The sequence below is a fragment of the Podarcis tiliguerta genome (assembly GCF_965153285.1).
Source record: "Podarcis tiliguerta genome assembly, chromosome: 2".
NCBI classification, from domain to species: domain Eukaryota; kingdom Metazoa; phylum Chordata; class Lepidosauria; order Squamata; family Lacertidae; genus Podarcis; species Podarcis tiliguerta.
The window spans coordinates 83,306,121-83,377,787 of NC_139535.1; the positions used below are offsets into that span (position 1 = coordinate 83,306,121).

The following is a 71,667-nucleotide window of genomic DNA, read 5'->3' on the forward strand; positions in this document are numbered from 1 at the left end:
GTTTGGTCCTGGGCCAAACAAGATGTAATGCACGTAATTTCATGCAGTGTTACCCCAATAACCCTTGCTTTAAACAGTAAATGCTGCTTCTGGGGAGAGACATGATTGGACTGGATCAATGGTAAGAGACTGAGAGAGGTGCTTAGACTTTTCAAAACCAGTGATTTTGGAGCTTTTCTTTTTGTTAATATGCACTTGTATGTCACCTCTAAATTAACCCTTATATCTCCACTTGCCATTAATTCAGCCAGCAAAGACGACTAGTCCTCTGAACTTAATTGTCTATTTCAGGCATAGGCAAACTCGGCCCTCCAGATGTTTTGGAACTGCAACTCCCATGACCCCTAGCTAACAGGACCAGTGGTCAGGGATGATGGGAGTTGTAGTCCCAAAACATATGGAGGGCAAGTTTGCCTATGCCTGGTCTATTTCATCACATTTTGTGGGTGGGTGTGCACAGACTAGGAAGATATTAATTGGACCCAAACTCTGCAATTGATGTAGGGAGACACATAGGGTCTGCACTTCCACCTTCTTTCCTCTATTTTGATGGCTAAGTGATGGTAGTTAGATGCAGTGCAGTTACCCCTCTACCAGCTAGATAAAAGCACAGCTCCAAATGGAACAACACTGCTGGAGCTGACACAGCAAAAAGAGGGGAGGGGGATGCCCCACCTTAACATTGCTGCACTTCCCTAACCCTTCCTAGAGTTGCTCTTCTAGCTGCAAAGATTTATGTTAACTTCATTAGTTGATTCCTGCTTGGCAGGGGGTTGGACTTGATGGCCCTTATGGTCTCTTCCAACTCTATGATTCTATGATTCTATGATTCAAGTGAGGCCTGTGAGCATCTAGAAGATGCTCAGCGCACAGCCAGAAGATGCAAGCGCATATTCAGGTTATCCTGACTTTCTGACTGGTTAGTATTGTGAATGAATTCTAGATCAGCTGGTTCCATCTTATATAGCAGTAACAAAGAACAACTGTTTCTTCTTGCATATTTCCTCTGACCTCCTTGGACCGGCCACAGCTGGAGACAGGAAACAGGGCTAAATGGATTGTTCGTCTAAACCAACATTGGTATTCTAAGGTTCACTAACTGGAAACAAATGGGCCTCACCTTAGAGTGCCCCCTTGGCACACTGAGTGCTTTTATTTACCTTTCATTTATTCACCACTCTTTAATTTGTGAATTCTGCTGGGTTTTGCCTACTCACATTAGTTGTCAGAGGAATGTGAACCCCATAAAAAACACACACTGACAAACCAGAATGCCAAAATGAGAACAGGAAACCACAGCTTTCCATTCTTTCTTTTTTTTCTCTTTCCCCCCTAAGTGGTACAGCCTGTCGCATGGACTTATTCCGTAATTCACTCTAAAGTTTTGTCCTGCTCATTTCATGGGGGAAAGGACTATTTACGACTTTGCTAAAAAGTACTGTGCTTGCTCCCTAATGGAAAGAGAGCCTGCTGAGCACTATCCTGAGCAAGGAGATCACAACTATTTTATTTTGTATTGAATGCCACCAAGAAGCAGGCGGAAGATTCACTAGCCAACCCCTCCAGAGGTTGTTGAATTACAGCTCCCATCATCCCTGACCACTGGCCATGCTGACTGGGGATTTGGAGTCCAACAACATCTGGAGGGTACCAGTGTGGCTAGAAACATGGAAGGAGGACACCCTAGAAAAATGGAAAGTGGAGAACTTGCTAACATTCTTTCTTATGTTCCATGCAGCCTTGTGAACGAAGTGTATGAAATTGATGACACCATCCAGGACCTTCAGCAGAGGCTAAGAGATGCAGAAGATACGCTCCAGGCACTGGTTCACACCAAAGCCAATCTAGAACATGACCTGGCTGTCAAAGCAAATACGCTCTTCATTGACCAGGAGAAATGCATGGGGATGAGGAAGACCTTCCCTAACACACTGAGGCTGGTGGGATATACATAGGCTGGAGCTAACCCTCAAGACATTGTGTGTGGGGATGGGAAATTACTAAAGAAGTATGTCTAGGGGAGGTTTGCTCTGTTGCACTTTTATGAAATTTTGAGGTGTTTATTTTTGAAGATATGACTATATTTTCATTTATTAAAGCATGCTCGGCACATGAATTTAGCTATCTTTTATTTGATGTGTCTTCCCTGTTTTCTATACTGATGTTCTCTCTTTTATGGGATCTGCATGCACACAATGTTTATTGCAGGTGGCCTGTGTCATGCAGTCCAATCCAATGCATGTTTTTACTTGGCAGTAAGCCCCAGTGAGTTCAATGAAGCATACTCACAAGTAAGTGAACATAGGATTGTGTCTAATGGCCTGATCGAATACAAAGAAAAGTGTGTGCAGAGGGCAACTGTGTGCCTCTTTCCTTGAGTTGAGAGCTTGATTCTGAAGCTTGTCTGTTAGCATTCAGGACTGCCAATTGTCTGTTCATGGAGTGGACTGAGGAAGGGAGATTGAATCCAGCCTTATGTCCCCCCCCCCCTTCCCTCCACCCAAGCAAATGATGGATTCTGAACACTGATTATCTGATTATTTTTTGTGTTTGTGCAGCGCAAGCTCCTGGACCAGACAGAGCCAGATCTTATTCTTGTCATCTCAGCCTAAAATTTTAGGCATCTCAAATTGCAACATTCCTTTGTTTTATTTGAATGGGGTAGATGGCACAAAGGTGTCTGAAAGTTTTTAGCAATTATTGTCATTCGGTGCTGATATTCATTTTGTATTTTTAGGTACCTGGAAAGATAAGCATGAATTATGTGACATCAAATAAAGAAACTTCCCAATATATACCGTCCTAAGCTATCAGACTTTTATGTCTATGTTTATCTTCATCATTTTCCTCACTCTAAGGAAATTTCTGCATGTCTGGTGTAGTACTGTTATAACACTGTCTGTGCACCACCACACAGCAGAAGCACGTGCTTCAGTGACTGATGATACCTGGCAGCTCATCAGCACAGGCACCAAGGTAAATTTAGCAAAACATCAGCTTGGTTCCTCATGGAAACATTTTGCACTTACTATGTTGGCATAAACAATGAGGCATCTCAGAAGGGAGCTGAAGATATAACAGACTGGCCCGTCCTATTTTAAAAACAGTAAGCCCTTTCCATATGAGCGTACAAGCCCAGCTCGTTTGGAGAGTACAGCCAGAGTTATTTTGGTGGATTTGGATAGATACATTTGAAACTTAAAGGCTTCCACTTATAAATCCACCCTCTGTAATTAGAAATCGTCAACAAATCCCTTGATTCCCAAATGGGCCTATAATGACTATAGCATTCTGAAGACTGCTGTCATGCAAAGTAGCTAGGTTCTGTTGGGTTCTCAGTAAGTCATTTCTTCCTTGCTGAGAAAATTCAAACAGCTCACATGTTGTTACACCTGCATATACTGGGCTCTATTCTGTGGGCACCACTTGCCACAATATGTCCAACATGTCTATCTAGTGCTATTTTTCTAGAAAAGGGTGCCAGAGCTCACTATGAATGCCTCCCATGTTCTCTTATAATGACCATGGTGCCCACCTGAGAGGTGCTGGAACTGACTTCCAGTGAGTTCTGACTGGAATAAAAAGTCCTGTATCTGTCTTATCTATCTATAAGTGACTTGGGGCCAAGGATGGAGCAGTTGGGTTCCCATTGCCCACTGCATTGAGTAAACACATTTCCATGTACACATTTCTGCTTTTCTACTTCTTGGCTGAAATCTCAGGTGGTTTTTCTTTTCAATTGGATTACCAAGCTCCAACCCTAGAACAGCCACAAATGTTTATTTAGTTGTCTAGTCTGAAGACGCCTCTGTTGTTTATTGCCTCTTGTTGTCCCTCTGGCGCCATGCCAAAGCACTGCCCTTGGCAAGATCCTGTCCCACAATTTTTGCATTTTGGCAGAGTGTCCTATCTGGACAGCAGGTCCAAACAGGAAGTAATTATTCTTGGCGACCTTTTGCACCAGCAGTTGGATCTCCTGTCGACTAAATATAGCCTCCCTCTGTTTTATACATAACTTCAGGGCTTTTTTCATATTGAAGGCAGATTTTTCTCTTTAAGGCTGTCTGGCCCAATATTCCATGTCCTTCTTTGGATTAAGATCTTCCTACTATCTCTTTGTCTACACACACATCATACATTTAAAACACATTTAAAGTGCACCTCTCTCCCCTCACCTACAATGAATCCTGGGAAACTGTGGTGTTTAAGAGCGCTAGGAATTGTGGTCCCATGACAGGGAAACTTCAGTGCCCAGGAATTTTTTTTGGTTTTTTTTTGGGGGGGGGGTGCTTTAAATGTATGGTGTGTATTCAGCCTTTGCTTGTCCTTTTAGAATCTCTTGCCTACACAGAAATAAATTTAAGACCACTCTAATCCATTTAGACCTGTAACTTTCCTGGTAACTGATATTATGAAAGCAATATGTGGCAGTGTTCCTTTTTGTTTGTTTGTTTTGGACAGGTATGTGTTTTTTTAATTGACATTTCCTAAGCTCAGGAATTCCAGGCATTGCTACTGCTTTGGGGACTAGGGCTCCCAAATTTAGCATGGGCCAAGTTGTTAAATGTTCCCATACTTGTGGGCAGCAGAAAGATATGTAAGGAAGCCATCTGAAAAGAAAGATAGGGCTCCTGTAATTATTTAGAAGAGGGAACATCAGCTGGTATAATCGGATGAAATTCCCTCTTAGGGCAGTTCCAGATGACTTGTTTATTGAGTATTCATCATATTTGATTGCAGAGGGTTTGGGTGACGTTGGCTATTTAATGAGCATTTACTCTGATTAGTTGGCAGGGAGGCTAGACAGAACTTAGGTCAAAGCAAGTGTTGTCCCACACTTTTCTACTGCATTCTTTCTGTTGACTTCCTTATCAGAACAGCCTGATCTTTTGGGGATCCAGGTTTGTTGCCCAAGGCCTCCCAGTCAACTGCAGTTGGGCAACCTGAACTTGCGATTGATTGTGTGATTGAATCCTACCTGAAAACAGTGACATTCTGGAAGTGCTGTTATTATTCAGCTATAAATGGCACAGGAAACCTGTCCTCTTTTGCTTTTGGCTATCTTAAAGACTTGGGGAGGAGTGATAGAAAAAGAAAGGAAATGTGAGAAAGAGTGAAGGGGGGGAGGGAAGGAAGGAAGGAAGGAAGGAAGGAAGGAAGGAAGGAAGGAATCAGGAGAGAGAGAGAGAGAGAGGTGGCTCTGGCCCTGCCTTCATCCACCATGCCTCCCCAGCTTATTCTAATTTCTAGGGACAATTGCAGTTTAAGAAGCAAGCAGTCCCTCGCAAGGTGAGAGGAGGATGTCTGGGGTGAGAACTGCTGGTCAATCTGACTGAGCAGCTGTAAACACGAACAGATGGCAAAGATCATGTTTATTTGAAGACCGCTGAATTTCTCTGGGACTAGTTTATTATTTATTTATATATTTGCAATTTGAACAATACACATAAAAAAACCACATTGTTCTTAATACAAGAAAAAAGAGCAAAAAAAACACACCCAAAAAAAAAGCCATAGCGAAAAGAAAAAAGAAAAGAAAATACATGAACAATCTTGTCCAGTACATACAGTTATTTAAGGAATACAAACCATCATCGATAATTTTATAAACACTTATTTCCAGTAAGAACTCATTTTGTCTTCTTATCTTTTTTATCCTCAGTACTCTCACTTCCTTTTCTGTAACTGATTTCTGGTTTGTTGCCTTGATTTATTTGATGACTGTCTTCTAACGCTATGCGGTTCCTAATCTCTCATGTCTTAATTTATCTGTATCAATTTTAAATCTGTGGAGAACCATCTTGTTTCACAAAGCCCTACATCTTCAAAGGAAACTGACCCTACAAGTCTCACCAGCACTCTGGAAAGGGGTTGCACAACAACAGCAAGATCTCTTTCCCTGGAAAACATGTTCAAGGGAGAGCCATAGCTCAGCAGTAAGACACATGCTCTGAAGGCAGAAGATCCCAGGTTCATTCCCTGAAATCTCTGGGTACAGCTTGGTATGGCTCTTCTTTAATATGCAGGAGAGCTGCTAGGCATTCAATGTAGCCAGTGTTTTGTTTTCTAGAAAAATAGGTTCTGGAACTCACCGTGAAGTTGTTACAGTAAGTGCTGAAGCTTTTTAACAAAAAGAAAAAGAGGTTCCGGTGCTGTGTACTCTGGAGTACTGAAATATACTCGGAGTCCTGTAGTGATTTCATGCTCTTTATTGCCGCTTGTAAAAACAGTGATTGAATTGCCCCCCAAACCTCAGGCTTTTATATACATTATTTACACAATGAGTCCCGTCTGATTGGCTGATTCTGCTTCCCTCCTGGAGCCTGATTGGTCTTTTCCCGCAGGCCAATCAGTTGTTGCATTCTACGATCCTTACCAGCCTAGTGTTCTAGGATCCAAGCTTAGTACATGAAATATACTCAGAGTCACAAAGTGATTTCATGCTCTTTATTCAGCTCATAGTGGTGAGGAGGAATGAATGAAAGTCCCCTCAAAGTATCTGCTTTATATACATTATTTACACAATGGGCTGCACATGATTGGCTAATTCCGGAATTCTACTGTAAGCCAATCAGGTTGTGGATTCACTTCTATCTGGAGCATGATTGGGTGGTTCCTGCCAACCAATCATACTGCTGCATTGTTCTAGGATCAATCAGACTGCTGCATTCTGAATCCTATTGTTCTAGGACCAATCAGACTGCTGCAGTTTGGATCCTATTCAACTCAGTACATAACAGTACATTACAAGTACCCCCTGAAAAAAAGAACTGATTGTAGCATGGGGATGGGATGGAGAGGTAGATAAAAATTTGATGGCACTACTACCAGAATGCCCTGTCCCTGTTCTCAGCTTGGAATGTCAGCCTGTTTGGCATTTTCAATAAGGCAGCAATTGTCCACCATGCTTGTTTAAACATTCTGCATTGCACTGCTTTCAAATTCACTTCTGCTTTTTTTTGCAACCTCTCCAATGCTTCAGCAAAGTATGCCCTGCCTCTTTTCTCCAGCAGATGCTTCATCCATTATAAAAATCCACCTATTCCTTGGGGAATTCCACATTCTTTCCAACCAGAGTCTCTTCCTCTAGCACTAGCCATTCCCTTAAAGAATAAATCATAACCATCTAGTCTTTACTTTTTCCTTGCATTCATACTTTCAGTGAAACTTCATGCTGACCTTGCTGTGAGCTGGCGTCAGTCTTGCTTCAACATGTCATGCCCATTTACTGAATTACTGCAAAGTTTCAAGTGGGCTGGGTGATCAAACAGTGGCATGATTGCAGGAGCAACTGACTACAGCTCACATTGTGAATGATCAGTTGATTTCAAGGCTAGGCTCCTGAGTTGACCTTCTGTGAACAAGAGTGCTCCTTCCATTCGTGGAAGTGATTCGGATCCAATGGAAAGTCCCCTGTCGCCTTCTAAGGGATATCTTCCACATTGTTTTGAAGGCTCCCCTACAACACTCCTGAGGAGGTTTTTTATGGGCACAACAGGCTTCTGGGGGAAGGAGGAAACTGAGTTTTCAGTGGGGATTTTCTACTAATGGGAATTTTGAATCCAAGCCACTAGCATTTTTTGACACCAGCAGTCACATCCCAGATAAGGAAGGTACACGTCTGATAGTTAACTATAGTCAAGAGAAACACAGCAGCTTCCATGGTGCTCCAGATACACACATGCACACATGCACACTTACAGCCTCTAAGGCTGCTGTCCTCAGGTCTAGACCCTTTGAAACAGTTGCAGCAACTGGGAGACCCCATGCCTCTGTCGTCTTACATACACTTCCCACTTCAAGCCCTCCTGGTTTAGGAGACAGTGGGGCAGGGCAAAGTGGGGAATCTATGAACTCATCCCCTGCCTGAAGTTTCCTTTCATCTTCTGTCACATCCTGTATACCTTCCTATGCCTCAGACTGCCCTTACTTTTCCTCTCCCTCTGGCTCTTGCCTTGCAGGTGTTGTCGCATCCCATAAATCCCAGGTCCTATCTTCTGGGTCACTCTTCTGGTCCCCTGCCTTGTCCCTAAAACTCAAGGACTGTGTCCAGTTCTGGGCACCACAATTTAAGAAGGATATTGATAAGCTGAAAGGTGTGCAGAGGAGGGCAACTGTTATGTACTAAGCTTGGTTCCTAGAACAATAGGCAAGTAGGATCCAAGACTGCAACAACTGATTGGCTTGCAGGAAAAGACCAATAAGGCTCCAGGAGGGAAGCAAAATCAGCCAATCAGACAGGACTCATTGTGTAAATAATGTATATAAAAGCCTGAGGTTTGGGGGGCAATTCAGTCAAGGTTTTACAAGCTGCAATAAAGAGCATGAAATCACTACAGGACTCTGGGTATATTTCAGCAACCAAGGTGATAAAGGAAACCAAGCCTTATGAGAAGAGGTTGAGGGCGTTGAGTATGTTTAGCCTTGAAAAGAGGAGACTGAGAGGAGATATGATAGTCATCTTCAGGTATCGTAAGGGCTGTCATGTGGAAGATGGAGTAAGATTGTTTTCTCCTGTCGTAGAGGGTGGGACCTGAGCCAATGGATTCAAGTTACAAAAAAGGAGATTCCAAATAAACATCAGGAAGAACTTTCTGATGATAAGAGCTGGCCAACAGCGGAACGAACAAACTTAGAAGATGGTGGGCCCTCCTTCTTGGGAGGTTCTTAAGCAGAAGTTGGACAGTCGTCTGTCATGAATGCTTTAGTTGAGATTGCTGCATTGGCGGGGATTGGACTAGATGACTGTGGAGTTTCTTCCAGCTCTACACCTCTATGATTATATGATTCTAAGACCTTTTGTTGCTTTTGTTGCAACATAATTACATAGCCACCCCTCGGGAAGTTGTTGTTAATATGTACATAACCATCTGTCCTCTCAAAGCTATGGTGCTGCAAAATGGGGGGGGGTCTCCAGAAGGTGCTCAGCTCCAACTCCCATCATCCCTGACCACTGACCATGCTGTCTGGGGCTGATGGAGGTTGGGAACCCAACAAATATCCCGTGCTCCTGCCAGTGAGTTTGCACCACACCAGCCTCTCCATCACCTCGCCCCTCTACCTCTCAGTAAGCAACAGCAGCCCACTTTCCAAGAAGCCACCTAAATTTGATTAATCTATGCTGTAGGTTAGCTAAGTCAACAAAAAAAAGGACAGGGGCTCCTGCACTATTAAGAGTTGTTAGGCTGTTGTAAAGCCGTTTTCCAAAAAATGACAGACTAGCTGATATTGTTGGAGTTTATTGGAATTTAAATTATGTTTATTACAGGTGATTAATTCATTTTATAAAAAGGAAAAAATAGAGTTGTCTAGGTGTGGTAGCTACCTTACACCAGCCTAAAATGAAGAGGCGGGGTCATATATGCTGCCTTGAGCTCCTTGGAGGGAAAATATGGACTATAACTGAAATAAATGAACAAAGAAAGAGTGGGAAATGGGAAAAGATGGGGAATCTTATAGCCTATCACTCAGGGGGCCTAGCTGTGCCAGCCTCTCAGTAGTTACTGCCATGTTTCTTTGGCCACCATTTCCTTATTGTGATTAGTTCCCAAACAACTCTTTTTTTAAAAAAATCCTTGTGCACATCTAGCTCAGTTTTCCAAATCTTCTGCATTCCCTCTCCATTAAGAATTCCTTTCTTTAAGCTTTCCTGTTCTGCTTCTTGTCACAATTCCTGGAATTCCCAGGCTGTTTTTATTGCCACCAGGACAGCAAACTTGCTCAACAGCCAGCCAGGCTGATATAATTAGTGTGTGGAAATTCCCTTTTATCCCACAACCATATCCCCACCCTTCCTGCTGGCTTATTTTGTCTGTCATTTGGGTATATTCTTGTGCTGTTTTCTTTTTTGTTATTATAGTAACTTGAGTAAAGAAAATTTGATAATGTAACTATTTGAAAGTTGTCAGGCTTGTGCATAAGCATAATCAGGCTAAAATCCCAAAGCCACAAAACCATTGTAAATTGAAGGTTTTAAAAATCATCATCATCATCATCCTGATTTATAACTTTGCTTTATAACTTTCTTCTTCTTCTTCTTCTTCTTCTTCTTCTTCTTCTTCTTCTTCTTAGGTGATCACTCATAGCCGAGTAAGATTGTGTTCCATAAACACGGATTTTAACAATGAGTCCGTAAGTGACTGTGGAGGCCAATTCTGGACCCACACGTCCTTCCACAGTGGGGACATTGGTTCCCGGGTGGGAGTTGATCACAGTGTGTTTATAACTTTAACAGAGGATCATGGGGGATTCTGGTGGGGAGGAACTGAGCAGCCTGATTCTGTCATGTTTCAGTTTTGATGGCAATCAGTCATAGGTCCATTCTATCTTGTTTTGTGCAGGGATTTGGGTTTTCCCCCCTGCATTTTAAATGACATGCATTTTGTGCACATTTTTGTAGACATAGGCATTTTTTCTATAAAGTACACTATTTTCGACAAAATATACATTTTTTTCATTTATAAAATGTGCAGTTTTATGAACACTTTCTGCACGCCAAAGTCAAAAGATAGCTTAGTCAGTAGAGTAAGAGACTCCTAACCTCAGGGCTTTGAGTTCCAGCCCCATGTTGGGTAAAAGATTCCTGCATTGCAAGGGACTAGATTATATGACTCTCATGTTCCCTTTCCTCTCTACAATTGTATGATTCTATGACTTTAATCTCAAAGTTCTAAATCACAAAATCTAGAGCAGCAGGTGAGCTGGTTGTGTTTACATCCCTAAGCGAGTTTGAGAGCGACAGATTGGGACAGTCTGCTGCAGAAAGCAGACTGAATGAATTCCATCTCCATCCCTTGAATCTGGTATTTTAAAAAACCACGCAAGACTGTAGGATATCCACTCCTGCTGCTGCAATCCCACTTTGTACAGCAGCCTGTCATATCTATATATAGCAAGACTACCCACATTATAAATTATTCTGAGTCATTATCACCCTCATTATCCTAGCTGCAACCAAAATACCCAGCCCACTTTCATACCAACAATAGATAATCTTGCCACAGTATATTTCCATGGCCTTCCAAATTGCACAGAATTTCCTGTTTGACTCAAACAATTCCAAACCACTTGTAAAACTCAAACAGTGCATCCAAGCTGTCACAGGACAGAGAGAACGAGCCAGTGATCTCCCTTAGAATCATAGAATTATAGAATTGGAAGAGATCGTGAGGGTCTTTTGCCCAACGTGGGTTCAAACCTGCAACTATGATATTAAGATTCTCATGCTCTACTGACAGACCTCCAGGTGTCCCTATTTTCCAGGGACAGCCCCAGATTTGCAGAAGCCTTCCCATTTTCTGATTTGATCCTGGAATGTCCTGCATTTCCGTAGGAGATTCCTATTTTCATCAGAGGAATGTTGGGGGGTATAGAGTTCTGCGACCCCTGAGATAAGGAGATAAGTAACTATGCAACCTTTTGAAGACATCTGAAGGCAGCCCTGTATAGGGAAGGTTTAATGTTTAATGTTATATTGTGTTTTCATGTAAGTTGAAAGCCACACAGAGTGGCTGGGGCAACTCAGTCAGATGGAGAAGGTAATAATAATAATAATAATAATAATAATAATAATGATGATGATGATGGAATATGACATCCCACTTTTCATCAAAAAAATGTTGCAAGGTATGTACTGACTGAGCTATCCAGTTTACTTCACTGGTGTTCCACAATAATACTCAATAGATCATGATTAGTTTTGTGCTGGCCAAGCATGAGATATAACATGCAAAGTGGTTTTCAGGCACCCTGAACTGAGCAGCAGCTTGGGCTCTGTCTCTGTCTGAGAGGAGCCAATCAGAACAGTACCAGTGGCAAAGTAACTGGTAACCTACCCAGGCCGCAGAATCATGATCAACCTTTGAGCCCAAGCCCATCAGTTTGGGGGTTCTTGAACAGAAAACCTGGGAATCAGGGCCTCACAAATTCATGCCCTCAGAGCCTGCACCACCCCCAAAAAACCTGACAAGGGACCCACATCTCTGTGTTGGCCTGGCAACTCACCTGCAAGGGCTTGTCAGAGAGGAGGAGGAGGACTGCTAGGATTCCAACCAGAGGTTTCAACCTTCAAGGAAAGGGCAGAACCTGGGAGACTTTTCAGTCAAACGATAAATAGCATTATTTGGAGCTGTCCTTACTCTGTGGGCACCTAGTTAAGATTAGTTCAGTGACTGCAATGAATTTCCTCTTCAGGAATTCTATTACAGTGGTACCTCTGGTTAAGAACTTAATTCGTTCTGGAGGTCTGTTCTTAACCTGAAACTGTTCTTAACCTGAAGCACCACTTTAGCTAATGGGGCCTCCCGCTGCTGCTGCACCGCTGCTGCGCGATGTCTGCTCTCATCCTGATGCAAAGTTCTTAACCCGATGTACTATTTCTGGGTTAGTGGAGTCTGTAACCTGAAGCGTCCATAACCTGAAGCATCTGTAACCCGAGGTACCACTGTACTTAGCTATTGAGGAAACTGCTTTTCCAAGACCTTTAGATATCAAAACCATTTCAAATGAATTTCTTATTGTCCCACTTTATGAATCTTTTCGGGATCCTTGTTTAAATATTCATATGATCTTATTTCCATCTTCTTAAGCTCCAGTTTTCTTTCAGCAACTAGATAGCAGACAATGATGGCCATAGCTTCGCAGAACTTCTTAGTTGTCTTTACATTTCAAAGATGTAAAATCAACAACACATGTACTAATTTATGAGGCTTGCATAAGAAGTGAATTATCCGAACGTAGGATTCTATTTTTCTTTGGGGGGGAGCGGGTATACAATTTCTCAGTCGGACCATGAATGCTTTTCTTTTCATATTGATTGATAGACTGCATTTCTATGCTGCCCAATAACAAAAAAATATGTGGTTTGTGTTAACAGTTTCTAAATCTCCGTAACAATATGCAAACTTTATGAAGCTCTCAGTGCTGAGCAACTGACTCACCTCTGCTCTGGTGAGGCTGAGGGAGGCATCCCATCTCAGACAGAGGGGAGGGGAGCTCACACAGGGATATTGAGCCAGTTCCCAAACAGACTTTGCAACAATCCAGAGTACGGGCTAATCAACATTTGGATTTCGCATCCGAAAACACAGTACAGCAATATACATTTCTGCCTGTCCAGCTATCTAAACAAAAGCTACTTCCGCAGCCTCTCCATCTCCATTCACATCCACCCATTTTCCAAGCCCTTTATGAATTCCATGTTTTCTGACCTCAATCTAGACTTCTGCCTCCCCCCTCCCCCCTTCCTCAAGCACATTCCATCCCCCCTCCCCATCCCCCTGCTTTGTATGGTTTTAATCCTCAGCAGAGGAAATGAGAAAACCATTCCAAAGTTTCTGGTGGCAGAACAAGGCTGTTACATTAAAACTTATTTTTCCACACAACGCATGAAACCCAATCCTCTGGGCTACATTTAGGGGTCAGATGCATTCATTCCGCACACCTTGAAGATGTGTGCAAGTGCTTCTGTGCGGGGTGTTCCCATAGCCCTCGACCAGCACCTTCCTTGCATCCAAGCTGTTTTCATGAGATAATGTTTCCGTCTTTATATAGTGTATACAAGCCCCAACCTTCTTGGTGCACAAGCTCTGTCATTCAGAGAAGAATGGCATGTGAGCTGGGTAAGATTACAGAGCCTATGGCAATTCCCTGGATAGCAGCAACTAGAATAACAGAGGCAGCAATCGGTGATCACTTCCCACATTGCATTCTTCCTTCTTTGCATTTCCTGAAGGATGGCCAGGACTCTTCATGTAAGCAGAAAGAAAACCTTATGGGGTAAACCAGCCTACACACAATATTTCTTAATGAAGGTGGGGTGTAGGATGGGAAGGACCCTGCTTTTAGATTATATGGACAGCCCCTGGCCTGTGCTAAGTCTTCTTCCACCATTGCATTCTGTCTGTAGAAATAAATCCTTGAAGAATCTGCACAAGATCAGGTCATTCAGGTGTCCTGAAACTGGGTCTATGAATAGATCATAGGGGCACGCAGGAAATGTGCAGGAGCACAAGAACAAACCTTGGGTTGTGTCCAACAAAATTGTCCCGTTAGTGCAAAAACTTCCACTTGTACAATGAGACTTCATCTCTGTCTCCTTTTTCTCTGTGTCCCCCACATGTGTTTTGGGGATTTCCCCAACCTTCTGGAGCAGATGGAAGTGGGCACCCAGGCAGAGGCGAGAGAGCAAAAGTCCCATTGCGCAGATGGAAGCCCTTGCACTAACCATTATATGGCAATTTCATTGGATAGCTATCATATTCTCAATGGGCAAAATTGAGGCTTCTGATTTTGTGTGTGACAGAGGGAGGCGATATTTATTTCCATTTGGTTTTCCAGTAAACAAACAAACAAACAAACAAACAAACTGAAGTATTGTGCAAGGGAGATGTTTATCTGACTTGTATAAGCTTTGTGCAACAGTGATGTAAAAAGGTAAAGGTAAAGGACCCCTGGATGGTTAAGTCCAGTCAAAGGTGACTATGGGGTTGTGACGCTCATCTTACTTTCAGGCTGAGTGAGCCAGCGTTTGTCCACAGACAGCTTTCCCAGTCATGTGGCCAGCATGACTAAAGTGCTTCTGGTGCAACCGTGACGGAAACCAGAGAGCATGGAAACACCGTTTACCTTCCTGCCACAGTGGTTTGTATTTATCTACTTACGCTGGCATGCTGTCAAACTGCTAGGTTGGCAGGAGCTGGAACAGAGCAATGGGAGCTCACCCCATCACGGGGATTCAAACTGTCAACCTTCTGATCGGCAAACCACATGTCCCTTTGCAAGAGTGATAAAGCGGTTTTGTCCTAGGCGTCTGCATATATTCATTTATTTATTCCTAAGGATCAATATAGGGATGTGGGTGGCACTGTGGGTTAAACCTCAGAGCCTAGGACTTGCCAATCAGAAGGTCGGTGGTTCAAATCCCCGTGATGGGGTGAGCTCCTGTTGCTCGGTCCCTGCTCCTGCCAACCTAGCAGTTTGAAAGCATGTCAAAGTGCAAGTAGATAAATAGGTACCGCTCTGGCGAGAAGGTAAACGGTGTTTCCGTGCACTGCTCTGGTTTGCCAGAAGCAGCTTAGTCATGCTGGTCACATGACCTGGAAGCTGTACACCGGCTCCCTTGGCCAAGAAAGTGAGATGAGCGCCACAACCCCAGAGTCGGTCACGACTGGACCTAATGGTCAGGGGTCCTTTTACCTTTTACCTATGTGCCACAAGTGCAATCTCTAAAATAATCCCTCCGGTGGACTGTGTGGAGAATGTTCCTCCATGCCTAGTTGCTGGTGGGTGCATCTGCCACCCACCAAAAACGTCACCGTACACATGGCATGCTGCCCACCAAAAACACACATGCAACCTTTCACCAAGTTCTGCACCCGCAGCAACTGTGACTATGTAACAGGTTATTTTTCCACACTGAGGGGAAATGTGGATGGAATGCAAAGAGAAAGTACAGACTGACGTTGCGATGCCAATGACGTCCTGTGAAAAACCTGTGTGCATGAACAGGACTGCTTCCCCAGCAAACTCCCATCTGCGACATGTACGGGCTGGGATTGTGATGCCAATTCCTTTATGCGGGCACAATGAAAAGCAAAAGAAAAGGGAAACCTCTAGAAGAGTGCATGCATATTCTAGAGAAATTGGTTCTTCCACGTGTCTGGGTATGTAAGCATGTCTCTGTTGCCAGTGTAAAATCGGAACAGCCATGCCCCCTAATGCATTCTCACTGCTGAAGGCAGGCAGAATAGCTTTCCTTGTGGCTTGTTCACATGATTAAAAATATTTGGAGGCAGCACAGTATTAAAATCCCTGGAGCTATAATGGAAACCACATGCGTAATAAATATGTCCAGGGGCCCCAGTCTGCTTCGATCACTTTGCTTTTCAAGACAGAAAAAGAAGAGAGAGAAACCTTTTGTCTGAGACAGGCTAGCGGGCGGGATGGGATCTCATGTATGCATTTCCTTCTCATTTCCTAATCTATAAGATTGTGCCAGAAGAGTCTTCCTTAGCCCCAGGCTACACTGAACTTATGTTTAGGTTTTGCATATTTCTCACTTTAAAAGCTGTGTTTGGCATAAGGGGAAGAAAGGAAGCTCACCTTGGCCAATTTCTTCTGGATAAAGGACAAGACGTAGCCTCTCTTTGCAGCACACATGCCATATGTGTAGTTCCTCCGTTAGGATCTAAATGTTTCACAGTTTGGGCATTCATTATTGGTGTTTTTATTTGAGGAGCAAGTATTCAGAGTTCATAATGTGATGCTTCATCGGAACAAAACTAAGGCACTCTTAAACACACTTAGCCACTGAATAACATGAGGTCCACCTCTGCATAACTATGCCCAGAAGCACACTGGTAATAAATGAGCTAGCAACTCAGTTTATCCAGCTACAAAATAATCTGCATTGCATTTTGGAGCTTCCTTAACCCATGAATAACCCTGGAACAAGGCTGAACTCAGGGTTTTAGGCATTAGGCCAAGAACAACATATTTTGGCCCAGAATTTGGCTGTCTTTAAACTGTGCCCCAAATTAGCTGCCTGATGAGGTGAAGATTTCAGACTGCCTCATGATGAGGCCAGCATTGGCTTGGCCATAGAAGTTGCTGCAGCTGTGAGATGTCAGCTCACAGATTAAATAGCTTGTGTACATAGGCTTTTTCTTGTGAATGGAGGGAAGAGGGGGGAAATGGTCAAATGTAACATGCAAAATGGGATCAAAGGCTATTGAAACGTGGTAACTGGGGTGCTTTCCCACTGCGACTTGCTGAATCAGCTCCCTCGTGGAAGGCCTGAAGTGCATGAAGTGGGAGGTGAAGGAAACCGAATGCTGGCAATCCTCAACGTGTGTCAAAGCACATTGTTGCAACATACATCATTTTTAAAGACTGGAAGCAGGTTTTTTTTTCAAGGTTTTTCCACCCTCAAAGGAACATAGGAAATTGTCTTATGCCAAGTTAGACCATTAGTTCATCTAATTCAGGGTTTCCCAAACTTGGGTCTTCAGCTCTTTTTGGATTACAACTCCCATCATCCCTACCTAGCAGGACCAATGGTCAGGGATGCTGGCCAGCGTTGGTGAGAAGTGGAGTCCAACAATATCACCACGTTGGCTACCCCTGGTGTAAGGAGCAGTTCTATGAACTGACTGAGACTGAATCGACTGAATATATCAGGTGGATCTGTGACTTGGAGGTATAGATAGACACCTGCCATTGGTTCTTCCTGGTCACTGAGTCATGCAGCCTTGAAGTGATCCTAGAGACCCAGATTAAGATGCTGCTCCAAGTGTCTCCACCAAGTAGCCTGAGGCCTTTTCAGAGGCAGGAGGACACACCCAGACCATGGAACAGTCCCTCGGACAGGCTCAGCTGGCGTCTTCTTTATGGTCTTTTTGTTGCCAGTTAAAGACCTTTTTATTCACTCTTTTCAAAGAATCATAGTATTGTAGAGTTGGAAGGGACCCCACGGGGTCATCTAGTCCAACTCCCTGCAATGCAGGAATCCTGCCCACCAGCTGCCCCTGGGTAGGCTTGAACCACCAACCTTCTGGTTAACAGCCAGCCACACTGACCCAATAAATAACTTGCAATCTAGTTATCTAGTCTATCAATGACTGGTCTATATTATGTTGTATAGCTATATCCTCTTTTTTTATTTGCTAGTTTTAAAATTCACACACACACACAAACACACACTAGAACAGGCACATCCAATTTCCATGAGACTGCGATCTACTCCCACTATAAAAAAAAACTGGCAGTGATCTACCCATCAAAGCTGTTCAGTTTTTCTTGGGGAGGCTGAGCCAAAGTTGTTGAGCTTTTTGGGGGGAGCATCAGTCAAAGTTGTTGAGTTTTTTTTAATGGGGGCGATTGGGGTCCTGCAATTAACCAGGATCAACCAGGGACACCCCACAATCAACCAGTAGATCACAATCGACCTGTTGGACACCCCTGTTCTAGAAAATGCATGTTGTTGAGCACCTTATACAAAAGCAACAAATAAAGAAATGGCAAATCACACTGCAGAAGTATCATATCAGGATGGGGAGGGGCGGCTGAATTACGGGCCTGGTTTGGGTGTGATTGCTGCACCAGCTTCAAGCTAGGGCATTGACTTGCCTCTCTACCGTCTGTCCTGGACAGTGTGAGTGGCAGGGCTGTCAATACAGTGGTAGCCTGGCATTTCACTAAGTCCTATCAGACAGTGCCTGGGGATTGGATTGTGCCCTAAATAGCTATATGGGTGTGTTTGTGTGCGTGCTTATTTTAAACATTTAATATTGATATCCAACCAGGAATTAAATTCTAGTAAGTCTGTGCAATGCCTTCCTCGCATGTCTTAATGCTGCATACAAAACAATCTCAGCTGATTTCCCCCTACAGCAGCAGCAGCAGCAGCCTGGTATCTTGCTGGAAATCCCAGTCAGCGCAGTCAAGGGGGACAGGGTTGTTGGCAGTTGTAGTCTAGCAACAGCTGGAGGGCACCAGGTTGGGGAAAGCTGCCCTACAGCAGTCCCTCTTCCCTCGCTTTCAAGCAGCTGCTCTGGACTCTTAGTTAGAGGCCAATTACTCTGCACAACACTAACGCCAAGAAAGTGGGCATTGTACATAAGGAACAAAGTGCCTACTCAGTCTTCGAAACAAACTTCACTTTATCTGCACATCATTAGAAACTAAGAGTGCTTGAGTTCTTCCCCCTGGAGAGCACATGCCCATGTTTGGAATGCCTTATGGATGGAATACTTGAAGTGAAAGGGTGTGTGTGTGTGTGTGTGTGTAGGGAAAGGAGGAGGAGAGAGGCAGCTTCTTATTCAAATAGATCTTGGATAGTAGTGCTGATAAACTTTTGGGGGAGTTTTTGGATTCATTAATCTTGCATTTTTATGTTGTGAACCGCTCTGAGATCTACGGATGAAGGGCAGTATACAAATTTAATAAATATGAATAGTAGTAATAATAATAAAAATTCAGATCAGAACCTGCTTCTACCCTGATGAACACATGATTCAAATGCACACCCTAAGAAAACTCTGATTTGTATAATAATTCACTAAAAGCAACACTGAGGTTGCTGGATTTTCCACGGCACTTGGATGTCTCCTCATTTGTCTCTCTAGCAATTTACTTAAACCAAAGATCCTAACAAATTGTGAACTGAAATGTATGATCAGAAAGGACATAAGAAAATATTGCCGAGGACTTCCATTGACCAAAAAAATGGTTAGGCTTCCAAGGTAAGGGGGGGGAGGCAAAATCCAAAAAACACCTGCTTTTCTAGTGTCACTCATTGCATTGGGGCATACCCCATGAGTATATATCCCTGAGTATATGTCATTCAACTCTGCTGGTGCTTACTTATAAGTAAGTTCAGTGAAACTTACTCCCACCCACATAAGCATGCATAGCACTGCAGTCTTCCAGACTATTGCACAACATCATAAAATTGCTGAGCTGGAACAAATGTGAAGGCCACCATACCATTTGTTCAGCATGATTCTCCATTTCTGCCTTCTCCTACATGATTTGCTGGTACTGTATTATCCATCATGTTCTGGATGGCAACAAAAAGCATGGGAGTAGCCAAGATTTTTGTTAGGGGTTTTTGTGGTTTTTTGGAAATCCAGTTGTTGAGCTTTGTTGAGCTTATTTTTTTAGGAAATCAAGGTTGCTGAGCTTTTCTTAGGAAAACACGGATAAAAAATACCCCATAAATAGGACATTGCACTGGACAGGCTTCTGCAGGGGGCGGGGGGCAACCTCAGATAATTGAGTACTTTCAATGCTTTTGAATAATATTTGTGGATCCTGCTGCCCTCCCCCCCCCCCGTTATTTTTATTTTTGGACTGCTCTTTTTTGCAAGCATGGTAGATCACAAAAGGTGTATGTGCACATGTAAACAAATACCCATGGATCTCAGGTTTCCTGGGCTTGGAGCAACACCCACACACAGAGCTGATGTTTTGCGCAAATCTGCTAGATTGAGAAACTTGTATTAAAAAAAGAAAGAAAGGTTTGTGCTTACAGGTAAACAGATACCAGTGTGGACGCCCATAATGACCTCAGGGAAGGCCAGCCCACCCATGAAGTGGTGTGAATTAGAAGCCCCCAAGTCAGCACCCTCATAGGCACCTCCTGCCAAGCCCCCACCTCTGCCAGAGAAGCGGTGCCAGTATAGGTGCTGATCTCCTGCAAGGTCTTGCAAGATGTCAAGGAGAGCAAAAGATCTCATGAGATTTGGGTGAGATATCGAAAGCTCTTTCGCGGAATTGGTACCCGTGCCAGCACTGCTTCTCAACAAGCGGCGGAGGTGACTCAGCACGTGGTACAGCTGCAGTGCCACCGACAGGTGGCGCAGTGGTGGTGAGCGTCTCACGGGTGGTGGTGCAGCAGAGCTGCGTGGCACTTCTTGTTTTGCCTCAAAATGGGACGTACCTCAGGATTCCAGAACTTACAGCTGTCAGCCCAAGTGGGGCTTGATAGTTCAGGGAGGAGGTACATGATTCCTCAGCTAGAGTAGGCTCAGGACAGGTGAGGGTCACATGCCTCATCAAGCTCAGAAGGTATAAAATGAAAGCCGTTCTGGCCAGGCCAGCAATTTGGATTGGAGCCACAGTGTGGAAAGAAAGGATGAGTTTTCCCTTTTGGGATCTCCAATGTGGTGTGCCCAGCCCCTACTCACAGTAGTCCTATGTTGTGAAATGTGGTGTTTGGGGGTGGGGTTGATTGGGATACTGCCTGTTTGTTGGTGATGGGTTTTTTAAATATATATACCTGTGGTCAGTGCTATTTTTATAGAAAAAGATGTACCGGAAATCAACAGAAACACCTTCCTTGTTCTCCTAGAATGCGATTGGTGCCCACCTGAGAGGTGCCGGAACTGCGGTTCTGTGAGTTCCGGCTGAAAAAAAGCCTTGCCCATGGTAATATTTTGCTGGATGCTGTCTCCCTCCATGCCCTCTACTTCCATTTTGTTTGCATCCGCCCAAAGTAAAGGCTGCAGCCTGCCTTTTCCCACAACCAGGTGCTGAAGGGACAATTTATGGTATTTCTATTTTTACAATTAAAACAGCTCTTTTAGACAGAAATGCATTTGCGCAAAAGAGCAGTATTAAAAATAAAAAGTTCCCCTTGCCTACAAAGCTGGACAGAAAACACATTTCGCAAAACAAACCTCCCTTGTAAAAGATGTGTGTAAAAGATGCAGGTAGGGACAGATGAACCAAACCAGATTACATCTTCTGAAGTTAAGTGAACAAGCTATCTATCTAAAAGGACTTTTCAGTATCAGACATTAAATTGGTTACGAATGGACTGAACAGTGGGCTAGGACCTGGGCTCAGATCCTAGCTTTGGAAGTGTTGGCTATCTTCTGTCCATCTTCCTCAGCAGCGAAGAAATAAGCCTCCTTCAATAAGTTGTTCCTAGGATAAATAAACGTGATGCAGTCTGTAGAGTGGAATTAACAAATTCCGAATTAACACCCTCCAAACTTGATGGCTTTTAAACAGAATCTGCAAGTTCCATTATCAAGCCCAGAGGATACATGATGTTCCACGGCAGGGATAGATCTGTGATTTTCACATGGCAGCAGGCATGGCCAGTATTTTGATGGTTCTTTGGAGGAAGGAGAGAATGAGGATCACTGTAAATGTGACTTTCCCCTCTTCTCTCCTGTTTGACTGAAGGCATCTCCTGCAACCAAACTTACAGGTGTTAAGGAACACACATCTGCCCCATCTCCACCAAGGACATAATCAGCCAGTCTTCGGGGATGATGGCACTGTGGCTTGGAAGAGAAACCCTTGTGCGATCGAAATGCAAAGCGGCGAAAGTCCCTAAAGGCTAATCATCTCCCATTCTTACAACCAGGTGAGCTAAACTGATGTTGCAAATCTATTCAGTGAAGCCACTTATTGTATGGCCCGGGGAAAATCAGAGCCCCTGGTTCCATCACCTTTAGCACTGAGTCCCAGGACACCTTGTCCGCTCTCCTTTTGCTTCGGTCTTTGAACGACAGCTGTCAACGGAATGATTGACATCGTTCCGGACTTTTCACCCAGCCTTCCGACCACGGAGATGTCAAGCCGGCCACTCCCTCGCGGCGGAGTAATCCTTTGCTCACCCTAAATAGGCCCTGCGTGCTGGCGATGTTCCCTGCCGAAGGATAAAGATAGAGAGGCGCTGCCCCTTTAAATAGTAAAGGGTGTTCTCTCTCAGGCCACCATGACATATCTGGGCGTTGGAACGGGGGCTGAATAAACGGGGCGAGCACGAGACCTGCGGATGCAGTAAAGGGTTTGCAACCAGCGAGGGCTCACTCGGCGCGCACAGGAGTTTAGAGACAGATCTGCTTCTGTCCGAGATCCAGCAACTGGAGTTTAATCCCACCTGGCTCTCGCTTTCTAGGGAATACTGCTTGGAAAAAAGAGCAAGCTCTTTGGCCTTGGTAAGTTGTTTATTATTTTCATTATTTATTAATTAATAAACGCTCAGATCCAGCAGACATCAGTATTGGGACAGCCTTTCCTCTTAGAGGCTTGAGGGTGCCAAAGATTCACGAGGAGCACAACTTCGAAAAACGCGATGGCTGTTCTCTTAATTCGGATTGCCACCGATACAACACTCTAGAACTGATGTTAGATTTCCACTGCTTCGGTTACTATGGGCGGGAGGTGGTGGTGGTAGGAAGACAGGTGGCAGAGGTCTGTCAGGTATGAAATCCTAGCAATGCAATCAGTTTAGAGGGTGAGGTATGCTACCCCCACCGTCGGATTCCTCTCTGGGTGTCAGGTGAGCAGTACACAAATGCAGATAAATGAAATCGAGAGAGGAACAGATGTGCAACATAGGCAACAACAGGTTTTGGGGTGAGGGTGGCCGGGACAAACCTGAGCCTTCTGGCCCAGGAGCGATCGGACGCAGCTTGCTCTTGCACGCATCAGCTGGGGGGGCGGCACAGAGCGGTTTAAAAACCCACCGGGAACACGCCAGAAATCGAATCAAGAGCAGCTATAAGGAGAGTGTAGGGTAGCGGTCTCTTCTCGGGGTTACCGATGGAACGCATTGCGCGTGTGTTGTGTGCCACACACCGCATCCTACCCCAGTGAGACGAGCCCAGTGTGGAAAAGGAGGCGCTTTAATGGACTTTGGCGTGGATGGACTGTGTTGAATCCGTTGTGCCTAGCTGAGCTCCCTAGGCACGTCAGGCCGTCTTCCTCTGGATCCCCGGAGCTCACCAGCGGCTCCATCGTAGCTGCGCCTACCTGGCGATCGCGCCCCCGTCCTGCGCCCCTCTCTTCGAGGGATTTGCATCCGCAGCCATCCGAGGACGACCGGACGCGAAGATCGCCGCCGCCTCTTGACCCGCCTTGCGTTTCAGCAAGGAACATCGCTTTCCCAGGACCGGAGAGGGGAGAGTGATTGTACCGCGGGACCACGATCTTTCCCATGCCCTCCGCCATAGCAGCCAACTCGTAGGGGCCTTTGCCCCCCCCCCATATCTGAGTTGGTGGGCATTGCTATTCCTATGGTGTGGGTGCCCCTCATTTTGTAATCAATTATCTGGGGCGGGGCTTACCTGGGCCCCCCAATATTTTATTCAAGTTGGCACCCCTGCCTTCCGCTTTTCCACTGGGGATGAGAAAGAAGGAAGGAAGGAAGGAAGGAAGGATGAAGGAAGGAAGGAAAGAAAGAAAGAGAAGCCCAGAAGAGAAACTGTAGTTATCCGGGCTTGGATTTCTGGGGCCCACGATCCAAGGCGGCCGCTCCGTAGGCAAAGCGATCGCCCGCGCGCTCTCCCTTTTCCTTTCCCGTCCGGGAAAGTATTTATAGACGGCCGCCCGTTTCTCCTGCCCGTCGGTTTACGCCGGCGCCCTGGACCCGCCCTGCTTGGCGTCCGGCCACCATTGGGCGTTGTTCTTGGGGTCCCGCCCATTCGCGGGCTCACTCGATCTTCGGACGGGGAGGCACGCGGGCGCCCGCATTCGGCTCGCAGTCTCCGTCGGAGAGAGCGAGTGGCCAGGTCGCCTGCCAGAGGGAGTGCGAGCTTTTATTTTAATTTTTTGCAGACCAGTAAGTAACCCGCCTGTCTTCCCAGCGCATTCTTTTACAGATATATATTTGGGGTGGAGGGGAGCAAGAGATTTTTCCACTGAAGCGCCCCCTGGGACCTCTTTTCGCAACCGGCCCCATGGCCCCTCTACAGTCCGTGCGCGCACTCTAGATTTGGATTATAACGTCAGCAGCAGCCCCACCCAGCCTTCGACCCCTGGATGCGGGACCCCACTCGACCCAGCTCCCCAGAAAGTTTATCGGGGGCTCGCTGCGTGTTGATGCCTGTTGCATTGAACCCCACTTTGTAGGACTATTGTGTCTAGCGGTGAGAGTGGGGTGGAGAGCTCTCCCCAAGGCTTCGCGCCGCTGAGAAAGTCCGCTACTCCAGGCTGGGGCTGATATAATTAGAAACGGGTTGAAACATTTTAGCACGTAGATCTTTCCCCCTCCTCTCCTCCCCCCGCCGGCCCTGGAAGAATTCCACTCCTCATAACAGTCGCTTGGCAGATTTTGAAGTGTGCGTAAAGGGGAACGCGAGAGAGTGCACGGCGCTCTTCTGTGAAAGAAAACTTGCCTAGAGAGATTTCTCCCATTTGATTATAAATACCCCCCCCCCAACTTTTTACAACAGTATTTCAAATAACTGATCCCCTGGTCCCTCCGTATCCGCAGGACTTGATCGTTGTGCCTGCTCCCCAAATTCCATCTCTCCCACAATTGGCCGCCTAGGAATCTCGCCCCCCATACACCCCAAAAAAGAGGGAAACGCATGGTGTTTTTTTTGGTGAATTTCATGCAATATCTGTATTTTTGTACAGTTTCCACATTCTATTTAGAAGCTGTGGGGGGAGATAGCTGGCGGGCTGAGTCTGCGGGGCTGGTGGTTTAATGGGCTCCAAATGTTGATTATTCAAGGGAGAATGGTGGCTTTGTGGCATAACGGTTTCCATTTCCCGCCTCCTGAGCCAGTGGAGGTCTAGTCCAAGCGGGGTGACTGTTTTCCTGCTTTATTTTAGATTCTTTTCTTTTCTGCTCTTTCTTAAGCACTCATTTAGAAAACAGATACTTGATATATGTATATATCACCTCATCATCTGCTGGCTGTTTGGGAGCAGAACGCAACCCCTCCCCCCCCCCCGCAATAAAATGGAAACTTTGAGGAATGTGATGTCGTTTGAGATTTTCCATATGCCAATAGTCACCATAAGTTTTCCAAATCTTGGGGGGTGGGGGGGTAGGGAGGGGAAGGAATCCAGCCCTGAAAAGGGAAATAATCTAAAAGATGTGATATTTTAGGGAGAGGTTGGAGGGGAGTTTCAGATCATTTATTCTGACCCCTTCAGCTCTGTTTGCCTTTTGATGGGTATGTTCACTGCACCAGGCTCTGGGTCTGGCTTATTTCAAATCTCACCCTTTACTTTCCAAACCTGCCAAATTGGTTGGATTTCTTCAGACATGCAAGATTAATTACTCCCTGCCCTGCGCCTATTGGCTAGATCTCCTAGTCAAGAAGTTTGAAAACTTCCCATCTGCCTCCACCTTCAGTGTACATTCTCTGCCCCCTCTTACATACATACACACACACACACACACACACACACACACATGATGTATATTATTTTTTCATGCATTTATTTAGCTTCATCAAACCATATGGTGTATATTTTCTGTCTCAGAGGCACCCTCTGCTGTTCATGTCTCAAAATTAGGCTTGCCTCATCATCCCAGTATTATGTAGAAGGCTGTTCACTGGTAACCTTTCTCCCTTTACTTAAATGTGTGTGTGTGTTTTATATTTCCCTTCCAGATCTATCCAACACTTTTGCCAAAATGCTCCTTTTGTTGTTGGGAATCATTGTGCTCCATGTTTCAGTGCTTGTCCTTCTCTTCGTCTCAACAATTGTCAGTGTAAGTACAAACACTCCTCATTTGTTTTCCAGTTCCCTTCCAAGCTGCTAAAGGGCAGGAGGGTGAACCAGAGCTTTTGAACTCTGGTCCTAACGTGCTCTGCCTGTAGATGCGATTCCATTGGAATCTGTAGAAGTTTACTTTGCATTTAAAAGTGCACTTTCTCCATTGAACTCAGTGAAAGGTCTGAGCAAACATGTTAGGCTTAGGCTGTTTTTGTTTGCAACCCCAATGCTTCTTTATGGAACTGATCACGATGGAGATCCAATAGCTTCTCATGAAAAAGGAAGCTGTTGCAGCCAAAATGGCTCCCAAATGACTTCATTGTTTGCGTCGCAAGAATAGCTGAAGAACCGTTTGTTTTTTTGGAGATCAGGTTTCTGGAGCGTGTGAGCATCTTGAAGCATATGAAACGTTTATAAATAATGTTAGTCTTTGCTAGTTAAAAAGAAAAGCCAAACTAGGAGAGTCACAAAGCTTTGTTAAATCTGAGCCAGAACTCTGTCCCATAACTGGTTTTAAGTTCTAGGGAAGAGAGAGAGCCTGAAAATCTACAGAGCACATTTCCCTCTCCACTAAGTGACTTGCCTATACAGTCAGCCACTACATATTCAGCATTCAGGAGAAAGAATTACTATGCTGCTGGATGCATTCACATTTCCATATCTATCTGTTAGCTAATCTGTTACCTTAGGCGGAGGTGTGTCAATGAATTCCTGATTGTAATCAATTGTGTGAGCAGCTTGTTTCATTTGCATGCTTTTCAGTAAGGTCTTACAAAAAAAGGGGAAAAAAGGAAAGAAAAAAACAGCCAATGGATGTGTTGGGAGTGGGAGGTGAGGCTTGGGGAACTGGATTTCCCTTTCCCTGTTGATTTGGCAAAAGCTTAAAGAGAGATATGTTTTCTTTTTCGTTGAACTCTCTCTCTCTCTCTCTCTCTCTCTCCTTTTGCAATGGATGCAAAGAACGAAAGTACAAAGCACTTTTTCTTTATTTGTCAATTTAAATAGGATTGTGTTTGTTTTTGTGTGTGCCCCCCCCCCCCCGGAAATAAGCTTTTAGTTATGCACAAAAGTTTTTTTTGTTTTTTTAAGAAAGCTTAAAGTCCCTCTTTACTGCTCAGGGATTCAGTTCAGTCCTTAAGCAAGAACAGACATGTAGATGAACTTGCACCAGGAAATGGATCGCTTTTAGTACATGGTTTCTCTCAGTGCTTAGTTTGTATGTGGCCCTGCTCCTTTTAAACTTCTCCTCCTCTCACTGTGTTCTGTCCTTCTCTTTCAGCAATGGCTCATTTGGGATGGGCACACATCAGCCCTTTGGCAGAACTGCACCCTCCAGGGGTCCCTGAGTTCGTTTCAGTGCGCCAAAACGTCCGCAGATGGTAAGGATTCTCTCACCTTCTCTTCACCTTGCCTCCTATGATACCTTTTTAGAAATAGATTGGACAATGAGCTAGTCCTCAGGGCCTGCTCTGAGTGCAGTTTGGGTGAAATCCTGCACCCCAGTCCCATCAGTGTGTGTGTGTGTGTTGCAGTGTTCTCCTCCATGTTGCTCAAGGGATGGCCATCTGCCATGGATGCTTTTGCTGAGATGGATGACCCATGGGATCTCTTCCAGTTCTATGACTCTAAGGACCTACATCTTCTGACTTCTTGCCAAACCTTTCAGAAAACCTAGAGTCCGATCTGTAACGTTCTTTTAAAAGAGAAAGAAAGAATTGGCCCACCATTCTTAAGATCATGTGAACTTACAGGAATGTGTGAAACTGCCTTATACTGAGTCTGTCCATTGGTCCACCTGGCTTGGTATTGTCTACCCTTGGAGCACATCTTCAGGGCTTCATGGATTCTGCTCTACCTGGAGATGCCAGGGATTGAACCCGATATCTTTTAAATGCAAATTATGTGGTCAACCACTGAGCTATGGCTCTTCCCCTTCTGTTGCCTGGCTTTCTGATAGAGAAGAAAATATTATTAGCCATGAATAGTTAATACAGAGATGGCTGCTTAAAGCATAATCTTGTGTATTATGTACTCTGGCTACCTACCCACCCACTTCTGCCTACTCACCCGCTCACTACTTGACATAAGCTTATGTCAACATATAAAATCTAGCCTCACTTGCTGTGTTTTGAGTCTTGGTTGTGAATAAAACCTGTATAGGTGTCACACTCTTAGTGGCATAATGGACAGCTCTGTGGGTCGGAATATTCTACAGGCTGGATCACAGTTGTGTTTTGAAGATAAGCTAGAAAGAACCAAATATATTTGGCACATTAAGGCTGCAGTCCTGTGCACACTTACCTTTGAGGAAGCCCTATTGTACACAGTAGGTCTTAACTGGTCAGTGAACATGCATTGGATTAATAGCAGGTAAAACGAGGATTCATGTTCAAGAAAGTCCCAGTGGAAATGTAAGTCGGCAACTTTCCTAACTTGCCACAGAGTTGCTGCTGGTTTTTGTTTCATCTCTAAGTATCCAAACATTTCTGCTTGCTTTTTTGCTTGCAGTTGATTTGTATTTGTTACTATCACTGCATACAGCTTGTTCACACATCTCAGGTTGGCTTGTAGCAAAATACTTCCATGGCTTAATGGCTAGAGGTATCTTGTTTCCACAACTCAGGAGTTGGATAATTCAGAAGTTGGTGAATCATAAATCTTCTGCACTCAAGACAATTTACACCACTGACATTATTATTAACCAATTAGATGTGAATGCTATGGAGAAAGGCTTATTGTAAGGCAACCATGATTCTTTTGCAGCATTTTATTCTTCCTACAAAAAGGAATCCTTTGCTAAGAGGCCAGTAACTAGTTAAGGCAGGAGTCTGGGAACACGCATAAATATCAAGTTTTCTCAATGGACAGATGGGTGCAACAGATATATTGACACCATAGCTATTATACTTGTTTCATGAATTGTCTGGAATTAGAGGCAAACAAGGAAGTAGTCAGGACCACTGATGATCTTCTCAAATTTATAACAGCAAAATACCATGCAGGTAGCAAAGACTCTTTTGAATCCAATTGACAGGATGAAAAAATGGCAGCTTAGATTTTGGATCAAGTTTGTATCACTGTTTTCTTCACTCTATATAATTTTTATAAATAAATAAATAAATTATGGAGCTAGAGAGGGTACAACAAAAACCTCCACAATTAAAATGATGAGGGGATAGACTATCTTTTCATCTGAATAAATGTTTAGGAATTTGAGGGTGGGGCATGGCGTCCAAAAGATGGTCACCAACTTGGATGGCTTTAAAAAAGGATTGGACCAGTTAATGGAGGATAAAACTAATAATGGCTGCAGTCAATTGTTTTGAATACGAGTATGAATATTGCTCTGAATACCAGTTGCTGGGGCTCATGAGCAGGAAAGTTCTGTTTTGCTCCTGCCCTACTTGTGAGTAGTCAGGCCCACTGATGATCTACAGAATGCTCAACAGTGGAGGCTGGTCTATCAAGTGAGGTGTTACCCCATCAACTTTCACCTCCCTTCAGCCAGCTCCCTCCTCTTTGCCTTCTTTCTTACATCCAGCCCAGAGGATGGTATTGGCTGTCAGTTTCCTCTTCCTTAGTTTCAATGTTGCCATTGTAGAACACAGTGGGGAGGAGGATGGGGGCAGGACTAGTCGGCGCTGCCTCTCATTGGCTCTGGCTCCACCTACTGTTGGACTCTCTGCTTTCCGCCCCACCAGTCCCAATGGGCACCAACCACCACAGATGCTGGACTAGGAATCCTTTAGTCCCATGGTGGCTAAACTTGGCCCTCCAACTGTTTTGGGACTACAACTCCCATCATCCCTAGCTAACAGGACCAGTGGAAATGTAGTCCCAAAACAGCTGAAGGGCCACCACTGCTTTAGTCTAATCCAACAGGGCTCTTCTCCCTTAAGGAAGGCGTGGAGGGAGTGTAACTTGCTTTCTATTAAATGAACTAATTGACTATTGAATTTTGATTCACAACCTTCTGAATATCTGGGGAGTCCTCTGAGTATGTAGAAGCCACTTCCTTACATTTGTTGCACCCCCTAAGCAATAGGCAGTGGCCCACAACCACCTGCATTTGCTATTATGTTAGACATGGTAGCTAAAAATGGAACCTCTGAGTTCACTGGAGGAATGTTAAGTGCTTGGAACAATCAGTGGGGGAGAGCTCTCCCATTGGGATCATAATCATGCCTTGCTTATAAGGCCTCTAAAAGCTTTTGTTGGCCACTGGAGTAGATGAATGTTTGGTATGATACAGCAAGACTATCCTTACGTACTTGTAGATTTGCAGCTGCACTGTGTGGGAGCAAAGCATCTCCTCCCATTCTCCAGAGTTAAAATCTTAAACCTAGATGATGTAAGCAGAAGCTGAATTTTGCCCATGGAAGAAGCTGGAGAGGGAGAAACAGTTTTGGAGTTATGACCCAAACTGAGCCCCTTTCCATTTCAGTTTATAAATAATCACTCTCCTAAGATTGTTCTTCTAACCCAGCTCAAGTCCTGGAATTTCTTAGCAGCTGTGGGAGCTGCTGTAGGCTGCAGTCCTATACACCCTAATCTGAGAACTAATCTGAGTAGACATGTATAGGATTGGGCTGCTTGACACTGGGCCTTAGTTGCTGATAGTGTTTCAAAATTGCAGTGACCTCTCCAGTTTGTTCTTAGGGTGTGGCAAAGATTGCGTTTCCTAAGATATTGTGCATCTGCTATCCACCACCATTCTACTTGTGGTTTGCTTCTGTTCTGTGGATGCCCTAAGGAAATGGCACCAAGTGGCAAATCCATATCATAGTTGTTGTTGCCTCCTACATCACATTGTCGCCTAAGGTCATATGGCTTTGAGGGCACTTAGTGATTACAGATGTTCCTTATTCCATCATAGTTACTGAAGAGTAGATTTCCTCCAGTCATAACTTGGCCACTTTGAGTATCTTCTCAATGAGACACTAGGAGTTGAATCCCAAAGCATTTCTTTAGGCATAGTCATGCGATGTGAATTGCTCCACTTCTGTATCCCCTCCAGGCACATTTTTTCAAAAGTTGAATAGAGTTGAATGGTCTCAAATCAGTGCCTTGAAATTGGGCATTTATTTATGTAATAGTTAAGGGACGCGGGTGGCGCTGTGGGTTAAAGCCTCAGCGCCTAGGGCTTGCCGATCGAAAGGTCGGCGGTTCGAATCCCCGCGGCGGGGTGCGCTCCCGTCTCTCGGTCCCAGCGCCTGCCAACCTAGCAGTTCGAAAGCACCCTCGGGTGCAAGTAGAAAAATAGGGACCGCTTACTAGCGGGAAGGTAAACGGCGTTCCGTGTGCGGTTCTGGCTCGCCAGAGCAGCGATGTGACGCTGGCCACGTGACCCGGAAGTGTCTTCGGACAGCGCTGGCCCCCGGCCTCTTGAGTGAGATGGGCGCACAACCCTAGAGTCTGTCAAGACTGGCCCGTACGGGCAGGGGTACCTTTACCTTTACTAAGAGTTAATATTAAAATTGTGGTTGTGAAGTGGGCCATCATTTTTGTTCTTAGTTTAGAACAGCTCACTCCGGTAGGATGATAGTTGGTGTTTCCATGGGAGCTGGAAATCTCATGGGTTGAAGGGGAGCTTTGTGACAATCTGTGGGACTGGCCAGTCAACATTAATGGTGAAGCAAATCTAGGAATTGATGCCTGATAGGAACTGGAGTGCAGTCACTCCACACATCACCCAGGTAGGCGTTCAGGGAATTAAATAATAATTGTGATTGTGGCAGTATTGTGGAAGGTCACACTTCTTGTATTCATTTAGAAGTTCCTTAACAACCTGGTCCAGGATACCTTGAAGACTTCTCAGTACCTTATATCCAGTGTGATTGTTGAGGTTTTCAGGGGAGTCAGTGTTAGTGATTCTCCATGGTTCAGATGCATAGCTCACTTCCACCAGGAGTGTTCAGTATTGTGGGTTCAATTCTGTGGAACTCCCTGCCAGTTGAACAGGAAAGGTGCCTGTTTGATGTCAGCTTCTGGCACTTATTGAAGACTTCATTTTAAGTGAGATCCCCCCCCCCCCGATTTTTAATTGCTTTTATGTTGTAGCCTTCATTGTATCCCTCTTGTATACTGCTTGGAAATGACAGTATTAACTGGTATATAAAATATGAAGAATAAGGGGGAAAGGATAGAAGCAGAATTTAAAAACTGGTTGGTATTTCCATACAACTGATGGACCTCCAGGTGTAGTTGAACTCTGACTCCTATCATCCCTGACCATTTGACATGTTCACTGGGCCTGATGGGAGCTGGGGTCCCGCAATGTCTGGAGGGCACCAGAGTTTCCCATTCCTAACATACAGTACAAGATGAGTTGGAGACCTGAGGCTTGGGAAGTTTAGACATGGTTTCCTACTTGCATAGTTTGGACCAGTGACTGGTTGCTTGTTTTTGGTTTTTGTTTTTAAATTTGGACCTTTATTCTTTCATTTGTGTGGCATGTCCATATGAACATACTTCTGGCAGCATTTCCTCTCTAGAATCCTTGACTCCAGTGAATGGGAGCATGTGTGTTGCAAACAATGAGCTGCTTTTGCTCTGTGGAAAGTTTATGAAGGAACTGGTGTGACCTTCTAAATCGCTGCAGCATATTTCATGCTGGAGCTCTGTCATACCCTGGGTTTAAAAGATCCCTAGGTGCCCAGTAGCTGTTGTGGGAGCTCAGCGTGGAGGCTTCTGCTGGAATGTTAAACTATGCCGAAAGCTTCAAGGCCCATGGCTGCTCTTTCCCCCAGAAGAGAAAACTCCGCAAAATGGGTGTGTGGGGATGGTGCTGTTTTGTGCCTCTCTGCTGGCCCCTAGTGGTGCCAGCTCCATATGCAAGCGCCTGGGTACATCTGTGTAACAATGTGGCAGATTTACACGGCTGCAGCGATATCCTTAATCAGCATTCGGTGGCATTAGTTTCAGCATAGCTATATGTGCAGGGTAGGCAAGCCGTTTCAGAGTCGCTCATGCATGGCGGAATTTGGCTGTGTTTGTGTTTCCGATAAAAGATGTCCTTCTTAATTATGTCCTGCAAATTGGGGGTGCCTGTTAGCACAGCAGGGAAAGGCTAAACTATGATTAGCCATGTAAATTTATAGTGCTGGGTGTTCCAGATTTTACTAACTTATGGGAAAGAAGTACAGTGGTACCTCGGGTTACATACGCTTCAGGTTTCATACGCTTCAGGTTACAGACTCCGCTAACCCAGAAATAGTACTTCGGGTTAAGAACTTTGCTTCAGGATGAGAACAGAAATCGTGATCTGGTGGCAGTGGGAGGCCCCATTAGCTAAAATGGTGCTTCAGGTTAAGAACAGTTTCAGGTTAAGTACGGACCTCCGGAATGAATTAACTACTTAACCCGAGGTAATTTCTTATCCCAAAGGATAACCACAATTAAATAATAAAGAATTATAGGGTTGGGCCATGAGGGTCAACTAGTTCACTGCAATGCAGGAATCATTTGCCCAACATGGGGCTTGAACCCACATCTCTGAGCTTAAGAGTCTCATGCCCTACTGACTGAGCTATTATTTGGCTTTTGTTTTGGATAAGTAAATTGTGAGAATAGGAGGATGGCCCATAACAAAACTTGGATTCCTTTTCTCTGCCTCCTTACTTCTGTTACTTTGTCGGCTTCACTTTGACACTGTTACACTATCAGCTGCAACAATGAGGCTCACAACCTTGCACTGATGCTAAGGCTGCAATTGTATTGAAGGCTAGAATGCCACAAGTCCCTCAGAACGCTGCGTGTTTTCTGCTCTGCCCTGTAATAAACCCAAACTCCACCTGCACCCTGAGAGCTGGTTGCTGCTGAGACATATAGCATCTCCTTACCAATGCATGCGGGACACATGGCAGTGCACCCAGCCATTGTGTGTGTGTGTGCGTGTACATATTGCACAGACCACAGAGGGAGGTGATCACCCCTACTTCACTTAATGGGTATCAATGACCAGTCAGTCCTCACGTCCTGGGATGTGGTTCCATGCTTACCAAGCATAGCCTCTCATTTGGAGGCTTGGAGAAGAGCAGGCCTCTAGATGCTTATAGGTGTGGTGCAGAAAGGCCTCGAGGAATGGTTAGGTGTGTTTTAGTATCCTCAGTTCATGGCCAACACTAAGGGGGTAGGATTGCAGTTCATTCTGTGAGAAGTACCTGTACCCCTTGCCAGCTCATATGTGGTGTAAGCTGATACAGAGCTGGTATTGACGACACCATAGCCCATTCCCCAATGCAAAGCTGGCAGAATACCCAGGGGCAATTGTGGGATCTATATAAGCTCCTGAGGGAATCAAGAGCACCCCTTTTCAAGAAGCTGCTGTGAACCTGGAACTGTTTCAAGTGATTTATCTGCAGATATGCTATCGGGAAGCCGTCTTGGTTTCCCTTGTCAACCACAAATGTGCCATGAGTAGTTTATGAGTGTGCATTAATAATAATATCGCCTTCTTGTCTCCGGTTCTGTGGCCTGTAGGATTTTTTTGCTATTGAGCCCTATGGGTAATGGATTTTACCAGTTGTGCTATTCATTCACACACCTTTTCTTTCTTTCTTTTTTTTGAAACCACCCTTCCCCACAAAACATCACCAGTGGCAGCATTGTACTTATTCTATAAGAGGGGGAAACTGAGGCAGTTGCCAACACCCAGCAGGACTGCTGTAGCAATGCAAAAGTCCCAGGTCAAGAAATAGTTGCTGACCGTGGTCTTTCAAAAGTCTACTCCTGCCTTTCCTCATCTAATACAATTGGTATCCTTGCTTCTGGCGGAACATTGCCAGAAGACTGAACTCTACACTGGGAGGGGGAGTTACAGAATTAAGCAGAATGCCCTCCTCCCTTAGCCTTTCATGTCTGGGACAAGCTTGTTTGATCTGAGCACATTTTCCCCAGTAAGGATAACTCCTCAATTAGCTGATCAGTATGCGGTCATTGCATCTTCAAATGTTCTGGTCATAGTTTAGTTTGTTCTGCCAGACATTCCTCGTGCAGACTTATCTAAGGAATTCAGGACTGAATCCCACTTGTACCAAAATGAGTATCTGTCAGATTCTCCGTTGAAGTGATTCCAAAGCACTTGGTGAAATATAGCCTCTCGATCAAGCCCATATAGAATTTTTCAAATTACATTTCTAGGGACACCCACACCCACACCCACCCACACCCACCCTTCTCTTCTCAGTGTTCTTACTTTCTCAACATGGTTGCAGAATCCAGAGTCTTGGGATTGTTGAGGTCTTCAAAGCCTTGACAAGACCATGGAGCTAGGTGTGCTACCTCTTCTCATCAACCCTGTTTCTGCACTGTGAGCACAGGACTGAATGAAGCTTTTTTGCCATATTTCCCCCCTGATAAACATGCTATGCCTTTAATAGTTTGCATAACAAGCGGAAATCCATCAGGTGCAATTTCATTGCAGGTCATTGCATCTATTTGAATTTCTTCATGACAGTCTGCTGCTGTGAATACAGAACCTGTTTAGAATGGAATTTGTTGTGATGATGGTACATAGCCCTAAATAGAAATATCTCAGCCCCTGAATCTGCTTTAGTTTGTACTCTGGATGCAAACAGGACAGGATTAGGCTAGCTTCTAATGATGATAATATTTTTCCTGATAGGGTTCTTGTGCCCTCCCCCCCAAATGTGGTTATGGTGAAACAACACCTGTTGAATCTCTGTTCTGTAACTGATTAAAGGCAGAGCAGCACTGCCACAAATTTGGCATGCACATGGCCCTGGTAATCTAGCCACACCGCTGCTGTGCAGAACTGGAGTCCTACACATCATGGAATTGAGAGTGGAATATAAGGAAACAGCTGACTGCTTCAGTGCTTAATACAAACAGGCAGATGGAGACACCTCTTTACACGATGTATGATGAATTTATGGAGTTTGATGCCACAAGATTGGGTGCCAGTTACTAGCTTAGATGACTTTCAAGGAAGGCCAGGCAAATGCCTGGAGGAAAAGTCTTGTCAGTGGCTATTAGTTGCATGAGGGATGTATTCAGCATCTCAGTGCTGGTTATTGCCTTCATGTCCTGTTTGCGGTTTCCCCAGAAGCATTGGTTGGCCGCTGTGGGAAGCAGGATTCTTCTGCTTGACCTATCAGTGCCCTGTTGCCTAGTTCCCTGGAGCTCTTGAACCAGAGTTGAGGAACCTTTGGCCCACCAGGTGTTGCCGAACTACAACTCACACAATTCCTGGCCATTGGCTGTGCTTTCTGGGATGGATGGGAGTTGTGGTTTAGGAGGGCCACAGGTTTCTCACACCCATGACCTCAAGAAATGGGGTTTTAGCAGCCTTCCTTTGTTTGCAGATTCTCCCATCACAATATACCTGCTCTAGGCAAAGCGTCAGCTGCATGTCCGGCCCGGTAAGGAAAAGTCAGTGGCAGTGCTATAAATTAGGGTGTGGTGATATTTAGGGTGGGATGCTTTCTCAGCCAAGGATTATTGTGTCTCCTACGAGTACCATGAAGTATTCTGCAAATGCCCTGAAGCATTGCAACAGAGCCTAAGGGGCATTAGAATTAGGCAGGAGAAAAATGTAAGGCATGCCAAACATCTCCTTGGAATGTTCTCCTCTTTGGGAATGCTTACCTTGCTTGTTGGAGAAGCCACCAGGCAGGGAGCACATAAGTGAGTCATATAGACATGCAGGCGAAGGCACCTCTCCCCCCCAAAAAAAAATTTCAAAAAGCTTTGCAATTGACTAGAAATCTTGTGTATTTGCAAATGCAAGCAGCCTCTGCATGAAGAGGGCCCAAGTACATTCTTGTCATTCTTTCATTAGAAGAATCTCAATTTATGGCTTCTCTGCCCCCTCCTCACTCGTAAAGAATTCTAGTCTGTTAATTTCAGTTCTCAGTGAAATCTGCTTGAGAGCCTGGTACTGCAAGATAGCAAACAGAACAAAAAGATAGCGCCCTTATTTTTCTTTCTTTTTAAATGGCACGGTTGCCCTTTTGGCTTGGTCCTCATGACCGTAATATATAAATACATCTAGGAAAAATAAAACGCTGCTAAAATTACAGATCAAAACAGGCAACTGAAAGGCCTCCCACATCTAATTCTCTCCGCCTGCTTAGATAGCAAAAGTCTTACATCATTCTTGGAATATACCTAGATGGGAGTCTGAGCTAGAGACCAGCCGCTTGCTGATGGTATTTAGGGGTATGAAGCCATAATTAGGAGACTGCAGTGGATACAGTGGTGCATTGTGAGGGCATGGTATGATCCTGGTAATGTAGTGCTTTAAGTTAAAGCTCCGACCATGGGTCCTCTTCCTCAGCATGCAGACACTCTTTGGGTGGGATTTATACTGGTGGAAGCATTCAGCTATTCAGGTGGGGGAAAGTTTTGGTTCCCCGAAAGTTGAGATCAACAACAACAATTTATTACTTGTACCCTGCCCATCTGACTGGGTTGCCCCAGTCACTCTGGGCAGCTTCCAACAGAATATAAAAGAACACACGATGCAACTAACTCCCATCATTTCTGGCCATTGGCCATGCTTGCTGGAACTGATGGGAATTGCAGTTCAGCAATATCTGGAGACCCAAAGCTTCCCCACCCCTGAAATATGTGATGCCCTACCTGCTGTCAAAATGGCGCAGTCCAGGAAAAATGGGACCCCTGCCAGTGACTCGGTCCCTCCATGGCAAAAGACCTCCCAGCTGTTATTGTTGCAGCCTCCTCTCAATTCATCTCACCCCCATCCAGCCGCCCAACTATAGTCATATGCTGCCCTGTACAAGATTAGCTCAGTGGCAGCATTGTGAGATTGGGTTACACAAATCCACAAGGTTAGACCACACCAGTTAGTTATGACTGATTCCTGCAACTTGCCGTTTTCTTTTGTTTTGCAAGTGCAAGAGAGCCAGGTTTTGTCAAGAGGGCTTATAATGCAGGGGAGACAAGCGAGGGAACTGGAGCACTGATGTGCTGCTTTGGAAAACAACCTGCCTTGGTCTAAATTGCTTCTCTAGTGTTTTGTGGACAGTTGGTCTGAAAAGAACAGACAGGCGAGAGGGTGCCCCTAAATAAGAAAGCTGCCAAATTGCCGACAAATTAGCCCACTGTTTTTTGTGCTCCATCTTTAAAATTGATTTGAGGAAAACTAAAATGGATTTGGTTTCCTCCGCCAAAATACTGGGATTGGAGGGTCTGGGTAAAATTGTTTCCTTGGATTATTCCTTGCTTGACAACAGAACTCTGTCTCCTCCCTCTTCCCTCCCTGCGATTTCGTTAATGTGGCTGGCTCTATTTCTTGGGTGATGTTGGTGCCCAAGTTACTGGCTCATCACAAGGTGCTTTAGGGCTGGGGTTCCCACTTCAACTTGGGGCACCTTATCTTTATGTTTGCCAAGCCCAGAACTCCACTAAAGACTTTGGGTTTGGCTTGGGATTCATTTGAAGCTGCTACACACCCCTAGAAAACAGGAAAATATTATTTCAGTTAACACATGTACTTAGTGTCATTACAGTACATGTTACATTGTGAATATGGGCTGTGTGTTTGATCTTTTTGCTTGGCAATCTTTAAAGTGCTAATCTCAAAGATGGATTGCCGGGAGGCAAATAACATGTACGAGCCCACTCATCATACAATGCATTTTCATTTGCTTCCGCAAGGCTGCAAGTTCAGTCAAGAACATGCAAGGCTGCCAAACCAATGCTCCCTCTTTCGCAGTATGGTTGACATGGAGAGCCAGTGTGGTATAGTGGTTAAGAGTGGTAGTCTCGTAATCTGGGGAACCGGGTTCACGTCTCCGCTCCTCCACATGCAGCTGCTGGGTGACCTTGGGCCAGTCACACTTCTTTGAAGTCTCTCAGCCCCACTCACCTCACAGAGTGTTTGTTGTGGGGGAGGAAGGGAAAGGAGAATGTTAGCCGCTTTGAGACTCCTGAAGGGGAGTGAAAGGCGGGATATCAAATCCAAACTCTTCTTCTTCTGCCTGGTAGCTGCTCTCCAAGGTTTTCTGGCCAGTCTTAACTGGAGAGGCTGGGGATTGAACCTGGTACCTTGCATGCATAACATGCTGCTGAGCTGTGGCCCTTCTCTCAATGTTCCACGAATGGGGGGAAGGTGTACAGGACTAGCAACCTTAACAATGTGTGGTTAAAACAGTGGTGAAAAAGCAGTCCTCTTAATGCAAAGGCTAGGTTTGGTGAGGAAAATCTTCACTACAAGCTTTCTATCAGTCGGTCTTTCTTTTCTTTTAAAATATATTCATTATGTTTTCAAAAACAACATACAAACACTAAAGAAACAAAGACCAACGATGGTGTGGAGAACAATATTGCAGTTAGAATAAAACAAACCAAATGTTCGGTATAGCTTTGCAGGCATCATAATAAAATGGATTCCACAAAGTGACATTTTGGAAGTCAGAGCTACATATCAATAAGGTAACCACACCGCACAGAGACACGTGTTGTTGGGGGACTGTGCAGTGCACAGTTTTTATTTATAAAGCATATAAATGGAGACCATACAACATTAAAATGGTCTCCTTTCATAACTCCTCTTGAAGCCCTCTTGTGATGGCTTAGATGCTCAGGCAGGGCAATGTCCCAAACCCTCTCACATCATCCATCCCTGGAGAGAATTCACTGCATCCTTACTTATCTCATTCTGAATAGCTTAGCTGCGGAATTGTGTTTACTTCTTTTCTGCATATTGTTACATTTGTTTTAATATTGTTACCCCCCCCAAAAAAAAGCCTGTTTGGGGTACCAGATGTAGTTTATGCCAATTTTTACGATGTATTTTCCATTCATATGTAACATTCTATCCATTGTTAGTGGGCTGCTCTGACATCCCCATCAGTCCAAGCATGCCACATTCTTTCCACCTACCGTTGCCTCACTGCTGTACTGTGTTTATCTTATCAACATGCCTCTTATATCTTCCGAGGCCAGTTCTTTTGCTCTGACAGTCTTATTATTATGCCCCTCAAAGATTTAGAGGAGTTTTTCTTTCGCTGTCATGTGCTGCAGTCAGCTGGCACACTGGTGTATGTGAACTGAAGCGGCTCGCTCTGCGGGTCATGCTCTGAATTAGCTGCCCTTTACCGTTTCAGTATTGTTGACTTTAGTTAGCTGAGGCTTTCTGAGATCTCCAGCAGAGGTTTCCCCCCAGACCTACTCCCACTTCAGGTCTTGCTTGGATCAGATTTGCTAGGGAATGAAATCAAGACCATGATACTTCATTTATTTGACTTACATTCTGCCCTTCCTCCAAAAGGGAGCCCAGGGTAGCAAGCAACAAGCAATGAAACCAGGGAAAAAAACATCTTTTAGAGAAACAATTCCATACAGATCCAGACTGAGGAATATCTCTATTTAAGAGGCTTATTGGAAGAGGAAGGTCTTCAGCAGGGGCTGTGAAAAGGAAACACACTCAGCAACTGTCTACTGTTCAAAGGGGGGGGGGAAATACATAGGGTAGGTGTGGCCCTGCTAGAGGCCAGATTCCTACACTGATGAATCAGGAATGGGCCTCCTGATAAGATGATGCCTGCAGGAGTAACCCCCCCCCCCGCTTGCAGAGTTCAGTGATCAATTGGGTATATATCATGTGCATTCATGCTTTCAAAGCATTTAGTTCAGTTCTTGCATTTACACCCCACCTTTTTGTCCAAGGAGCTCAAGGTGGCATAAACATTTCTCCCCCTCTCCAGTTATTCCTCACAGTAACCCTGCAAAGGAGGTTAGGCTGAGAGGCAGTGACTGGGACCAAGGTCACACTCTAACCCAGGGGTAGGCAACCTAAGGCCCAGGGGCCGGATGCGGTCCAATCGCCTTCTCAATCTGGCCCAAGCACGGTCTGGGAATCAGCATGTTTTTTCATGAGGAGAATGTGTCCTTTTATTTAAAATGCATCTGTGGGTTATTTGTGGGGCATAGGAATTCATTCATCCTCCCCCCCCCAAAAAAATATATAGTCTGGCCCCCCACAAGCTCTGAGGGACGGTGGACTGGCCCATGGCTGAAAAAGGTTGCTGACCCCTGCTCTAACCACTACACCACACTGGCTCCCACTAGGCTATTGCTGCTGCTCCACTCTGTGTTTGACCCTTGGTGCCTGGGGGGAAATAAGCACACCATGTCAGTAAATGAACTGGGGCACTTGTAAAGCCCTCCAACTGCAGCTCTCTTCCTCTGAGAACCTGCATTCTGGAGACGGCTGCGTTTATTTATTAGTTGCTTACACTAGTGACACTTGTAATAGCTCTTATCTGCCTGGGGCTACATTCTTGAAAGCTCCTAGAATGAGAAAGGGCTTGAAAGAACCTGCACAGTGCATATCGTTCTTATTCCTCCTCCTTTTTCTTTCTTTCTAATCTAAAAGAAATAAAGTAATAAGTAGGCATTCGAAACCCTTCATGTGGGTTTCTCATTAGACCATCTAAATGATCTCCAAAATGTGATCTTCCTCTCGGATAGTTTTATTCAAAGGGTGTGTGTGTGTGTCTGTGTGTGAAGAGTAAAAGCTCTCCCCGTGACTGCTGTGGGGTTCAGTTGCAACTTGTGGGTGGGGCAGATCATGTAGGACTTTCTCATAAAATGGGTACCCCACCTTCAGGCGTCAAAGTTGTAGGAAAGCCCCACACAATCCGCTCCACCCACACTGTCGCATCATTCTCTCACACTCCCCCTGCCCCATCATATCATGGAAAAGTGGCTTCTAAGCTGGTGTGCGTGAAGCGAGTCACAATCCCTTCTGGAAACTGCATTTCAACACTTTGTAATCCTTCCAGAACTTCTCTTCCACCAGCAGAGGCACCCACCCGCCAGCATTTGGTTGTGCAATAGCAGCAGAGTGACTCCTCCTGTTCAATAAAAAGGGAGCCTGTGAGAAGGCTTGGGATTCCATCAGAGGTAGCATTGTGCCACATCTTTTGGGAGAAGGGATGTAGCTCAGTGGTAGATCACATGCCTTGCATGCTGAAGGTCCCAGGTTCAGTCCTTGGAAGCCACTGACACTAAGTCTAGACAAAGCTAAGCTTAATGGACCAATGTGCTTGCTCGGTATGAAACTACTTCATATATTTCTATCCTCTATTTTATGGTGAAATAGCTTCAAGAATTTCAGAAGCCTCAGATATACTTTCATATGTGAAATCTCATAGGAAATATCCCTGTGGTTTGTTTTTGGCAAAGTGGGTATTGTTGGAAGAGCGAAATATATGTGTCCTCAGTAGTGTTTGAATTGGCTTCCATTAATTTTGGTGTGGGCCGTTCTCCTGTGATAGACAGTCTGCTTGGATGAATGACTCCAGATGAAGTTCTAAGGGAGCAGGATGTATGTGTGGGAGTTGAGATTTATTTGGGATACTGGAATGACAGCTGGCCCTTGCTTCTGTAAAGTATCTAACATGATTGGGGCAAAATCCTAAGCACACTTAGGTTGGAAATAAGACTCATGGAAACCAAATAAGTGTGCCTAGGATGGGAACATTAGTGACTCACCAAGAACAGTGAATGCCCAATATTCACCATTTTTATCTGACCCTATTAATGGACTTATCTAGCAGTACAAGCCCTGCCTTTCCCACTGCTACATAACTGAAGTCTGTTTTCTGAGCTGCTGGCTAACTTCTTTCCACAGCAGTATCTCTAGTGGTGAAATGGAAATATTTATGGATTTATTTCATAAAATGTATACACTGCTTGATTGTAAAAAAAACCCAAAACCCCTCAAAACAGTTCACAAATGATAAAACAGTAAAATCAAGAAAAAATTACAAGCCTTCTTGAAAACATACAAAAGTTTCAATGCTGAAACACTGGAATTTGCCTCCAAGTAAATGCTCTTGGGATTATGGCCTAAATATTCTGAGTAAATATTACTATGTTCCTTCTTAATAAACAATGCATTTATTGAAAAGAATTTAAAAAACCTGAGCTTTGGGGATATTCAGGACTTCCTGTTTGCAGAAGCTTATGTTGTAGCCGAAATGGGGGCTGGAAGAGAGAGATGATTACAGTAAATTAAAACTAAAGTTAATATGGTGTTTGCATGGGAATAATCAGGATATCGTAAATTTCTGCTTAAGAAATCAAGTGCTATGGCCAAAAGCTCTTTTAAAAGCTGTGATTTCAAAAGAACTATGGCAATATTAGATAAAATATGTACCCAGATTCCCAATGCCCAAATCTTTCATGTTTTGCTAAGGAAGATAGGATACATTGTGGGTCAGGATGGAACTCTTCTAAGGCAGAGAGGACTTGGGCACCATAAACAGAAACAGCAGGTGGTACAGACTTGACAACACACAAGCCTCTCATCCAAAGGATGCTCCATTGAAGCCCCTCTTGCTTCCAAAATATGCAAAGCTAGGGCTCTGATGAAATTCTCAGAGCCTGCCTTAGAACAGCCAGACCACCAGTTTGCAGGTTCCTGTGCCTTCTAGACATAGCAGCAGTAGTAAGAGCCCTAGTCATTGAAAGGCCGCCTGTTGCATGTGCAAGTCGAGCAATCTTCTTGCTTGGTCTGCTAACTTCCAGGGGGCTATAAATAGGTGGAGCTGTTCCACTGGGTTAAGCCAACCCTGCCGTCTCCCTTTTATGCCTGCAGGAGTAAACTGTGTTATAGAGAAACTTAAAGGTTCCTGGGGTGAAGCAGTGCGCTGTTGTGGTATTAGGAGTGCTCATTGTAGTGTTTGTTTTGCAAGGACACTTACCCACCCACAAGGCATGCAAATAGTTCAGCTCTGACTCAGACATCAAGGATGGCCTTTTGACTGAGCTCATGTTGTAAGTCTCCTGACTTTTGACAGCTGGGCTGCAAGTGCCTCGCCGAAGGTTCCAAATGGGGACAGGACTGTCACTTAATGATGCTTGGTTATTTCAGACTTTTGCAGCTTTCTTAGCACCCCGGTCGAAGCAGCCATGTCGGGGCCTTTCTAAATAGCTGCTGTTCTACCCCCTCTGGAGATTGCACAGCTGCTTCTCTAAACCCTCTTGCCAGTGTATTGCTGCAAGCACTGCTGCCATGGAGAAATTGCAAATGTTCAGTTCCTCAAGCCACTGATAAGATCAGTGGTTTGGAAACTGCAATTCTTCTCCCAGCAGCTGCAGGTCATTCAGATGAAGTGCTGTGGTTAGCAATCTGGGTCATGGGCATAAGTGCCTAGCAAATGACTGTGGAATGTGACAAAATTGGGGTGGGGAACCTCCAGACTGCAGGCTGAATCTGGTCCTCTAGCTGGCTCTGCTTTGCATCCCTAAAGGGCAATCGTGTCAATTAGTTTTGTTTGACTCAGCCAGGAACTTCCAACCTCGCCAAATAGGTAAAATATCAAGAGCTGCAGGCAAGCTAGCTCTGGAAATGATAGAAAGGGGGCTATGAACAGCTGCTTCATTATTAGGTTCTGGGAGAGTTGTGAGCCAGTGAGTAAGTTGTGGTCTCCTTGTCGTACTTTCTGTGTTTATCTTCTGAAAATTGGATAAAAAGCACTGAAGATTTGGTTGGAGATGGCACAAATGGCCAGAAAAATTGCTCAATTCCTGCTCACCTCAGAAGCAGCACTTACAAAACACCCTTGAATTTCCTCCTTGTATGCTTGAGATGAGATTTGCAAGAGACTCTATTGGTGCCTTAATTCTGGAACTGCTTGGTTACCTTCCCAGGAAGAAACATGTGCCCCAACAGCTGAGTCTGAAAGTGCTTGACTTCTATTAACACACAGCAGGGGTAGCTATCCTGATGCCCTCCAAATGTTTTTTGGACTCTCATTATCCCTATCCAACATGGCCAATGGTGAGGGATTTGAGGAGCTGTAGTCCAACAATCTCTGGAGGCACCATGTTGGCTACGATTGATATAGATGTTTATGAGAGTCAATAGATTTGTGCTGTAGCTTTCATACAAAGAGAATCACTGGATCTTTTTTTTTTTACTGCTTTGCTATCTCATGTCCAGCAGAGAAGGGAATTTTCTGCCCTTGCACAGATAAATTTGTAGAACCTCTACCTCTGGTCTGCATTGCCCTAATGGTTTTTGTGTGTGTGTGTCTTCATTTTTTTACAGAATGGCTGCAGGGTGTCCAAGCTCTGATGATCCTTTCCATCATCTTCAGCGTATTGTCTTTGTTCCTGTTCTTCTGCCAGCTCTTCACTCTCACTAAGGGCGGACGGTTCTACCTTACTGGCATTTTCCAGATCCTTGCTGGTAAGTAAAGGGGAGTGGAATTGCATATCCTGGAACATTGCCATGGGAAATTGTCCAAGATGGAGCATTGGTTAATGTTGGAAAGCAAGGGACACTCCAGAATAGCAAAGTTAAGATGCAGAACATGAGTTTTTCTAACCTGTCATGTGCTCTGCATGTATGTAGGATTATTCTTAAATTTCTTACACAACATTCTAAAAAAAGAAAGAAGGAAAGGGCAAGACAACTTAAAAGAATATAGGATATTTAATATTTTTAAAAAATCATTTAGATGACAGCACAGCACATTTAGCAATTGAATTTTAATAATTTAAATTATTAATAATTTAATAATTATGTTTACTATTGAAAAAGGCCGGTTACTATTGTAAGCAACAAGAACTCTCTGGTTGTATTGAACAACATTATGCATGGTGTGAGGAAGGCGCCTTAACTGTTTGTGTGTGGGTGCACCCACTCCCTGCCAGAGAGAATGCAGACCTTGCTGAGAAAGGAAACATTGTCTGGAAAAAACAATCTCAGAAAATTTGAATATTGTGAAAAGGTGCAGTAGCTATTCAATCCATAACACCTGCAATGGGTTCCTGAGCCTTTAAATGGTCTCTCAGTCTGGTTCAGTAGGAAGCACAATCATGGGGAAGGCTGCTGACCTGACAGTTGTGCAGAAAGCCATCATTGAGACCCTCCATAAGGAGAGAAAAGCCTCAAAAGGTAATTGCAGAAGAAGTTGGATGTTCCCAAAGTGCTGTATTGAAGCACATTAATGGAAAGTTATGCGGAAGGTGAAAGTGTGGAAGAAAAAGGTGCACAAACAGCAGGGATGACCACAGCCTGGAGAGGATTGTCAGGAAAAGACCATTCAAACATGTTGGGGACTTTCACAAGGAGTGGACTGAGGCTGGAGTTAGTGCATCAAGAGCCACCACACACAGACGGATCCTGGAGATGGATCCTGGAGATCCTCTTGTCAAGCCACTCCTGAACAAGAAACAAGGTCAGAAGTGTCTTACCTGGACTAAAGAAAAAAAGAACTGGTCTGTTGCTCAGTGGTTCCAAGCTTCTTTTCTGATGAGAGCAACTTTTGCATCTCATTTGGAAACCAAGGACCCAGAGTCTGGAGGAAGAATGGGGAGGCACACAATGCCAGATGCTTGAAGTCCAGTGTGAAGTTTCCACAGTCTGTGTTGATTTGGGGACCCATGTCATCAGCTGGTGTTGGTCCACTGTGCTTCATTAAGTCCAGGGTCAATGCAGCTGTCTACCAAGAGATTTTGGAGCACTTCATGCTTCCTTCCGCAGACAAGCTTTATGGGGAGGCTGACTTCATTTTCCAGCAGGACTTGGCACCTGCCCACACTGCCAAAAGTACCAAAACCTGGTTCAATCCCATTGGATTACTGTTCTTGATTGGCCAGCAAACTCACCTGACCTGAACCCCATAGAGAATCTATGGGGCATTGCCAAGAGAAAGATGAGAGACATGAGACTGAGCAATGCAGAAGAGCTGAAGACTGATATTGAAGCATCTTGGTCTTCCATAATATCTCAGCAGTGCCACAGGCTGATAGCATCCATGCCACGCCGCACTGAAGCAGTAATTGATGCAAAGGGGCCCCAAATCAAGTACTGAGTACATATGCATGCTTCTACTTCTCAGAGGTCCAATATTGCTCTATTTGCAATCCTTGTTTTGCTGATTTCATTTAATATTCTAATTTTCTGAGATTGTTAATTTGGGGTTTTCATCAGCTATATATGCCATAATATCACAATTATAACAAATAAAGGCTTGACATGTCTCACTTTGCATGTCATGAGTCTATCTCACATATTAGTTTCACCTTTTAAGCTGAATTACTGAAATAAATGAACTTTTCCACGATATTCTAATTTTTGAGTTTCACCTGTAAACCGGAGCCTCTCCATCTTGAGCCAAGTTATCAATAAACTTTGTGAAGATCAGACTGGAGTCTACATTTGTTGGGAACCATTCTGCAAAGAAACAGTAAAGATGTTTGTACCTTTAAGAACTGTTTCTGTGAGCTCTGGGCAGATTGGGTACAGCTGGTCATGACTACAGAAGGAGGAAAAGTTCCACTTTGAACTTTGCCTGCAGGGAGAAAACACCCACAAGCTTTGTCGTTTGTTGTTTTTGTAATAAAACCTTTACTTGATTTGTTTTACACCGGTCTCGTGGTGTCGTAGTTTCTGTCATCTGCCACCAGAGGGGAAAAAAACCTCTAACAACATTAACTACAGAGACAGTACATTGACATGGATTCTCCATAAATCACTGGGTGGAAATCGGCACAGTCACTCTGACATCCGTCGAAGAAACTCTTAGAACCCTCCAGTTTGCGAGTACAGCAAAAAATATGAAAAATCACCCCATAATAAATGAAGTTATGAATGAGGGTGCCCTTCTGAAGAGGTATCATTTAGAGATTGGAAACCTGGAGCAACACATAGATGATGTTTCATCACAATCCCAGCCGGCACAGATCCTTGAAAAGAAGAATGCTCTTCAATAGTCCCCAAACAGCTGGAGGGCCAAGTCTGGCCATCACTGTCCTAAGATAATCAGGACTGCCTTATGTACTGCCTTCTGCAATGGCACCATCTCTTGGACTTGTTTTGTGGCACACTTGCCAGCCACTTTCCCAGGGCCGAAGTACCATGAACCGCCATTCACCCACTCAGTCCACAGTTCTGACTGCTGTAGCGCCAGGCTTGAAAGGGAGCTGCTGTGTGCTTCTGAATAGTTCTTGTGTTGGCAGCTTCTTCTCCTGTCCCTCATCTCACTGCACTTCAGCCTAGCATTGGGTGAGCATTCCACACCCTGGCTCCTAAAGAGAGAGAGAGAGAGAGTCTGTTTAAGAGCCTCCAGAGTGGGAGCTGTTTTGGCTTGTGCTCAGATTAATTTGCATTCCTCCAAAAAGGTTTGCTTTTTCAAAGTCAGGGTTGCATTTCCTCATAACATTCCTGGGGCTTTATGGACATTAATCCATACCTTGTATATACCGTTGCTGGTAGCTGTGAAGATTTAGGAGCCTCAGCAGCCAGCATAAAGATAGCTCCTGTTCGTGTTTTTCCTGGTTTTCTCCAGCCAATTCAGTGTGAGCAATTGGAACCTCTGTTTCTGTTGGGTGGAGCATTTGGAAGCTGGCCCTGCTCTCCAGTCCATGAGAAAGCATTTTCCAAGCTGTCAATCACTTTCTTTGCAGATGATCTTGCCCCCAAGGCAAGCTTCCTTCCTGTGACTCAGCCCTGTGCTGCTTATAATCTGCAGTTTAAATATGCCTGGTTTTAATGTGTAACTTTCCAGCATCTTTGGAAGGAGCAGGGTGCTGATCACAGGGAACTCTCTGGGGTAATATTAGGTGTACTTCTGTTCTTTGTGTGGGTCTTTCAGCGAGAGGGACCCTGAGGTTCATCTAGCCCACCCGCCTGCAACGCAGGAATATGCAGCTGATCAAACTTGCAACCTTGGCATTATAAACACCATGCTCTAACCAAGTGAACTATCCAGGAAATGCAATTAAAACTGAACTCAGTCTCAGAGTACATGATGGTTACACAGTATTGTAACTAGAAAACAAAATCTGAGTTTTGAGCATATGCTTTCATAATAGGTTTATCATGCCAAATTCAGCAACTTTCATGCAGACTTTTTTTTTACTTTTATAATGACCGATTGATACCATCAGCATTTGAATACAGCATGTTATGAATCTATCAAATCTGAAGGGTTTTTTCCCCCCTGCAGAGACATGCAGAAGCAGATCAGATTACAAGATCAATTTGTGTGCATGGCAGATACTGACTTTCAAAATAATACTAGTGTTTGGGTTCCCAGTTCTAGACTTTGAATGCAAACGTTCCATAGCACCAGGTTTCAGTCATACAAAACTTATCCTGGTGTTTCCAGTGGCTCAAATATGTTGCTTTGAAGTTTCTTCCAATGCTCAAAGTTGGAAGGCAGGGGAATTATTTGGGATGGCTAAATTTTATGTTAGGCCCAAATCAATTGACTGGTGCCATCTTCCTCTCCTATCCTATAGGATAGTGCTTCCAATTTCTTCTGTGTGTGCCCTCCTTTTGCTAGAGATGCAAATGAACACTGGAATTTCAACTCTATTCTGGTTCAGAGATGAACCCTGTGGCCTTTGCTCCACCGGTGGGTGTTCTCCCATGGAGATTGCATCAGATACTGTCTCTAGGAATGGACTTTCCATTTTCTTTTGCAAGCTGGGAACAGAAGACATTTGTATTAATTCCCTACCCCTTTAAGTGCCTTCTCTCTCCACCCACCCTCCACACTTGTTGGTCCAGTGAAAAAATTTGGTTACTTCAAGCAGAAACAAAATCACCACCATGTCCTCCTCCTCCTCCTTCCCAGCTCTTCTTCCCATGCACAATCCACACTCTCTTGTCTAGTGCCAGTAGGTGATTAGTGGCATGACTGCTCTGCTCTTTTTTTCCACCCCATCCCACCCAAAGTGAGAGACAATTGCTTACGCTCCCAGTCCATGGGCTGGTGGCCGTGGCTGTGGGTGTCCTCTCGATGGCCCAGAGAATGGGAGCTGCATCAGCAGCTTCTGAATTCAACACATTCCCACTCCTGCACTTTTGTGCAAACAAAGGGGGCAGTGTGGAGGGAAAGAACAGCTCAAATATCACTGTGGTTAGGTGTAGGTGGTCCTGAGGTCACAGGGCTTTGGAACAGAGACTACTCTGGTGGCACATTGAGCAGGTTGTGGAATTGCTGGGATCAATGAAAAGGCCTTGTTCTGGGCACTGAATAGAAGAGCCATTGTGTAATCCTGGCAGTCGCTGGTGCTGAGCTTTTCAGGAGGAGGGAGGAAATAGTTCTAGAGCTGGTATTGCTGAGGTGGCAATACAAAGATGCTGAACTTAGAGGCATTAGAGCAGGAAGGGGGCCTGGTTTGACCTGCTCACGCTTTGATCACAGGGGCTTAGGGCATTGGAGGCAGCAGAGTGGGGGGGAAAGAAGACAAACTTCTGCTTTAATTATTAGCAGCAAGGCAGGATTAATCATTCCCTAGTACATTATAGAGTAGGGCCTCAGCCAGACCAGCGTACCTGTTGAAATGCAATGGAGCAGTCCTTTGTAGGAAGAGAGGGCTGATCCAGTTTCCTTGATTGGGCATTGCAGACTCCTCCCAGCTCAAAAAAGAGGATTGGTGGCCATTTTTTTTTTCCAGTTAAGAGGAACTTTTAAGGTGGCAGTTACTAGCTCAGTGTAATAGGAAAACTTAGGTACTGTATACCACAGTAAATTCAAGATGTCTTGTTTCTGGAGATAGAAGGATAAGCAGATCCTGCATGAATTTAATTCTCTTCTCAAAGCTGATTAAAAACAAACAAAACCAAGGTTCTTATACTGAAGAATACAAAATTGCAAAAGGTAGTGATGCCTTTTTCAGAACCTTTGAAAGTAGTGATGCCTTTTTCAGAACCTTTGAAAGTGAGGCTCTTCTTGGCAGATACCTGTGTGATCCTGCTTTCAAAGTTTCTTTCCCTATTGGGTTTCTCTTCCTCAACAGGGAAATACATTGAAAGCCAGAAGAGCATGTGTACTCATGCACACATGGCTCAAGCACTTGCCCAGTTGCCCTTGGGGGCAAAACGGCTGCTCACACCTGCTTGCAGCCTGAAATTTCTTGACATAAGAGGAACCTTGCCGGATTGGGCCAAAGGCCTGCCTAGTCTGGTATCCTATTCTCACAGTAGCATCTTGAGGTGCTCCTAAGCAGGGTATGAGCACAACAGCTCTTTCCCCAGCCACTGGCATTCGGAGGCGTATCTTGTCAAGGTCCGTGGCAAGCAGACATTGAGAGCCTTGTCCTCCATGAATTTGTTTAAAGGTCCCCAAGCTGATGGCTCTTGTTAAATATTGTGGTAGGGAAGTCCAGAAGGAGTTAGGTGGGGAAGGAGAGATGTTCATTATAACAGACACATCAAAGCTTGATCTTCCATGTTGGACCTGGATTGGCTTGCTTACACTCTTTGCTGACTTCTCTTTTGCAGGTCTATGCGTGATGTCTGGGGCCACCATCTTCACAGCGAGACATACAGATTGGCATCCCCCTGTAGACAGCCTCTCCTTTGGCTTCTCGTACATCCTGGCCTGGGTGGCCTTCCCGCTGGCCGTCATTAGTGGGGTGATCTACGTCATCCTGAGGAAGCGCGAATGATGTGTCGAGGGTGGCCGCTGAGACTACAGCACTCAGGACAAGGGGGCCTTGATGAGTTAGGAAATGGAAACAAACAAATAAAAAGGAAGTTAACCAAAACAATATCAACAAGGAAAAAACCAAAACCAAACTGAAAGAAGGGTTACTGTGTTCATTGAAGATGTATATAGTATCTATGGTTTTAAAAAAACCTATTTATAACACTTTTTACATATATGTACATAGTACTGTTTGCTTTTGTTTGTTTGACCTGCCGCCATGTTTAAAGCCTAAAGAAAGTGCCTAAGGACTCTTTAACTCCTAACAGCATAGTCAGAGTGCCGTTCCCCCTCCCCTCTTGCTGTGGAAGCAAATGGATCCCTCCTCCATGGCTCTCCATTTCCAATCCGCAAGCCACATGACAAGTCGAGAGCCATCAACTTGGCCCTCAGATAGGTGTGATATGCTGCCCACTGCACTGATGTTTGCTTATGCCCCTCATATGCTCACATTAACTAAAAGATGGGTTGCAATGGCCACGTAGAGGGCAGGGAGGGGAGGGGAATGTCAATGATGAGGAAGGCATGGCTGGGTGAGCCCAGCTTTGGACCCCCTTAAGATGCTAGTCATGATGTGGTGTCGTATGTGAAGTATAGTCCCACCAATGCAACCAGAAGCTGCATAATATCACCACCTTCCCCATCTTCATATGACAACTGGAGCTCCTGGGAGCACAGAAATGTCGCCAGTCCTTCATAAATCCCTCTTGGAAAAGGAGGTCTCTAGAGCTAGTGCTCCTTTCCATATGTTAAATCAGGTCCGTTTCTCCGTACTTTGAGATGGCCAAGATGAGCACCGATGCTAAGAAGAAGAAACATTGGAGGGAGACACGGGACGAAAAAGAAGTCCGTCATGTTGGTTTGTAATTAGCCACAGGTGTGTCGCCCCCAACCTTGCCCGTTGTGGGGCAATAGGCAGAAAGAATAAGCTAAAGTAGGGGAAAGCAAGGAACCCTTCTAAGTCCCAGACCCCCACTCCACCCCTCTCCATAACCCCTTTTACAAAATTGAATACCAAATCTGTGAAATGGTGCTATCTATTTACCATTCCTTATATCGCTAAGCCATTTAACCTTACTCACTGGAAAGTCAGATAACGATTTTGAGATAAACCAAGGAATAGGAATGATAAATAATTCTTGTGTAATATATACAGCCTGTAACTGCTTTTGTACTTAGGAAAGTTGCTATCATCATTATTATTACTATTATTATTTTTTAATAAAGCATTTATAACCAAGGTATTTCTCTCCCCCACTCCTTTTACTTCATGGTCGGGAGGGAAGTAAGTGAACCTTCTAGCCCCTTGAGGATCCCTCCCCTCCTTCCAGCTCCTCTGTAACCCTTTTCTGTGTCGCCCCCCCCCCAAAGTGTGTCTGGCAATGAACTGTATTGGCAGCCGTGTGTAGATGTGTAAGCGGTGCCTTTTGATGCTAAGACTCCAGACATTATTATATGATTATTTTGCTTTGCTTTTCTGATTTTATACCAACTTGTGTGGACTAAGAAGCAACAAAATAAAAGTCAGAATAACTCACATGCTTTGGCCTTTGGTTGTATATCTTTGGGGAGGATGCAAGTATATGTGGTTAGAACAATAAGATGATGTGTGTATTTATTTAAGACAGGGGTAGTCAATGTGGCACCCTCCAAACGATGGCCTAGAAATCCCAAGGTCAATCATCAGGAATGATGAAAATGGGCATCTAGCAAAATCTGAAGGCACCTGTTGGTTACCCCCATTTAGGGCTACCATATCTACTAGCTGCCTGCAATGACTCCTTCCATAGGAAACTCTCTCTCTCTCCCCCCCCCCCCCCATTTCATTCCCCAACACTGAAGACAAGCAATAAACAAGCCAGGTAGAAGAGATACACAAGGTAGACATTTCAGGGCTGCTTATAGTATGACCTCTTTTCCTTCCCTTTGGGATGATTCTCTTGTCCATGGGTAGGCAGACTAAGGCCTGGAGGACAGATCCAGCCCAGTTGCCTTCTAAATCCAGCCTGCGGATGGTCTGGGAATCAGCGTGTTTTTACATGAGTAGAATGTGCATCTCTGGGTTATTTGTGGGGCATAGGAATTCGTTCATTTTTATTTTTATTTTCAAAATATAGTCCAGCCCCCCACAAGGTCTGAGGGACAGTGAACCAGCCCCCTGCTGAAAAAGTTTGCTGACCCCTGCTCTAGCCCTTTGTATTCTGAGTCATAGCCTTCATCAGAGGCCTAAAGACGACTGTAGTCTTTTTGCTTTGTGATGCTGGATCTTAATTGGAAATTGATATGGCCGCTGAAGCAGGCTACCTCTCTGGGGGGTGTTGGGGGCCAAGAGGTCATGACTTAAATCCCACATGGGGTTGGTTGGGCTCCTCCTACATCTTTGTGAACCAGGCTGCCTGGGTGGAGTTTGGTCAATAAAACTGGTGATGCTCCACTCACTGTTTTTGTCCTTAAATTGGGGCAGCTGACTAAAGAGGCCAAAATGGAAAGAACATTGCTCCACCAAAACGCCAGCACTTTCCCCACTCAGGCTCTCTTACAATCTGCTGTGGTACAGGTGGCATGGAACACTTTAAGATGGATTTTTTTTGGGGGGGTGCTAGACGAGCAGTCTCCATTTGGCCTTTGGCCTTTCTGTTGCCCTCACAGTGGTTAACACTAATGGATTTGATAAGCCTTGCTGAAACCTAGTTCCCTCCGGATATGTTGGACTACAATACCCATCAGCCTTTAACATTGGCATTACTGGTTGGGGCTGATGGGAGCTCAACATATCTGGAGTTAATTGGTTGGGGAAAGCTGGATTTCAACTTTGATGTTCCAAGTGGCTGGTTGGCATTACAATATTATAAGGCAGTCAGAAAAAGTAAGTGTGTACTCAACATCACATGGGCAGAAATAAGGTTAACAGGTTGTATGAGGAACATTTGGCCTTTCAGATATTACTGAACTATAACTCCTGTCAGCCCCTGGCAAGTTATGAGTCAAATACTGAAGATTCAATATGTCGTTGGGTTTTGAAACATCTGATAATGGATTGGGCAAAGAATGATTTTCCCACAATGCACTCAAATTGCTCTTTAAATCTTGGCTGAACTTGGAATTCCTGAAACTATCTTTCTTCCTCATAATCTCTGCCCTACATGCACAGTCCTGGAAATTATAGAGCCTCATGCATTTGAGGGAAGCTTTTCAAATGCTCCCTTTTCATTCAGAAATGTTTGATCTGTGAATTTCCACAGAGGAAAAGCTTGGCTGATATTCAATGCACCTTTTGCAGGCACTAGACTGGATTACAGACATTGCTACACTGAAGAAAATTGTGTTTGGTGTCTCAGAGAAAAAGCATGTTTATGCTTGAGCAAAAGGCAAACAAACCCCTTTATGCTTGGCCGTAGCAGTTTAGCAACTCTTAAGTCTTTATTTATCAACGGGAAAGATGGTGAAACTTTGCCACCTCGTGGTGAAAGGTGGCACTACCAGCAATTGCTTTTCTAGATGTAATTTGAAATGGGAAGAAAAGTTATGGTTTCTGCTTTTGAGCTTTTAAACGTTACAATAGTTTTGTTTTTAATGCATATTTTGGGGCGAGCTATAACACCCACAGGGAAATGGCCTAAGCTTTCTGGAAATAGGAATCCACTCCTTTACAGACTTTGGTCTTTCAAATTTCAGCAGTGCCCTGTACAACACCAATATCCAGGGCCCCTGCCTCTCGCCTTATGTTCTGCTCAGTTCACTATGTGTCATAGTTGCGATGCCCTGCAGTGCTCCCTAGGCTTGGCACCCAGTGTGGCACAACCAGTTGCACTGCCCTAAATCTTTTTCTGCCAACAGATGCCCATGGGAAGCTCACATGCTATTTAAATAAGAGAAGCAGGGCAAGAGCAGTCCTACGAAGTCCAAGAAAACAGCAGCATGATTAATGAGCAGAGTCAAGGAAGCTATTAGAGGCAAGTAAGCTTCATTCAGAAAAAAGGAGCTCTTGCCCAAATGGGAACAACGAGGAACACAATGTTGGCACAAGAAAAGCAAGCGGATGCCGAGGGATGTGAAAATAATATGAGCAGCGTATCTCCGAAAACATTTAGACCAACCATAGAAATATATTTAAACATATGAGAAAGGAAACCAGCTGGGAAGGTGATTGGACAAGAGAGTTAAAGGTGTGCTATAGAAGGATAAGAAGAGTTTTATGACTACAACCTTAACAACCTTAACATATACACCGATTTGTATCTCTCATGTCACCATCTGCTGGGCAGCAGAGTGGGGTTAAACCCTGTGTTGGCTGTGTGCGCCTGTTCCCAGCAAGGAAGAGGGATGCACCATCAAACTGAGCAGGATTCAAACTCGGATCTCCTCTGGAGCTGGGAAGACACAGAGAGAGGCCCAACTCGCTCTTTGTGCTGCAAGCAAAGCTATGGCTTTGCAAGAGGGAGGGAGGGCTGGAAACCAAATAGGGGAGCAAGATCTGTTGGAGCAATAAAACTGCAGACACTTCCGTCTTATGCTCAGCCTGTGTAAATAAAGCTATATATCCAAAAGTCACCACAGTCTCTGATGGGCTTCATTCTGAGGAAGCCAAATCCAAGGTATGTGCTCACACCCCTTAAATCTCTCACCCCTTGGAGATTGGGGTTCATGGGATGCTGTCTGCTTTATCCACATCATGCATGTACATCTATCCTGCTCCCCTCTTTAATCACCTTTTCTCCAAACTGAAAAGCCCCATTAGGGCTGGTACATACCTGTCCACTTAAGTGTACAGTGGTACCTTGGGTCACATACGCTTCAAGTTACATACGCTTCAGGTTACAGACTCTGCTAACCCAGAAATAGTACCTCGGGTTAAGAACTTTGCTTCAGGATGAGAACAGAAATCACGCGGCGGCGGCGCAGCAGCAGGAGGCCCCATTAGCTAAAGTGGTGCTTCAGGTTAAGACCAGTTTCAGGTTAAGAACAGACCTCTGGAACGAATTAAGTTCGTAACCAGAGGTACCACTGTACTCAGTCTTTATGGCCACATTTCCACACACATCCCATATTCACCTCACTACTTTAAAAAAAGTGTGTGACTCCTATTTTTGGGTGGGGGAAAAAAGATTGCTACGAAGTGGAGTGTCTATGAAACGCCAACAGTGAGAATGTGGTTGGTTAAAATGTGGAATAACGTAGAAAGGTTGCAGAGTAATTCAGTTGCAGGGAAAACCCTCAGATTTTATGATAATTGGGTATTGTTTATAAACCTTATGGGAAATAGATATGGATTAGATATCAACTGCAATAATACATTCCAACTAACTTGGAATGGTATTGAGTTATGATAATGATTAATAATTGTATTTAGAAACTTGGCCTACATTACACTTTATTATATTTACGCTATCATTTTAACGTACTTGATTGTATTTGGTGCTATTGATTGGTACTAACCTGGAATTAATCTGAATAAGGAAATATGAATATGGAATAATATTGGGTAAGCAAGAAGGGTGGCCAGGTTTCTGAATATTGAGTTGATTATGGAGATATTAACAGCTGCTCTGTACATACCAGGTGCAGATTAACTGAACTCTCCCTTTTTGACTACAGTTCTGGACTGAAAATAAGGGTAATTATATGTATACATGCACACATACCTTCACATACATTGCCCTGTCCCTGCAATTTCTTCCCCTAATTTCCTGGTGAGGCCACCGGACACTTGAACATGTGTAGGCAGATCTGAGGAAACTACGTTTGGAACCCAAGGAACCTCGAGAATCTCAATGCACTCCCATGATGGCTAAATTATAGCAAAACTGCCTAGGAAAGCAGCTGGGTAGGAAAACAGCATCAACATGCTGAGAAACAATCCACAGAGGAAGAAAGAGCACCTATTGGGGAAAAATATTTAATGCATGCTGCGTCCTAAAAGTAATTAGTTTAACAACTCCTTCCTGCACTCGACAATAAAACGTTTGGAGCAAATACCTTTGTCTTTCACTTACCACCTTGTGAATGCCAACATATAATTGTAATGCTTTCTCTGTGTTTAATTTCATTTTCGTTGCATGTGTACCTCAAATAATACTTCTTTGTTTGGCCACATGGTGGCAAGATTTAGCTGGGTGTAGACACATATCGAAGGCACTGTAATTGAATTACTACTTCTTTGACTCTGAAGACTTCCCAGTGGATGTGAAAGGAGTGACAGCAGCAAATGCTTTGTAGTGTGTGTGTGTGTGTGTGTGTGTGTGTGTGTGTGTGTGTTTTCGCTGTCTGTGCTGCCAAATACAGCAGTTCTTTCCAAGGAAGAAGAAGAGGAGTTTGGGTTTGATATCCCGCTTTATCACTCTCCTTAAGGAGTCTCAAAGTGGCTAACATTCTCCTTTCCCTTTCTCCCCCACAACAAACACCGTGTGAGGTGAGTGAGGCTGAGAGACTTCAGAGAAGTGTGACTGGCCCAAGGTCACCCAGCAGCTGCATGTGGAGGAGCGGAGATGCGAACCCGGTTCCCCAGATTACGAGACTACCGTTCTTAACCACTACAGCACACTGGCTCTCACTGGATATCAGGACAAAAGGAATGAGGAGGTGAAGGGGAACCAAAACAGTTTTATTAACAAACAGCAGGCATACAAAGCATAAAATAAAACATACCCGACAGGGGCTACCCAATCTCCCCTTCAGCTGCCCTGAGCCCCAGGTAGAGCAGCAGACGAAAGACCCCAACCGTCGGTCTCCCAGCAACAGGTCCTTTGATCTGGGCAGAAGCTCCCTGGGCCCCTCCCACCTTTGGCTTTTATAGCCTGCCTTGATGTAATCAAGTGCACCTGGCATTACTCATGATTAATACAGAGTGACTGAGAGTCTCCCACTACCTGCAACCGGCATCCAGCCAGCACTTGCAACACAGAAGAACCCAATAAACCCCTGACAGGTGTGTGTGAAACACAAGAATCCAGCAGACTTCAAACTGGGGATGTTAAAGGGAAAGGGACATGCCACCTAACTCCTCAAAATACAATTGTCTTCTGCATTTCCACTACACTGTCACAAAGAAATAAGGTGAGCAAAAGCCTGAACGAGGCAACAGAAGTCCTGTTTCTGTCAGCAGTGTATCCAGAAGCGAATGTGTTTAGGAATAGTTCTCAGATGTTCCCCGCTATCAGGCTTTGTTCTTATGTTCTTAACATGGGAAAAGCCTTATATAGAGTAGAACCATTGGCCAATCTAACTCTGTGGGTATGTTTAGCCTGGAAAAGAGGAGACTGAGAGGAGATATGATGGCCATCTTCAAATATCTCAAGGGCTGTCACATGGAAGAGGGAACAAGCTTGTTTTTCCCTGCTCTGGAGGGTAGGACCCGAACCAACAGCTTCAGGTTACAAGAAAGGAGTTTTTGACAAAATATCAGGGGGAACTTTCTGACAGTAGGAGCTGTTTGACAGTGGAATGGGCTCCTTCTGGAGGTTGTGGACTCTCCTTCATTGGATGTTTTCAAGCAGAGTTTGGGTGGCCATCTGTCATGGGTACTTTAGTTGAGATTTCTGCATTGCTGGTGGGTGGGTGTGCGCGCGTGTGTGCATTGGAGTAGATGACTCTTTCAGGTCCCTTCCAACTCCATGATTCCAACTATGTTTCTCATGACTAATTCCCTGCTGCACTACAGGTATAAACAGGAGCAGTGGGCTCCTGCTGTGGAACTGCCATGCCAACAATAGCATTGCTTATGAGGATGGTGGGAGAGCAGAGCAGGGTAGTCATGAGGCTGGGGTTACACAGGCATCCTAACAGGAAACCTGTAAAGTGGTACCTCGGGTTACAAATGCTTCAGGTTACAGACTCCGCTAACCCAGAAATAGTACCTCAGGTTAAGAACTTTGCTTCAGGATGAGAACAGAAATCACGTGGCAGCAATGGGAGGCCCCATTAGCTAAAGTGGTACCTCAGGTTAAGAACAGTTTCAGGTAAAGAACAGACCTCCGGAACGAATTAAGTTCTTAACCCAAGGTATCACTGTATTGGCTCTGCCAGTGCACCCTCTCTAGTAGGAGGGCAGTGCCAGATTTAGGGTGGTGCAGCAGGAGGTTCCCCTGCAGAAGGAGCACACAATTGAGAAGATCCATTTGGGGGTGCCAAATGTTGGCCTCACTCATATTACCATATTACCAAAGATGACCCCTACTCCATTGCACCATGCTGGCTGCTCCCAGGTATTAATACAATCATCTCAGAAATGATCACTGATCCACTATTGTAAGATACTAACATGTGGCTTGTTTAACATAACATTCAGCTCTAATAATCACTGGCTGCATTCCCCCCCCCCCTCACTGCCATTCAACTCCCACCGTACTATTTTCTCCATTATGCGCTTGCCAACTACAATTTCCCTTCACGCATCTGGTGTCATGGGTTTGAGTCCATGGATGTTTTATGCCACAATACATTTCACAGAAACGCAGAACTGCACAGTTGGAAGGAGCCCCAAGGGTTATCTAGACCAGGGGTCAGCAAACTTTTTCAGCGCTGTCCGATCCGATGTCCCTCAGACCTTGTGGAGGGCCAGACTAAATTTTGAAAAAATAAAATAAAATAGAAATGAACAAATTCCTATGCCCCGCAAATAACCCAGAGATGCATTTTAAATAAAAGCACACATTCTACTCATGTAAAAACACCAGGCAGGCCCCACAAATAACCCAGAGGTGCATTTTACTCATGTAAAAACATGCTAATTCCCAGACCATCTGGCCATCCAACATCTGTTTAAAAACCTCCAAGGAAGGAGAGTCCACTTTCTGATTTCTTAGTCTTTAAGGAGCCACAAGTCCCATGAGTTGCCTTAGAAGTCTTGGTAATGAATATCATTAGATATGTAAACCCATTTACATAAAATAGCATTTTAAAATCAAAACTCACAATTGCTTGTACCTTATGTGTTTGAAGATCTCTCAGAACCCATTTTGTGCAACAGTATTCCAGTGGTAGGTAACCTGTTCTTTAACTTCCTTTTATGCAGTCCGATTTGCCACCTCCTCCCCAACATCCACCTTGGGTAAGAAAAGACTGTGTGGTGCTAGAAAACAAAAAAGCACATGAGGAGAAGTGAAACCTCAAACTTGTGCTCAAAAGCAGTAATTTATTGTTGCATGCTAATTGTCCAAAGCATTCAGTAACCGTCTTCCTATGGGACAGTATAAATGAACAACACATGTGAAATATACATATATGACACGACACACCACATTTGTATTTATCTTCCTTTTGAAGTTGGACATTCATTGATTTGCTTTAAGATGTTGCTTTCATTTTAATGTCTATTTCATATACGTTATTCATTTGCACTGTCCCCGAGGAAGGTGGCTGAACATCAGCTGTATAATTTATTGCCTTTGTATCCCTGTCTTCTTTCAGGAAGTTCAGAACGGGTTACACAACTCTGTCTATCACACAGACCCTTTTATCCTCATACGTTGTGAGGTAAGTTAGGAGGAGATACAGTGACAGGTCCAAGGTCACCCAATGAGTTTCATGGCTGAAGAGGGATATGAACTCTGGTCTGAGTCTGCCTCTCTAACAACTGGTGTACATCACAGTATTTCCAAAATGTATCAGGTGACTTATATGGACAACTTTTCAGCAGTACACTGAAGCTCCAGCGTTCCCCTTGGGTTATTCTTGTTGGTTTTCTTGTGTGGCCCCACCTCCTTTCTTTTGTCCATCATTTCATTGGGTAGGAACATAGGAAGCTGCCTTGTACTGAATCAAATGATTGGTTCATCCAGTTCATCATTGGCTACCTTGACTGGCAGTGGCCTTCTAGAATTCCAGACAGCAGCTGTTTCCAGCCTTACCTGGAGATTCCAGGGATCAGAGAGGCACCAGCTTGAGAGGTTGCTTGTGGGGGGGGGGGCAACGTCACACACCAACACAGGGACACCCCCTGGGACCTCTCACAGTGCACAGAGAAGTGAGGTGTATGCCTATTGCCCAGATGTACATAAAGAGGCTCTCCATGCAATTGAGAACAAAGAAGGAAGTTGGGTGAGCAGATCAAGCATTGTCCATTGTGGAGGACCATTACAAGAAAGCTTTTGTGCAAGCAGAATTTGATAATAGCCGCTTCCCAAATCTGACATAGAGAACGACTGACAAACATGCCAAGGCACCTTGATTTCTAGGCATAGTATAATTTGTCATCTGCACACATTTTCACCTTTTCATTTTTCTTCCTCTCAACTCTAGGTTAATGATCCCACCTGTCTTACACTCAGACGGCCTCATTCCATTGACAGTCCTCCTTCCTTGGATAGTTTTTTCCTGATATCTTGGTGGGGCAGAGGAAGAGGGAGGCTTGGTGCCGAAAACTGACAGCCCACCTCCCAAACCTGACACTCCTGTGGAAGATAGGTCCTCAAACTGACGACGAAAATCATTTCTTGTTTCCATTATCAATACTATACACACACTGTTAAATCTTTGGTAGCAAGTCTTTTAGTGTTTTTCAGAGTCAGAACGAATCCATAAAATAATATATAAATAACAATGTTCATGAATTCCCTCCTTGCATCCTATCCCAGTCCTATGGGCATTTTTCAGTTCCCTGGACAAGGTTCTTCATGAGATCACAGAACTGTAGAGTTGGAACGGTCCCCAAGGGTAATCTAGTCCAATGTCCTGCAATGCAGGAATCACAGCTGAATCCCTGAAAGATAGCTACCCAACCTCCGGTTTTTAAAAATTGCTTTCATTAAAGATTTTCTTGGGTTACAAAAGTACATACATTGTCTCTGTTTTCAGAGCAGAGTCCACCACCTTTTGAGGTAGTCCATTCCACTGACAAACTGGTGGCTTTTACCACCAGAACATTCGTCCTAATGTTTAGCCAGAATCTCCATTTCTTGTACATTGGTTTGAGTCCTACCCCCTGGAGCAGCAGAAAACAAGCTTGATCCATCTTCTATCTGAACATGTCATCCTTTGGGATATTTAAAGATGGTGATCATATGACCTCTCAGTCTTATCTTCCCCAGGGTTAACAAACCCTACTTCATCCAACCATTTCACATAAGGCTTGCTTTCTAGACCCTTGATCATATTTAGCTTGACTTGCCCAAGACTCAGGAGCCCTTGCCGCCATTTCCCCATTACTCCTGACAAACACCTCCAGCAATGGCTGCTCTGTACACCATCCAAAGTCCTCTGCATACACCTTGCCACAGCTTATGCTGCCAATGAGTCACTGCACAAGATTTATTGCATTCAATTAGCAAAGCAACGAAGTTTGTTAGCCACACGTAATTAATCAGCCAAACAAAATCAGGAGAGACGAAGTGCCCCACTTTCCACACCGGCACCTTGCATTCCACTCAGTGCATTTTCTTGACTCCGTTGGCTAAAGCTTACTCAAGTTTTTATTAGGCAAATAAAATGAGCTTACAACAACACACGCTTTTTATCGCTATCTTTTAGCAGGATGTTTTTCTCACCCTTGTTGTTTCATGTGGCATAAAATTTTATGGTGGCACTTTCACCAATAGGGTTTATTGCCCCTGAAAATCAACCACGATGCAGGAAGCATAGCGTTCCTTCGGTAAGAAAACATTTTGCTTCTCTGGCCAATGGCTTGATCTAAGTGGCTTCTCAAAATAATAATAATAAAAATAAAAATAAACAGCTATATGAAGGATCAATAAAGGAAAGACAATTAAAGGGAAATGGGGGAATGGAGTGGCTGAATGCATTCAGTTTTCATAAAAAGTTCCCCAAGCACCCTTGTTTTGCAATATCATACCCCAGGGCACCAGAGGTAGGTGCCTGTTAATGTGCTCCCCCAAACCGCAGAGCTTTTACATCTTTCCTTAACACCTTTAATGCGTGTTTTTTTTCCAGGCCCTGATTGGCTAGCATCCTCTTCCTAGAGGATGCCTAAAGTAAAATCTACACAGCAGCCTTAAGACTTCACCATCATTCCCTCTCATTAGATAATCATGTGAACTGTGATCAGGATGTGCAAAATAATTCTCAGTGGGTCCAGCCTTAGACTATTTGGTGCCCCATATGAGGAGTATCTTGACTGTTAAGGCAACACCGGTCAGGCAGGTCAATGCTGCCAGTGTTACAAAGTGAAGATGCCATCCTGCTAGCTACCCTGAGCACCAGTAGGAGAAAGGAAGGGGTCTAACAGGTACAAGAAACAAGCCAGCAAACTCATCATCCAAGGTGGTTACAAGGTGGTTACAACTAGGGCCAGGGCCTTTTCAGTGCTGGCCCTGACTTGGTAGAACGCTCTGTCACAAGAGACTAGGGCCCTGCAGGACTTGACATCTTTCCGCAGGGCCTGCAAGACAGAGCTGTTCCTCCTGGCCTTTGGTTTGGACTCAGTCTGACCCTTATGTTTCCCTCCCCTTATGGTTTTGATCTATGGGCTACTTTTAAAATGAGACTGCATTTTAAACTGCATTTTAACCCGCATTTTAAATTGTCCCCCCCCCCCTATTATGTTTTTAATGTAATTTTACTGGTGTTAGCTGCCCTGAGCCCGGCTCTGGCAGGGGAGGGCAGGGTATAAATAAAATTTACTACTACTACTACTACTACTACTACTACTACTTGAATCACTGGCCTCTAAATCTGGCTTTGATTTTCTGCATGATATCAAACTACAATTTCCAGGGTTTGGGGGGTGGAGTGGGAATGCTGGCACTGAAATCGCTTTGAAGGCAATGGTTATATGTGTAAGTATGCATGCATTCATATACTGCCTGATAAGAATCAAGCAAGGTGGCTTGCGCCGTTCATCAAACACAGGAAAGCAAAACAATAAAAGCAATTAATAGGAGAACTGAAACTGGGAGCAATGACAGCAGGTGAAAAAGACAATACAGTGGTACATTGGTTCTCAAACATTTACTTCCGGGTTTGCGGCATTCGGGAGCCAATTTCTTTGGGAGCCAAGGCATTTGAGAACCAAGGTTCCCCTGTAGTAATGTTGGGATATAAAAGCCATGTATCACGTGGCTTGCTGCCAGAAAAACAGTCATCAGCAAGTCAGGATTTTCCCACCCAGATTTCCTTAACTCTTCTGCCTTCAGTGCTCATTCTCCTACAATTTTCTTGGTCGCTGATCTGCATGGGAATTGCAGCACTTCAAAGCTGATGGCAAGATGAAACCCATCAATCCCAGCCCAGATGCCCGATACATGCTGACAGCAAAGTTAGTTAGTAGGTGGTTGGCCATGGAGCTGTGTGACGTGCACTAATATTTATTATAGTGGGGGACTTGGAAGAAGCTATTCTTGTTGTAATCATGGGGGGAACAAATTTTGAGGAGCACATATCCTATATGCACTGTGGGGGATAGAAAGGGGTCGTGTGTCCTACCCTGAGTCTAGCCCAAAGTGCTGCAGCTCAGGGTATCCATACAAGCTCTGCTTTCAGTGTTGATGAAGAGAGATTTGATTGGATGCCATTGCTTAGGGAGGGAGAGAGAGAGCGAGCTCAGGCCACACTGCATTAGCTGTTGCATCCCACCAGCAGGAGGTCATACAGCCCTCTTGGCTTTGATCTCTGCTTCCCATTTTGCATCCATCAATGTCACTTGCTATCTATAACTGCCTTTGCCCTTTCCCTTTTCCATTCCCCCCACCTTATCTATAAAGACCTGATTCCAGTATTTCAGAGAAGTGGCTGAGTGGAGGCCAGGTGGAAGAAAGGAGACAATCCCTGCCCCTAAAGATGGCTTAATTACAGCATCCCATGGGTATATAATATCTGAAGAAAACTCGGTCGCATATAGGCCCTGCCTGCCACTCCCCACCTCCCATCCCTCCAATGGCCTCTGTTTGAAATTCACTCATTTTCACAGCTTCATCCATCAAAGAACACTTTTCATCTTTAGAAACAGTGTTAAAAGAGAAGGGGGGGGGACAAACTCAGGGAGCTTAATAGGATTTTGGACCACCCCAAAACACAACACCCCCAGTTGCTGCTGGTGGTGTGCTGTTTGCTTCTTTAACTCTCCCATCAAAAACTGCTGTGTTTAGGAAACCATTTTTTAAAAAAATCAGAAATAGCTCAGCTGCTTTCGGCAGAATCTATTCTAGGTGATGAAGAGAGTTGAATTGGGGTTGCTTTTCTAGGAGTGTAATTGATCACCCTAATTCAGACGCCTGTCTTGATTCTCAAAATTGCAAAGGGATGTCCATTGACATTGTTTTTAAAATATTTGTACTGCAGAGAATCCAGAGAAACTTATCCAAGTCTGGCCCAGGTGAACAAAAAACTAAAGCAGTCTTTTGGGGAGGGGTGGTGGGGAAGAGCAACGATACTGCTTAGGGGTGCCAATCATGGGCGGAGCCAAGGGAGGGCAGGGGGGCGGTTGCCCCCCCAATCAATCAAAATCAATACAAATCTGATGTTCTGCTTCCCCCCTAACAAAAGCCTGCCTCCCTTGACAAAAATCCTGGCCACGCCCATGGTACCAATGAAGAAGCACATGATCTAGAAGGTGCACCCCAGAATCTTTTGCAATGTCATAGAGAAATGCATAATGCTTGGAGCAAATGGTGCAGCAGCCGCAGCCCTGGGATAAAAAGTCTTCAGCCTGCTGCTTATGAATTAGCAGACTGTCTCCTGCAAGGAAGGACCAGGACTCAGTAACACAGCATCCACCCATAGTTTTTTGTTTCACATCATGTCCCAGATTTTCTTCTTCCGTTGCTTTATTGAAGGTGTCCTATCCATTTCCCATGCAATCAATATACATCACTGTTATGTGACTAATCAAAAGACGTTACTCTGTCCTTGAAGTTTTAGATATCCCAAAACATTGTTACTGGATTCAGCTGCGGTTGACAGCCAGTTGTTTCCTCAATCCACACCCACAGTATATTTAATTAAGCAGCCATCCCATCCTATATGGGGGGAGGAAAGTACCTTTAACTAACCTTCCTACATCTGCAGCAAATATCTGATACCGTTCCATACATTTTCATTTATCTGGACTATAATACCTGCTATATATTATTTTATAAACATCTCCTTTGAGGTTCACGCTAATTAAGTTCTGTTTGCATGCATATCCCCATTTTTCATCAGAAATCTCAAAAGAAGCATTTCGGGGGGGGGGGGAGTGAACTTCTTTTGTTCTTTATCGGAAACAATACCCTGCAAGGGTATCAGTTTTGATGGATATTCCAAGCCAAACGCGCTGGGAAAGACACCTGCTTGGAGCTGGCGAGTCAGTGCTGACAGTTACATGAGCTACATGGATCAATGATTTGACTCACGATACAACGGCTCCTAAGAGAGCAGTGGGGAGCCCTTTCCAACCCAAGGCCACATTCTCTGCTGGGCAATCCTCCAAGCACCACATGCTAGAGTCAAAAGTGGGTGGAGCAATAAATGCAGGTTCCACCTTTATATGGTAGGCTGTTTTCAATACACAAACTCATCTCTATCCTCCATCCAAACAAACAAGAGGCATTACCAGAGTTCAAGGGCATCTTCCAGCCACACAAAACACTTGGGGCTCGTGCAGAGTGCCCATTCCTCATGCCAGCAGAGTGTGCCAGAAGAACACAGGAACAACAGTTCTAGGAAGAGCCAGTTGCTTTACGGACAGCATCATGCTGTTTCAGTTACATACAGTTGTAGATGCAGTCTTTCCTTACAGCGTACTGACCACACTCTGGACAAGGGCAGAAACCAGGGGCAAACGTGCCTTAAACACAACATTTATACTGTAGATTGTGCTGAGTCATTCTCACATGCTTGCTGACTCATTCTCACATGCCTAACTAGCTACAGGTGCAGGACAAAACACACCCAAATTAAACAGCACACTGAAACTAACCCTTTATCCTTTTTCCCTGCATGTATAAACCCTTATACAGTGGCTTGGGAAAAGTTTCAGGGCCTGAGAAAAGTATACTTACTAAGTTTTGGTATAAAGTGCTGGACAGTTCACAGAAACCTAAAATTTTCAGCAGAATTTTCTTGTGCTCTGTCGGGGGGGGGGCATCCTCTTCCCAGGCCCCCGGGGGGCAGTGTGAGGAGGCACATCTTTCGGGTGGGGTGGAGGTGGCTCAGAAACCAGGGGCGGCTGCCCGGAGGAGTTGGGAGATGGGAGAGGAGGCTGAGGGAACACTTCACAAAGGAGGGTGTCTGAAAAGGGGTGAGAGGATGCCAGCTCTGCAGGAAAAGGGGTGACATAATGGGGCCCCTGAGCCCCACAGGGGTGCCGCAGAAAGCATGTAGTTGGTCAAGGGAGCCGTGGACTCAAAAAAGTTGAAAACCTCTGGTTTTAGGTAGACAACATTTGCCATTCACTGTCAGGTGAGGGGAAAAATCATTATCGGTTGTCCTTTCCCAAACCTCTTGGAATCTCTGTCCTGATCTCACACTGTCTTTTCTTGAAACACATACTGTGGAAACCACTAACCTCATGATGTGGGAATTATACTTCCAATCCTGGTTATTTTCCCAGCGGTTTTTGTTCAGAGAACGGTACCTTCCTCCAGTTTCAGAGACAGGGCTTCTTTCTCTCCCTGCCCCTCTGGCCCCTTCATCCAAAGAGAAAAGAGGCGATCCATTCACCCTCAGCATTCAGGGAGGCCTTTGAAGTAAATTAAACTAAATTAGTGCCTGTGATACAGATGAACTTCAGGGCCTCCTGCTGTGGCCTAGCCAGGCCCTTTGAGGAATCCACAACCTTGCTCCCTTTAGCCATTGCTACTAATGCACCGCGAAGCACCTGGGGGGTGATTTGGACGTGATCCCATCTGCCCTGGCACAACACCTATTCCCCTGCCAAGGAGAGGGGAGCCTTTAATGGGCCAGAGAATGAGCCGGGATAATGAATTACTTTCCGTTTGCTATGCTGTGTCTAATCTTTTTTTCTTTTTTGCATGTGTGCGCTTGCCCTTCCCCTCCTTTAATGAGAGACCCCCTGAGTCCTGCCATGACCCACGCCTCAAGCGCTGGTGCCTCCGACTACACAGGGCAGGCCTGGAGCAGCACCTGACCCTTCAGCCACACAGAAGCAGGTGGGACAGGCTGGGGATTTCATACAGATCAGATCAGCAGATGATCATTAATGCTCCGTAGGTTACATTTCCCCAATGGGCAGGCTACTCGATGGGCTTTTGTGTGCAACGAAGCCACCTGGGAGCCTAAGGGAGGGAGCGTGAATAGGAAATAAAAGTCAATTTGAGGTCTGGGGCAGTGTGTTTCCTGATACAACTGTAGGGGAACAGGTTAGGGGGATTAGCAAGCAGCTTAACTAATATTTACAATAGGGGAGAGGAGAGTTTGCTTGTTGTGTTTGGTTGTTTGTGAACCCTTTCTTAAGACTTCCGGCCACTGCCCTCTGAGCCAGCCGCAGATCTCACTGGAACAACACCCAAGCAGTGTAAGGGAATTTAGGATCATACCCTTAAGGAACTTGATTCCCCCCCTCCAAAGTGGAATATCCCAAAATATGCCACTGCCATTGGTGCCATCTATTTGCAAAAGAGCGTCAAAGTGCAAGTAGATAAATAGGTACCGCTCCGGCAGGAAGGTAAACGGCATTTCCGTGCGCTGCTCTGGTTTGCCAGAAGCAGCTTAGTCATGCTGGCCACATGACCCAGAAGCTGTACGCCGGAAGCGAGATGAGCGCCGCAAACCCAAAGTCAGCCACGACTGGACCTAATGGTCAGGGGTCCCTTTACCTTTACCTAGCAGAGGGGATGCACATGTATGGATCCAGTGCAATTGATGGCCTTGCCTTGTTTAGGGTCAGGAATTCGAATGAGTCTACGCTGTGTAGCATTCAGTTGGATAGAACCCTTACATTCTAAAAGCATGAAATCCCCTCCTAACTAGGCTATGTTCTACCTTCCCCATTGTGAGCAGCATGCCTCTGAGTACCAGTAGCCTGGAATCACAAATGGGGAGAATGCTCTGGTACTCAAGTCCTGCCCATGAGCTCCCCATAGGCATCTGGTTGACTATTGTGGGTGCTGGGCTCTGGCCTGATCCAGCCGGGCTCTTCTGCTGTTCCCGTGGCTGACCAGACATCACCACCCTGAATCAATGAGTGAGGACTATGTGGGGTCAACTGGGGATGTGATGTTTTTGTTCGGTACTTCATTTTATTTTTTTAAGTCTTGCTATTTCACACCCCCCAAAGAAACCCTGAAGTATAAAGAAGTAGAGATTGTAATAAGTCTTTGGATCCAGGAAAAATAAATAAAAGTAAAATGAAAATACACAGGCTAAAAGAAAAGACCATAAGCCAGGTAGAGAATCAGATTTAAAAAATAATAATAATAAGGGAGAGAAGAAGGAAAAGCCAAAGGCCTAAACATTCCAGTCTCTATTTCTTCTGGGAGATAATACTTTTAATTTTTGCTACACAAAGGCTATGTCCTGAACCAGAAGGGGTTTGCCTCATTCATCATGCTTCCTTGCCACACAATGCCAGGCCTGACAACCATAACACTTGAAAATGAGAGGAGTGGACATAATTAATGCTCATGAATTGCAAAGACTTCTTTATAAAGGGCTCCTGCTTGCCCCGGACCATCTGCTTGGTATCACCAGGCCTGGAGCATCCCGAGGCTATAATAATTTGTGGCTTTAATAATTTTACCTCTTAATTAAAGCTCAGTTTCCAGCATAGTGAACACAGGCCAGTGGGCCTTGCCCAGGCTGGATTTAAATGAGACCATCCTTGATGGATGAATAACAAACACTGGACTCCATTAGGTAACATTACTGAGGGCAATGAGTGGACCACTTCCAGGTCCCCCAGCCTCTGTTGTTTGACCCATAGATGGAGACCCTGGTTGCTTCCAGGTGACCTGTTTATTGAGTTTTCATCCTGAATACAGTACTTTGCAGGGAGATTAGGAAACTCAGCTATTTATCAAATATTTTCTCTTCTCTGTTTGCAAGGTGGGTAGATGATGTTGTATCAAGCCAAGGTTGTCCCCCACTCACTAAAATGCGTTCCCCTTGGATTTTCTGGTATGCAAGTGAATCTCACCTGGAATGATAGCTGGGCTCTCCCTCCACAGCTGGAGGCAGTAATGCTTCCAAAGACCAGCTGCTGGAAACCAAGGAAAGGGTGAGTAATTTTGTGGTCACATTCTGCTCCTTGGATTCCCACTCAGGCATTTGCTTGGCCACTGTGAAAGCAGGATGCTGGACTAAATGGGCCATTGGCCTGATCCAGCAGGCTCTTTTTATGTTCTTATCTTCTTAAACAAACTGTGACTGTGTTGCTTCCCCATCATCCCTCCCCTCGCCTTGTGCAGAAAGTAAATGTTGCTGGATGTTTTTGAGCTGCAGCTATACTTTACTTAGGGAGGACTATGAGATTCCAACAAATAACAATGACAACAACAACAATAATAATAAAGAAATAACATCCACCAAAACATCCATAAATTGCTTTGAAGGGGAAACTCCTGTGGTCCCTTCGCTATCACACCTGCGCAGAACAGGTTATCTAATGAATCTAATGCATAAAGAAGATGGCGGTAGGGGAGCTTGATGTGAGTTCAAGTTTTGCAGGTGGTGTCCCTCTTCTCCTTTCATCTGCGAGCGCTCAGAGGGCATGCACCAATGGCAATGCAGCGAGCTCATTGCTTATACCTGAGATCTTGGATGAGGTGACTGTGGCACTCCCCAAGGCTCCCTGTCCATCTCGATTTGTAACTTTAATTGGGAGGTTTGGGCTTTTTTTGTTTGTTCAGTGGGGGTTGCCTGCTTTTTTGGCCTGTCTTCTGTTTTGGGGTGTGTGTAGGTGCTTTGCCTGTTTGCTTGTATGTATGTAAGAGGCAGGTTTTGAGCATCATCAGTTTCTCTTCTATGAAATGGGTACTTAGATTTCCAAATGTGCATGTGGGTGCTAGCTTATAATCAAGTATCAAGGAAGGTTAACCTTTGAAAGAATGGGGAAACAGGCCAGAGGAAATATAACAGACATTAGAAGGGCACTGCCTGATATATGACTGGGCTAATGCAAAACAGGAAGGCCTCTCTTTGGCATCTTTTTGCCTGATTATTGTTTTTGTCAGGGAAATGGGGGGTTCTTGCACCATCCATCTTTAGCTTGTGAATGAAGCTTTGCTATCGTTTGTTAAAAGACAATGGCTCTGGAACAGGTCAACACATTTTGTCACCTGAGGTGAAAAACAAGGTGCTTCCCCTTCCACACACAGAAGCTGACTGGAATGGCAGTTGAAGTTTACTTCAACACTAGCAT

General features: G+C 44.7%; 2 protein-coding genes and 1 long non-coding RNA gene across 5 annotated transcripts in view; 2 read left to right on the forward strand and 1 right to left on the reverse strand.

Moving 5' to 3' along the window:
- TEKT3 (tektin 3) overlaps positions 1-2,116 on the forward strand; it is a 17,378-nt gene extending 15,262 nt beyond the window's left edge. For both annotated transcript variants that reach the window (XM_083428407.1, XM_083428406.1), the window contains exon 8: positions 1,739-2,116. In XM_083428407.1, the coding sequence (XP_083284533.1) occupies positions 1,739-1,955 (217 nt within the window). In that variant the 3' untranslated portion in view covers positions 1,956-2,116. The remainder of the gene's footprint in view (positions 1-1,738) is intronic.
- Positions 2,117-19,846: 17,730 nt separating this feature from the next.
- On the reverse strand, positions 19,847-23,672 carry LOC310671985. Its single transcript, XR_014508332.1, has 3 exons — positions 23,272-23,672; positions 21,963-22,162; positions 19,847-21,429 (listed from the first exon to the last, which is right to left on the reverse strand). It is a non-coding gene; the product is annotated as an uncharacterized lncRNA (long non-coding RNA).
- Positions 22,130-52,958, forward strand: PMP22 (peripheral myelin protein 22). 2 transcript variants are annotated; one of them, XM_083428442.1, is made up of 5 exons: positions 22,130-22,454; positions 25,869-25,969; positions 27,254-27,353; positions 45,023-45,163; positions 51,215-52,958. In XM_083428442.1, exons 2-5 carry the CDS (start codon positions 25,892-25,894, stop codon positions 51,379-51,381), a joined length of 486 nt encoding a protein of 161 aa, XP_083284568.1. In that variant the 5' UTR covers positions 22,130-22,454; positions 25,869-25,891; the 3' UTR covers positions 51,382-52,958. The 2 variants fall into 2 exon arrangements, with proteins under 2 accessions (XP_083284568.1, XP_083284569.1); XM_083428443.1 differs by lacking the exon at positions 22,130-22,454 and adding an exon at positions 23,934-24,079.
- The last annotated feature ends 18,709 nt before the right edge of the window (positions 52,959-71,667 follow it).

What these genes read in the sequence shown, in the direction of transcription:
- PMP22 (XM_083428442.1), top strand. Translation starts at nt 25,892, where the DNA reads ATGCTCCTTTTGTTGTTGGGAATCATTGTGCTCCATGTTTCAGTGCTT. An exon ending in TCGTCTCAACAATTGTCAGT is followed by an intron (nt 25,970 to 27,253) that starts GTAAGTACAAAC and finishes CTTCTCTTTCAG; the next exon opens with CAATGGCTCATTTGGGATGG. An exon ending in CATTTTCCAGATCCTTGCTG is followed by an intron (nt 45,164 to 51,214) that starts GTAAGTAAAGGG and finishes TCTCTTTTGCAG; the next exon opens with GTCTATGCGTGATGTCTGGG.